This window comes from Bos indicus x Bos taurus, chromosome X, assembly GCF_003369695.1.
Source record: "Bos indicus x Bos taurus breed Angus x Brahman F1 hybrid chromosome X, Bos_hybrid_MaternalHap_v2.0, whole genome shotgun sequence".
Classification (NCBI taxonomy): Eukaryota; Metazoa; Chordata; class Mammalia; order Artiodactyla; family Bovidae; genus Bos; species Bos indicus x Bos taurus.
This window is the reverse complement of record NC_040105.1, coordinates 130,902,407-130,974,267: the sequence shown is the minus strand read 5'-3', so window position 1 is coordinate 130,974,267 and position 71,861 is coordinate 130,902,407. Positions and strand designations below refer to the sequence as shown.

General features: G+C 44.3%; 1 protein-coding gene across 7 annotated transcripts; it reads left to right on the top strand.

Annotated features, from left to right (window-relative positions):
- The first annotated feature begins 24,325 nt into the window (after positions 1-24,325).
- Positions 24,326-55,898, top strand: ARHGAP36 (Rho GTPase activating protein 36). 7 transcript variants are annotated; one of them, XM_027534055.1, is made up of 14 exons: positions 24,326-24,467; positions 30,655-30,755; positions 31,194-31,271; positions 47,664-47,822; positions 49,083-49,148; positions 49,688-49,926; positions 50,164-50,356; positions 50,569-50,624; positions 50,867-51,017; positions 51,471-51,619; positions 51,792-51,968; positions 52,211-52,308; positions 52,445-52,551; positions 54,684-55,898. In XM_027534055.1, the coding sequence occupies exons 4-14, from the start codon at positions 47,714-47,716 to the stop codon at positions 54,839-54,841; spliced, it is 1,503 nt and encodes a 500-aa protein (XP_027389856.1). In that variant the 5' UTR covers positions 24,326-24,467; positions 30,655-30,755; positions 31,194-31,271; positions 47,664-47,713; the 3' UTR covers positions 54,842-55,898. The 7 variants fall into 7 exon arrangements, with proteins under 7 accessions (XP_027389856.1, XP_027389851.1, XP_027389853.1 ...); XM_027534053.1 differs by lacking the exon at positions 31,194-31,271 and having other exon boundaries at positions 24,379-24,467; XM_027534050.1 differs by lacking the exons at positions 30,655-30,755; positions 31,194-31,271 and having other exon boundaries at positions 24,360-24,467; positions 52,445-54,279.
- The last annotated feature ends 15,963 nt before the right edge of the window (positions 55,899-71,861 follow it).

Sequence of the window (71,861 nt, the reverse complement as noted above, 5' to 3'; positions counted from 1 at the left end):
GTGTTAAAGCACTGTAAACCCCAAAGAGGGTTTTATTTTTTAATGATTCTTTTTTTAAATCAGTAACTATGATTTGGGATTAGCCTCAACAGAATGCCCTAAGCCTAAGGCAAGAAGATGTTAGAATACTGGGAAAGTGTATCTTCTTTCCTTCTCATTGCCCTTCCTCAAATACTTCTTCCTCTTGTAGGTGGATCCCTGAAATTTATTCACCCACTGACAAAGCCTTTCATTCCACAGTGGGGGAGGAGCTTTAAAATTAGCTTAAAATGTAGCTAAGGCCAGGAAAAAGAAGCATAGACACTTAAATTTATACTAAGGAGTAAATGACTGCTGCTGCAGACTCCTGGATGATTTTTCAGATTTGAAAAGTCCCTATCCCAAATTTCTTATTTTAAGGAAGGACTGTAGAACTGACTTTCCCAAGGTCTTACAGCAATTTGGTAGCAAATTCTCTTCTGAAAGAAAAAGTTTTACTAGGGGATTATCTTAAAGGCATTGAAGATAAACATTTCTGATTGGTTTTATTTAATACTAAGGGCCAGTTCTGGAGCATTTCAAAGCCAACTACAATATCAGACCAATCACTAAAGAACATAAAGCAATCTATCACCAATGCTCAAAATACACTTCCCTTGGCCCTGCCCTGGTGGTCTTCACCAAAAGCTCATGTGTCTTATTTCTCTTTGTCCCCTTAATATCTAGTAGAGTGCTTGCCACATAAAAATGCACTCAACAAGTATCTGATGAATGACTGAATATCTCCAGAAATAGAGAAGGCTTTGCACTGAACCCCTTATACACTCTATGCCTCCTTTCTACTCATTGTTTAAGTGGCTTCTCAGCTTTGGGGTTTGGCTTTGGGTGGCACTAATAATAATGTCAGTGGTCAGGGAGCGAAACAGAAGTTAGCCAGTCTACTGAGGGTTGAAGTTACAATCTTAGCCTTCCTTGCAGAACATAAGGAATTGGTCCGACTGCAGTCTGAGATGTAAGAAGCAAAGACCATGGGATCCATGGGTCCTTGGAATCCAAAGCCACTAAGTCTATCTCTGGGCTTTGTGAGATTCCAAAGGCAGGAAATACAGGTTCTTATTGGGAGCCAGCGCTCTTTGTCCAACAAACTTCTCTTGTTCTCTTGGGAGGACCTCTTCTCCAACTGTGGTTTGAGCTACAGGCAAAGAATAGAGAAGGCACCATAGGGTTTTGGATGAACCACTTGGATAATCATGGCTTGTGGGAAGGAAGGAATAAGAGTTTCACCTGTCAGGATTTGCCCTTCATTTCAGTCCTACGGTGCCCACTCCCACCAGTTCTACCTGCTTGTCCTTTCCCTTTGCCGGCTCACTTGCACTCACCTGCAGGGGATGTGGGCCTGGGCATGGCTCCTGGCCCCCAGCATGCCTTGATTAGGTCCCTCTGCTCAAGCCTTCTGTGCTTCAGGGCAAAAGTTCTCAATCGGGAATGACAATGGGGATAGAGGGCAGCCCCTGAGGGAGGGCTACCCATCAGCCTCAGAGGAAAACAGGAACCAGCAGCCGAACACACTCCTGTTGGCTGACGGCTCAGTATTGGCTGAGAGTCCAGGGAGCCTTCAGTTGGCCTGAACCAATGAAAAGGAGCCAAAGATGCAGTCTCTCTGGCCATTAAAGAGATACTTCCACCTATGATTGGCCCCAAGGTACTTCACCTCAGGGCTCTCCCATTGGCTTGGAACAGCATGCTGGCAGCCAGGGCATCCTGTGGTGAGCAGGCACCTACGTAGGCATGCAGTCCAGCACAGCCTGCTGCTGGGCACTGAAGGAAGAGGCAGCTAGAGGAGGAGGTAACAAGATCCTCCCCTCTGCTTAACTGGTGACATCTTGGGGGCCCACCCGTTTCTCTTTTCTGTGCCTCTCCCATTGGGCTGGGCCTGCTTGCTCTCCTGGTCCCATTCCCCAAAGGACTTCGATTCCCAGGTGTGGTGGTGACCGGCAACACAAGGGTAAGAAGTAGCCTTTTCTCAGGGTTATCTGCACTGTCATAGGGGATTCCTGAACTATGAAAGGCTGTGATAATCTAAAGAAATCATAGGTTCATAGAATTTTTGTGCCCAAAAGGGAAGCTTGGAATATTTCCCATTTTACAGAAGAAGAAGAAAACTGAAGTAAACTCTGACAGGTAATGGAATTTGGTCAAAGTTACACAGCGAACTAGAGGCAAGTCTCCTAACCAGAGGCAAGGGCACTTTCTGATGTAACACAGATGAATCTAGAACTGTGGTGTTTCATGTAACCATGCCTTTCTATTGTTCTTCAAAGCACAGGTTTGGTGCCACTGAGAAACTACTAGTCCCACTGGGGAGCTCTTTAGACCACAGATGTGGCTTAATTAACTGTCTCAATGAGTTTTTATCTGTGTTTCAGTGGATGGAGAAGGAGGCTTGTGCCATAAGCATTCTCTCATTTTTCTCTTCTTGTGGTTATCAGCCCACAGCAGTGAATTGGCTCTTACCAGGGCTCTGGAATCACATAATCAGCTATGTACAGAGGAAGCTGTTCAACTGGGGACTCTAGCCACTACTACCATGATGCCTGAAACATGACTGTTTGAGACAGCAAAGAAGCAAGTCATTACTAAACTGAAAAAGGTCTGAGCCTAAGCCACTGCCACATTAATATGAGTGCTTCATTTTTCATACGTTTATTCTCCAAGTTCCCTTTAAGTTGGAGACATGGGTTTATTTGTTCATATGTAAGATGAGCCCCTGGACAGTCCTGAAATCCTGGCCATGGGTAGCTCTGCATCATCACCATCAACAACAAAGCATAAAGGAATTTTGAGTGTCCGTCCAGCTTCCCCTGATTGCTTCTGTTTCATTGATGCCTCTGCTTTCTTCATTCTCCTTTACTTATCCCTTACAGGGAAACTGAAGGCTTGCCTTCTCTCTGAGCCTTCCCACACTAGTGTTGCCCACATCCATCTCTCCTTTTGGGTCCTTACTATCCTTCTGGCCTGTCCCATGAAATGACACTTAATGATATTCCTTTTTTAATTTTTCACTATTGGTATCATGTACACTAGTCTCAACTTCTCAACCAGATTATAAGGTCCATAAGGGCAAGGTACACGTGTTGAACTTTTTAGTGTGCTCTACAATGTCTGGTAGACATTCAAATTAGACTAGAATCATAGCTTTCTAATGATATGAAAATACTCACGATATACTTGTGTATAACTCAAAGTACAAAACTCTATGATCACAATTTTATAGAGAGATGGAAAATAAAACAAGCAAGCAAAAAGCACATATGTTCAAGTGGGCAAGATGTAGAAAGATAGATGAGTGTAAACTCCCATATATTTATCTCATTTTCCAAAATTTCAATAAGGAGTGTGCATTATTTTTATGAGAAACAATAAACATTTAATAAGGAAAACCATAGATGCATGGGTGCTAAAAACTAGAGCAGGAAGATAGCTTAGCCATCATGTAAGTCCTATTTCCTTGTTTTAAGGTTGAAAAGCCTGGGGCATGGCTGTGAGAGACAGCAAGGGAGTAACTCCTAGTCTCCACTTTCTAGGAGCACACAACCTAATGCCCTGGAGCTCCGAGACTGAGCCTTCTAACTTCTACCTGATTTCCCTTCCCTCGGGTTTCCCCTCTAGGCATTGGGCCTGGAAGAATTTGCGTAGTTTTAACCTGCTGAATTCTCCCATGATTCCTTGGAGTCTTCTGGTTGGTGGAGCCTGAAGATTTAGCTTTGACTCATGCTCGAGCCCCTTGCTAACTCTCTGCATTGCCTCTGGAGCATCTCAGTTCAATAGGACATAGCATCTCTGCCCCAGGTGACTGGAACTAAAAACATCTAGCTCTACACTTAACTAGCAATATAAACTCACTGTATTCCAAGTACTTCCTGGGGAGGACAATTTCAAACTCACTGCCTCCATACCTTTGCAAAACATGACTGAGAGCAACACTATTTAAGGAGGATAACCTGAAGATGAATGCAGCCCATCCATTCCTTTCACATTGGACTCAACAGAACAGCCCCAGGTACTTGCCTTGCCCATCTTTTCCTTCTAGTTAGGCCTACCGCACCCAAAGTACCATTGTTAGGGAAAAGGCTGGTTGATTTATTAACAGGAGTGGCCACTCATTGGCCTGGGTTGGTCACCTGACCCCCGGCAGGCCCTCCATGATGCGGTAGCAGACCTTTGTGGTAGATTTTTCTAATAGTGCACCTCTTGCTAGCAACAGATTCAAAATATGCACACAACTGGCTACTCTTGTCTAAAGAAAGCTGTGAAGATTCTCGTTAAATGCATATTTGTCACTTATTTGGGAAGCTAAACATATGTAAACATATTGTATCCATCCATCCACCAAAACAGCACTGGGTTCCTACTGGTGGTTTAGTTGCTAAGTCGTGCCTGACTCTTATGACCCCATGGGCTGTAGCCCACCAGGCTTCTCTGTCCATGGCATTCTCCAGGCAAGGATACGGGAGTGGGTTGCCATTTCCTTCTCCAGGGGATCTTCCTGACCCAGGAATCAAACCCGGGTCTCCTGCATTGCAGGCAGATTCTTTACCGACTGAGCTATGAGGGAAGCCTTAAAAATTACTCCATGGATGGTGGTGGTTCAGTCACTAAGTCATTCCTACTACAGACCATCAATCCTCATTTGCACTTCCAAATCCACAAAGTTCTGAAAATTAAAAAAAATCCTCACAAGTTTGACGCTAAAACTGATTTTAAGTCTTGTTAAGATATTGATAGTCTTTATTTGTCTCAGTATGAATATTCATGTAGTTCATGACAGAAATATTAATGTATTTGATTATGGGGAGCTATGTCACAACCTGCTAGAGGTATTATGTAATATAGGCAAATGCAGAGGATTACCTTGGTAATCATGACTCAATGGACATGAGAACTCTGGGAGTTGGTGATGGACAGGGAGGCCTGGCGTGTTGCAATTCATGGGATCACAAAGAGTCGGACACAACTGAGTGACTGAACTGAACTGAACTGACCTTGGTAAAAGTCTTCCAAACTCTGAATTCTGAAACATCTGGCCTTGAAGGTTTTCAGTGAAGCACTTTAGCCCCGTAAGATCTGGGGGCAAGTTGGGGGTGGATAACCTACCTAAGCTGGGTGGGAACAAAGGAGGCTTTGGAGAGGGAAGGCTTGCTGAGGTTGAAGCTAAGGAAACCCAGTTGGGTCACTCAGTCATAGGTCCAAAGGCATGAACAAGGCTGAAATTGAAGACAAAATAAAGACTCGGGAGAAAAACTGAAATGGAAGTAGAACAGTTTGAGAAGGGGAGGGATGAAACGGGCCCTAGACAGTAGCCGGGGTAATATCTTTGACTATTGGTTTTGGCTGACAAATTTGACTATTTGACTTTGTCAATTATCAGAAAGCTGTTTAGGTACAAGGGTGGGTCAGTCTGGCCTTAAAGATGGAGAATTGTGGCACACGCACACAGAGAGGAATGGGGCACAGTCTTGGCTTTCTCTTCGTCTAAAGTCTAGAATCCCATTAGCCAGAAGCAGCATCCTGAGAGGATGGATAGAACTTGTGGTGATGTTAGTGCGAGAAAAAGATTTGTCTTTGGATTTTTCCTATATCTGTATTTTTAAAGCTTTTTCTTGTGTGTGTGAAATATGCCACACATAAAGAAAAAGGCATAGGTCATATATGCAGAGTTTAGTCAACTAAACACCTGTGTTAACTCTCGCTCCATCAAAAAATAGAATATTATCAGCACCCCTGTGCCCCTTTGCCTAATCACAACTTCTTTCCCACCTCCTAAAAGTTACTCTTCTGACACTTACGTAAATGACTTCTGTGCTTTCATTTATACTTGTCTCCTCAGCATGCACCCCTAAACTCTATGGTTCTATCAGTTATTGATGTTTACACAATCATTCAGTATGTACTCTTTTGTGTATAGCTTCTTTCATTCAGCATGTTCGTGAAGCTTATTTTTTTCCTTGTCATTGCTCTCTACTATTCCACTTGTGACTATGCCACAATGTATCCGTTCTCCTGTAATGGGAATATGGACCATTCGCTGTTTGCAGCTATTAGGTCTACTATTTCTGTGAATATTTTTGTTTGACTTTTGGTGCACGTGTGCATGCATTTCTGTTAACTTGTGGAATCACTGAGTCATAGGGACTGCACATGTTCCACTTTGGTAGATGTTGCTCAACAGTTTTCCAAAGTGTTATGCCAATTTACACTCATCCATTGCTCCAAATTATTATCAACACTTAGTATTCTCAGCTTTTTAAATTGTAATCATTCTGGTGGGCGTGCAGTGGTATCTCACTGAGGTTTATTTTGCATTTCTCTAGTGACTAATAAGATTGAGCACTTGTCCATATGTTTATTGGTCTTTCAGATGTACTTTTTTGTACAGTTCCTTTTCAAGTATTCTCTCCATTTTTTTCCTGCCTGATTGTCCTTTTTTATTCATTTGTAGGGATTTTTTAATGCATTTTAGATGCAAGCACTTCATCTTTTATATGTGGCAAATAAATTCTCCAGTACCGTGGATTCCCACTTAATACTTTTTGAGTCTCACTCTTTCCCTCTAATTTCTATCAGCCCCCTGGGGCCCAAATGACCCCCATTTTGCTAAGGTCTTAACAAGCTCACCCAAGACTCTTTCCTTCACCTTCACTTCCCTTTTATCCGTCACCCTCTTTCCCACTGATCTCCCCTGTCTCTTTCTTCCCTCCTTCTGACATTGCTCATTCTTGGGGGGCTGCTTATCATTCACAGGATGGATAGAAACCACCTTATTTCACCCATGATGCCAACCAAGGCCGTCAGATTTGCCATGTCAAATTTGTCACATGTCAGATTTGTCATAGGTCAGAAAATCTTCACTTTCGAAAGCCCTTAGTGATCATGTGATTCTCTCTTTAATGATGAGGAACTGAATGCCCAGAGAAATTGAGTTCCCACGGTGAGCAATTATGGGACTTGTCCAAGGTCATACAGCATTTCTGTGGCCAAGCTAGAACTAGAACCCAGGCCTTTTGCATACCTTTTCCACTTCACTATGCTAAGAAACACCAGGACCCACAGCTGTATGTTGACAAGAGTGGGATCTTTTTTTCTCTTGAAAATAAGTGTTGTCTGTGTCTGTGTAACAACGTAATCAGTAGAGACTTTGGCTCATGTCTGTCTGGACCCAGGTTGAGAGATCACATCACCTCTGCTACTTTCCCATCTCCTGAAAGACAACAAATGGCTTGAGTAATGAGATGAGTTAAGATAGTGTCTCCCACGCTGAATTATGTGCCAGTTCCAGGACTACAGGATTCTGCCACAATCCATTTACACAAGAAATTAAATTGAAGATCTCAATGTAATATTCATATATTAAATCCTGGCGGACAATCAAAGTAATTAAGGCCAAATGTTCTGAATCATCCTGTGGCATCACAAATATTCTTATTGCTGGATTTTTAGAAGGACTTATTTCTACAGCCAATTATCTTGGAAATCATTAAAGCTCTTTTGGAATGTGAACAATTTGAAAGCCACCACGGTACCCATGGTTTGAGTATGGCTCAAACACATTCCCTCCCTACTTCATGAGAGAAGAATTCTGCTAGAAAGGGGTACAGAGTGGGCCAGGAAAGTCTGATTTCAAGAAGCTGGAGTTAAGGGATAGAACCTGTTTCTGATCAACTCCTTCACTGTGTGTGTGTGTATGTGTGTGTGTGTGTGTGTGTTAAGGGGTGGCTATATTTCATCTTAAATTGAAATAGCTAAACTGATGCAGGTTACCAAGTTAACCCCAGCCACAGACTGATCTGCTTGATGTGTAGCTTTCTTGCTCATACAAACACATACTGATTAAAAAAACAACTTCGAGAATGGAGATGGCTGCATGTAGTCATGATGAATAGGGCTGACCTTCAGACCTACCCCCACCAGTGGGTCACCTTGTATCACAAAATTCTCCAGCCACCCTCATCTCTTAGTCCTTATTCTTTACAGCTTCCCTTTGTGCACACCTCTGCTACAGCATTCCTGATAAAGTCCTCAAGTTATGTGTTAGTTCCCCTCTTGGAGTGTATGTCCCTCAAGAGCAAGTACGTGTTCAGTCACTCAGTTGTGTCCGACGTTTGCAATTCCATGGATTGTACTCCGCCAGGCTTCTCTGTCCATGGAGAGGGCAAGAATAACAGAGTGGATTGCCATTTCCTCCTTCTGGGGATCTATCTTGTCGACCCAGGGATTGAACCTGAGTCTCCTGCATTGGCAGATGGATTCTTTACCGCTGAGCCACCAGGGAAGCCCTCAAAGGCAAGGGCAATGTCTAAATCTTTCCAGTATCCCTACACCTGACCCAGTACATGCTTCAGACACGATCTTGGTGTACAGTTGATGAATGAATGAAATACTAAATAAACAAAATGAACGAATGACTGGGAAAATAAACTTACACAAAGCTATCTCTAGAAGTGACAGGGTTAATGTCATGGCAGCATCAAAGAGAGGAATGAATCGTCCTTTCTCTGCCAGTAAATGCCTTAATTCTCAAAAAAAAACACAAAAAACCACAATGATCTCAAACTATCACCAACAAAACAAACAAACAAACAAAAAAAACTAAAAGATAAGTAAAAAGTACTAAGTTAACTTGTACTTTTTAGAGTCGTACTTAGAAAACAATCAGGTTATTCTACCTGAACTAATTACAAGAGTTCTATGCATCTTGAATACGGCATTAAAAAAGGGTCTCATTCACCAGTTTTGCCATTGGGAATAATTAAAAGCATGCATATAGTGTAATAGTGCTACCAAATTATTTCTTCTCATAAATATTTATCCATAGCCAAAGTTTGTTGATGCTGAGAAGCATCAATATTGCTTGGGTTTAGTGCATATACTGGCCCCTTCTGATTGTACCATAATTAATTCTGGTTCATAAATAAGATATTTGAGAGAGAGTTGATTGTATCTTGTTCACATCTACATCCTTAGAGCTCAGCACAGAGAAAGCAGTAATCGTAGAATGAATGAACAATTGAAGGGTGAGACAGGTGCCAAGGGATATTTTCCATCATCGAGGCAGAGCAGCAGAAAGAAGCCCCATTCACTTAGGTTCTTTCTGTGATCAGTTGGCTACACTATCTCAGAGCTTCTAAACCAACTTAATCTACCAACTCAAGCATTATGCCCCATTCAAAGGCAGTTGTCACAGCCCTCCACATGCCCAGGACTGTCCAGAGGAGGTGGTGCAGTCTGTGTGTCAGCGTGAGTCAGATGAACACACCAACAACCATCCATGGTTTTCCCGGGAGGGCATCTTGAGCCTGCACATTTCATATCATTACAGGTCTACAAGTCAGTGTCAGAAACTGCACCAAGATACTGATACTGCACACAATCAATAAAGTGGGGCCATGGCTAAGTATTTATTGGGGCAGACAGTGACGCCATATTTGCTCAGAAAATTCAATCAAGTTGTGTTTACTGTGGGTTTAGATTTGAACAAATTAGCTCTTAGTCATAGAATCCTAGAATGTCAGAGCTGGAGGGACCCTTAGAACTCATCTGGCCCTGTTTAATCCTGAGATTTTCAAACTTTTCTTTTGTGGGAAACACTTTTTATCCCATGAAATTTTACAGTGTTCCTCTCATTCAAGTGGAAGTGTGGGTATTAGTTCTTGTTGCTTGATCTCCCTCTCTCATTTGCTTCAAACTGCAGAGGAGAAAAGGAAAATCCAATGAAGTTAAAAAGGATCAGGGAATACTGGTGTGGGGGTGGTGGGGGGGCGAGTCCTAGTTTTGAAGTAAGATTCAAGACAGACTCCAAATTTGTCTTAGCCACAGGTCCTGATATTCTACTATTTAAATTCATGCCTGAAGGGGCCTTTTTAAAAAATATATAAATTTATTTATTTATTTATTTATTTTACTTTTTTTTAATTTTATTTTATTTTTAAACTTTACATAATTGTATTAGTTTTGCCAAATATCAAAATGAATCCGCCATAGGTATACATGTGTTCGCCATCCTGAACCCTCCTCCCTCCTCCCTCCCCACACCATCCCTCTGGGTCGTCCCAGTGCTCTAGGCCCAAGCATCCAGTATCGTGCATCGAAACTGGACTGGCATCTCGTTTCATATATGATATTTTACATGTTTCAATGCCATTCTCCCAAATCTTCCCACCCTCTCCCTCTCCCACAGAGTCCATAAGACTGTTCTATACATCAGTGTCTGTTTTGCTGTCTCGTACACAGGGTTATTGTTACCATCTTTCTAAATTCCATCTGACATACATCACAGCAGGATCCTCTATGATCCACCTCCCAGAATATTGGAAATAAAAGCAAAAATAAACAAATGGGACCTAATTAACCTTAAAAGCTTCTGCACATCAAAGGAAACTATTAGCAAGGTGAAAAGACAGCCTTCAGAATGGGAGAAAATAATAGCAAATGAAGCAACTGACAAACAACTAATCTCAAAAATATACAAGCAACTCCTACAGCTCAACTCCAGAAAAATAAATGACCCAATCAAAAAAATGGGCCAAAGAACTAAATAGACATTTCTCCAAAGAAGACATACAGATGGCTAACAAACACATGAAAAGATGCTCAACATCACTCATTATCAGAGAAATGCAAATCAAAACCACTATGAGGTACCATTTCACACCAGTCAGAATGGCTGCGATCCAAAAGTCTACAAATAATAAATGCTGGAGAGGGTGTGGAGAAAAGGGAACCCTCTTACACTGTTGGTGGGAATGCAAACTAGTACAGCCACTATGGAGAACAGTGTGGAGATTCCTTAAAAAACTGGAAATTTATTTATTTTAATTGGAGGCTAATTACTTTACAATATTGTATTGGTTTTGCCATACATCAACATGAATCCGCCACAGGTGTATACGTGTTCCCCATCCTGAACCCCCCTCCCACTTCCCTCCCCGTTAATATAATATATGAAGGGGCCTTTTAGATATAGTTAGGGACATCTGCTCCTTGGGAAGGATGGCACAGTAACTAACAGAACAGATTCATTAGCAGGAGTGAGTTTATTTAAATAAAACACACTGCTACCCATAGTCACAATGCCCAAAGGAAAATCCTGAGGTGGGGGCAGATACAGGGAGTAAATGCCTTTTATTAGGACATTTCACAAAGGCAAAGAGAGGAGAGGAAGATCAGAGCTAAAGCGGCCCTTCCTCCTCCCACCCTGCCTGGTGTCTGCTTCTGCACCTGTCTGGTTGTATGTCCATCTTTTTCTGTGCCTCTGTGTCACCTTTCACAGGAGTGTATCTAGGTCCTTGTCGGTTTCTGCTGGTGCCCATCCTTGTGTTCAGGTTGACTCTGCTGACACCTGTCTGCTTGGGTCTGTCCCTGCCTACGTCTCAAGTCTTTCAGCACCTGTGCAGCTGCTTGCCTCAGAATGTGTCAATGTGTTTGTCCGATTTTGCAGACATGTGTGTGTTTGTATATGCACGTGCTCTTCTGTGTGTTCAGCACTCCGTATCTGTGACTTTTATTTTGGTAAATTAATTGTCCCTACCTTTCTGGTTCTGTTTTCAATGCGTTACCCCACAAGAATGACTAATGGTAGAAGTGGAAGAGAGCTTTTGGAGCTAGGACGGAAACCTGGTGACTCTGATGTTCTGAGTCATCACATTAAAAATCGCCTGTGCAAAAGCGAAAAGATGCAAATAGGAAATACAAAACCAAAAAATATTTTCTGTGCATTTTAAGACCTCAATCTCTTCTTCTATGTTTCTCTCCTTCCTTCATCTGTTTTTCCCCTCCCCCCTCCTTCTCCCATCTCCTTTTCTTTCACTCTCTTCTTGTTCTACTTTTCTATTTCTTTATATCCTTTTTTCATTTTTTCTATTTTATTTCTCCTTTATCCTGTTCCTGTTTCTTACTAGATTTAGCTTTCTCCATATATTTTCCTTAGAAAACACTTTCATTTCATTTTCTGTTTATCTTTTTTCTCTTTTGGGGAGCTGCTTTCTTACTGTTTTTCTTTCTTTCTCCCTTTCCTCTTAGCTCCTCTTTCTGAATTTCTCATTTTACTCTATTCCTCTTATTCCCTGTGTCTTTTTTTTTGTTTGTTTTTAAATCTGTTTTCATTTTCTCTTCCTCTCCCTCTCTCTCTTTTTATCCCCATATTTTTTTTTTTTTTGTCATTTGAACTTTTTTTAGTTTTTTAAGGATTTATTTATTTATTTGGAGGATAATTACTTTACAATACTGTGATGGTTTCTGCCATACATCAATATGAACCAGCCATAGGTATACACATGTCCCCCCATCCTGAACCTCCCTCCCTGCTGCCCATTCTTCTATCAATAGGTTCTTATGTATGAATCTGTCAGTCTCTTTTGGGCTCTGTCTTCTCCAAACATGCTTTAAGCATCAGGAGAGAGAATAAGTTATCTTTTTCTGTTCTGAGCAGGGCCGTGGGTAGGTGGGGTTCATTATCTGTCTTCTTACTCACGGTGGGTGGAGTTGTTGCTGTTCCTTGGAACCTAAGCCCGTTCCTCATCCTGGGACCCATCTGCAGAGTCACACTGCAACTCCAGCTGCTGCTGGCATTCCCTGCACATCCCATGCAGAGCGATGAGCCCCCAGGTGCAATGGGAAAATTCATCAGCCGCCCGACAGGGCTAACGATTTACTCCTGAGAAATAATCCATATCCAGATAATGGATCACCCTCGACTCCCTGAGACCATTTGTCTTGGCACTTAAATGGCACCAGAATCCAGGGGCAGAGCCAGGACTCTATCCCAAGTTCATTGGTACATGAGTAGGCTGGAATAATAATGTTAAGGATTATCATATGGAATGCTTTGATTTGCATGGTGCTTTTAAACTTTAAAGATTTGGAGGCGATTAACCTTCCCTAGCTTATCACTTTGGAATCTGACACACTGTGGACCCTGCTTACGAATTTAGAAGCAGGGGCTTTTAAGTGACTCACCCAGAGTCATCTAGCTCATTACTGGCAGAAATGGAAAGGAAACTATTTTTCTGACTTTCTGAGATTCTTTCCTCTGAATGTAAGATGACCTCCTGATCTCTGGATCTCATTTATCTGGGAAATGGAAGCCTACACTGAGAGACAGAATACTGTCAGACAGGCCTGGGTGTGAATCCTGGCTCTGCACTGACTAGCTGTGTGACCTAGGGGCTGACCTCTTACTTACTTGGAACTTCAGTTTTCTCTTCTATAAAAGTGGGGATCCTAATAAACCTTCCGCATAGTACCGTTATGAAGATGAAGAGAGATTATGCATGTAAAATGCTTAATATAGTGCCTGGCTCATAGTAAAAGCTCCCGGAGTGTTAGCTATGATTGCTACTACTGCCTGTCTCTTTGCAGGGCACCAAGTGAACTCACACAAAGGCACGAGAAAACTGGTCTGGGGGAGGGGAAGAGATAATTGATGAGCCAGCTTCTGCAGAGGTGTCCCTGAGGCCACTGATGGGGGAAGGGACCTAGAAGGATGAATTCTGATGGTGGGAGGAGCTGAGGATTCTGCTTGGGCTGGAAGGACTGGCTGGCTCGGGAAACAGGCGAAGAAGAGGAAGGAGGCTGGGGATCACCACTAAACATGTCTCAGTAGTGTGTTGCTCCCCAGGATCAATTCCAACTGGCTAATGTTCCCCTTCTTGGGGTCTCAGCTGTCAACTTCCCTGGGGAGGTCCCGTCCTCCAAAGCAGGATGGAGGACTTGTTTCTTTGAGGAATACTGAAGTCATAAAGGCTTTGTGGAAGGCCACTACACACTTAAAACTAATGAGATCTTGTGCAGGACCCTTCTGTATAAATGGAATTTCACTGAACAAATGTAGGAAAGATTATTAATACTCTCAATAATAACAGTAACAATCAATCTTTAGGGTTTGTTCTGTGGAGTGTGGCTGCTAGAGGTTGACACGTCATCTCAAATGGTGAGAAACGGCCCTCATTCTTCTCCTTGTCTCGGACCTCCTCCTCCCAGAGTCACACACGTAATTCAGCCTTCATTGAAATGATTGTGACGCTACTGAGGCTCCCTGGAGAACGGATGCCATGCGGAGGCGGAGAGTGTGGGCTCTGGACTTCAAGCTGAGGGAAGGGCAGGAATCGATACATCTCCTGAGCGCCAAGGGCTCAACTCCTTTGGTGATGAGAAGGGCTTTGTCAAAGCCTGATGGTTTATTAATAATTCTCTCAACTGAGGCGAGCTCCCCGCTTCTCAATTGACAAGTATTTCATGAGAACCCTCTGTGGGGGCACCTAGAGAAGTTTTGGCGGAACTGACAATGTGGCTGAGGAGACAGACCACAGATGTATAAAGATTACTGACAATACAAAGCAGTCCCTTCAACAAAGGGACGCAAGCAGCTGGAAAAATATAAGATAGGAGACTTGACATCACTTAGTCTCTCTGAGCCTTGGTTTCCCTATCCTCTCGGAAAGACAGCCTAGCGGTACTGAGAGAATACTAACTTTGGAGTCAGAGCAACCTGACTTAAAATTTCAGTTATCTCAAAAATGAACTAGGGGTCCCTGAACAAGTTACTTAACTCCTATGGGGTGCAATTACTTCATGTATAAATTGGGGTGTAACAGTAGCCCAGACCACACAGGGTGATGGTGAGGATCAAATGAAAGCACACAAGTAAAGCACTGAGCATAATGCCAGGCACACGGGAAGCACTCAATAATCAATTCCTATTATTATAACACGCAGTGGGAAAGGCAAGGGGTGTTTGGAAATACAAGGCTTTTATTTTCCTCTTCAGTTCTTTTCATGCTTGACATTACATTTCATAGGAATGCAAACTCAAAAAGAAAACTTCTATGTAAACAATAATTATAATATCATTCTGTGATACCTTTTCTATGCCTCCCCAGTATTGCTCACTAAATTTGGTATGATTAAATGCACAGAACAATGAAAGAGCAGAGGAGGTAAATTATATACTCTTTGCGATCTTGGGTACCTCTCTGAACTTCAGTTTTCCCATCTGTAAAATGTGGCTTAAGAACATCTACATCACAGGGCTGTTGTGAAGATTAAATTCAAATGTTTATAAAGCACTTGGCACAAAATAGACAGCAGACAAATATTGGCTCCATTCCCCTTCTTTCTTTTATAAAAATGCGAATAATAAAGAATTAACCTCACTAGGTTATTATAAGGGTGAAGTCAAGTAAGTATACAGGAAATGTTTGTAAACTGTAAGACCCCAATAACATGCTTTATGGAACATTTGTTACGTACCAGACCTATGTAATCAACAAATGTTAGTCAATTAGGTAGACATTAATTAAGTGTCTTCTATACACTGGACACTGTTTCAGGTCCTGTAAGTGATACAGAGATAACAGAGCAAACAAAGTAGGTGAGCCCCTCCACACAAGAACAGAGCATTAAGGACAGGACCTTGAGAGATGCTCCCATTTGGGGTACCAGGGGAGAAGGCAGAGCCAGGAGAAGTCATGGATAAGGACACTACTATAGCACAGCATCCTCAGAGCCAAGGGAAGACAGGGTTTCAGTAAGTACGGACGGATTCACAATTTATGCTACATAAATGTGAACATGTTTATGTTCACAGTAACATGTGAATGCTATATGGGCATTCCACAGAGAAGCCAAATAAAATTAGGACACATATGTGTCCCATTCCATGGATAGAGGAGCCTGGTGGGCTCCAGTCCATGGGGTCACAAAGAGTCGGACACAACTGAGTGACTACACTTATGTGTCCCTTTGGATTAGGCCTCCCAAAAGTCCTTGGTGACTCAGCTTCGGTGAGAGGAGTCTCAGTAGAGTGTGTGTGTGTGTGTGTGTGTGTGTGTGGAGACAGAGCAGTTACTGTCTTGCTGTGGACTGAGGAATAGGTATGGTGAGACGTAAGGAGAGAAAGTCCATAGACCTCTGTGAAGGTGCTAAGGAATAAGGCTGAGAAAATGAAGACTGGATGATAGCTGGAAGAAGACTTGCTGTCCTATAGGAGAGTTTAAATATCTTTGTGGGCTATGGGAAGAAGCCCATAAGGAAAGAGAAGGTCAATAAGAAGGTTATTATGAGACGGCTACCAAGCAGGCAAAATTCCGAGACGTGGGAGATACAGCTAAGGTAAGAGGGACTTTCTTTTTTAAAAGTATAGTTGATTTACAGCATTGTGTTAGTTTCAAGTGTACAGCAAAGTGATTCATATATCTATACACATACACACACATATGTATATATTTTTTCATTTCATTTCTATTATGGTTTATTATAAGATATAGTTCCCTATGCTATACAGTAAGTCCTTGTTGTTTATTTTATATATGGTAGTTTGCATCTGTTAATCCCATACTCTCAACTTATCCCTCCCCATTTTCCCTTTGATAACCATAGGTACCCTGTGCACATAGCTGAAAAAGACGAAAGCTCTAATTCAAAAAGATACATGCACCCCAATGTTCATAGCAGCACTATTCACAAAGCCAAGACATGGAAGCAATCTAATTGTCCACTGATGGCTCAGTCGGTGGTACAGAATCTACCTGCAGTGTGGGAGACCCGGATTCGATCCTTGCATCAGGAAGATCTCCTGGAGAAGGGAACAGCAACCCACTCCAGTATTCTTGCCTGAAGAATCCCATGGACAGAGGAGCCTGGCGGGCTACAGTCCATGGAGTAGCAAAGAATTGGACATGACTGAGCAGCTAACATGTTCACTTTCACACTTTAGCATCTTTAGTTCTGAGGCCAGGTCTGGTGTTCACATACCAGCCCCCACAGTGCCTGGGGTGTAGGAATGCAGAGGAGAAGGACAGACAACTCACTAGCTAAGGAAGACTGGCCTTTGGATTTAGCCTTGAGTCCCTGTTTAAGACTTGAGTTGCCCCAAGATTAAGTTATAGCAGAGAAAGACTTACTTGTGTTGACAAATGGCAATTAACAAAGGTGATTAAAAGGGAGAGAAGCTACAGCCTCAAAAATGTCAGCGGTTGGTGTGCAAGAGAGCTCCTTCATCGAATTTTCCTCTGCCCTTCTCATTCCACCTTTTCTTCCCTCCCCTTTTACTGTTTTCCCTTCTCCCTTCTCTAGTGCCCTCTTTCTGCTTCCTCCATCCACCTCCACCAGCAGCTACTGATGTGATTTCTCATGATTTACAGTCAAATGCCATTAATCCCGACAGGCTCACGAGGGTCTAACTAAGCTGTCTGATGAACCAATCCCATGAGCTGACAGAGCAGAGGAAGTGGCAGGCCAACCCCCGCCCCCGCCCCCTCAGGGGCAATGAAAGCTAAACCAGTCAACTAGAGTGGCTGCCCCCAAAATAATAAATCACTTGGGGGCTGCGAGAGGTGGAAGACTCCCCAGAAAACAGTTCTCAGGACAGATCCATGACCTCCTCTGCCGTGAATGTCCATGGCACATCAGCCACACAGGCCTGGCCCACCTGCTCTCAAGGTGCCACTCCCAGATTCCACCAGGCCCATTTCACTTTCAGAGGGAGGTCATTCATTCCAATGGGATGTGACAGGTGCCATCTTCAGGCGCCTGGCTCTGCTTCCAGTGGCAGGGACTGTCACTGACTGCAAATCCCCAAGTGCCATGCTGGTCTGAAGAGGGCAAGCCCTGGGATGGGCAGATGACCTATCAAGAGCCCACGAATCCAAAGGGAGATGACAGTGCGATGTCATGGACCGAGCTGGGATCAAGGAAGCTGGACACATGGCTTCTAGCTCCATTTCAGCCACTAATTTGCTGGGCGATGTTGGGTAAGTCACTCTCCCTCCCTGGATCTCAGTGTCCTCCCTGGCATGTGAAGAGGTTGGACTAGATTATCTCTAATAACACTTCCAGCTCTGATAAACAAACCCTGAAATTTAAAAAGCAAGCAAACTCTTTTCTGGAAAAAAATCAAGCTCCGATTCTCTAGGACTTCCACTTAGCTACACTGCCACAAAAGCCCTCATACCAAACACCCACTCAGTACATGCAGTCACTTTCCCACCACCCAAGCGCCATCTAAGACATCAAAACCAGCCATGGGTCCAGTTTGTCCCTCCTGCTGAGCTAGGTCTGGACTTGGGGCTGGGCCATTCCGAAGGATTCCCTGTGAAAGGGGATATGCCATTGACCTCCTAGATTTTAGCATAGGCAGGTAGGGGGACTACCTGGTTTGGATAGATTTCCTCCAAGTTTATATTTTCAAATTCTTTACCATACTGTATCATTGAAAGAATGACACAAATATTTGTACATACCCTCATTAATAATTTGCCATTTGCATACTCTCCCTTCTCTCTCTCTCCTTCCCCACCCCCGTCTCCTATATTATAGACATTATGACACTTCACTTGCAGATACTTCAGCCCATAACTCCTAAGAACAAGAGTGTCCTTTACTGGAAAGCTTTTTAAGGGCCCTACAATGCTCAGTTAGGGGAACATCTTCAGTCTCTATATAAAGTCCAAAGGGAGTCAAGAAGTATATGAGGTCTAGACTCAGGGAAGTCAAACTGGGGCTCTGTAATAACCTTAGAGGGGTGGGAATGGGCAGCGGGTGGGAGGGAGATTCAAGAGGGAGGGTACATATGTACCCCTATGATTAATTCATGTTGATGTACGACAGAAATCAAGCCAATATTGTAAAGCAATCAATTAAAAATAAATATTTTTAAAAAAGAAAATATAGGTCTAAAGACCAGATTGAAGTCTGCATACAGGTGGTGTGAGAAGGAGCTAAATACAAGAGAAAGAGGCACAGTGGTCCCAAAGGCAGAATGCCTTTGAGCAAGTCACTTCCTTTTTCTGGCATTCACTTTCTTCATCTATAAAATGGGGATTGTGCTAATCTCTGTCCTGCCAATCTCCCAAGCTATATGAGGCTCAGATGTGGAAACAGATTCAGGACCCATGGGGAGCTGCCACACTTAAACATTTAAGGGCGAATGATTTACAGAAAGGAGAAGGCGATGGCACCCCACTCCAGTACTCATGCCTGGAAAATCCCATGGACAGAGGAGCCTGGTGGGCTGCCGTCTATGGGGTCGCACAGAGTCAGACATGACAGCAGCGACTTAGCAGAAGCAGATTTACAGAAATGACCTTCAGAGCTAGTAAAGACCAAGAGATTAATTTCCCTGGTGACACACGAAGTTGACAGTCCCCCTGCTCAGCCCCCAAACTCTTATTACTGAAAGCCACAAAATTTTCATTTATAATGGAAATCTCAGTGGCTCACATCTTTTGCAGTTTTTCAAAGGCATAAAAACACACACACCCAGTTCTTTCTAGTTCTTTTTTCAGATAGCTCCATTTTCTCTTATTGATTATGGCACAAACTAAATAATCATCTCTACTTTTTCTTCTGACATTTTTTTTCTGTGTTCCCCCTTAATTCCTACTATTCTGCCCTACCCTGTCGAGACTTCTAGACTTAAAAATTCTATCATCCTGCCTACCTTTAGCTCAAAGAGCAAAATGCTTTACAAAATTAAGTGAGCATTTGGGATTTTTAACTTGATTTTATCTTTTCATTCTACCAGAGGGGTATGTGTGTGGGAGATGCACTTGTCAACTAAAAGCAATTTCTCTGCCTCCTTGGGGACTGAAGCGTAATCGTAGCTCTGTCTTCCTGGTGTCAGGATGAAACTTGCATTTTCTTGAGTGGTGTCAGCACACTGACAGACAGCTCCTGGGATCTGTGGAGGGGTACTAGAAAAGAATGGGTGGGGAGTAAGAGATCTCGGGGATAGTCTCAGCTCATCTTTCCCCTGCCGGGTGACTGTGGGCTAGTTACTTACTTGTCTTTTGCCTCAGCTTTTCTAACTTAAAAAATGGGAATGATTTTCTCCCATTTCTGCCTCACAAAGATGGTGCCAGGACCTTGTCAGGCTTTGGTGATATGAAATGCTTGGAAGTAATAGAGCTATAGGAAAAAATAAAGTGCTGTAGAAGCAGTGTATCCTAGGAATGCTAAGTAGCTGCAAAGGAACTTCAAGTTTTCCTTGTAAAACTCCACTTAAAAAAATGAGGACACCCATGCCTTTCTGAGACTCAGAGGGGTCTCAAATGGTCCGCCATGATTTTACTATGTGTTCACCATAAGTTCAGGTAAACCCTTCCCAAATAGAAAAGCAGGGAGGCAAAATCTTGAGGTCCTAAGGTTTCTAGCCCCATTTAGAGGACACATATGACCCTATACAAACCATGTGGACCTTCTGATAGGACTCCTCAAAAGGGGTTGTGGGGAGGCAGGCTTGCTAATTTCCCACTTCCTTCCATGGATCTGGGAGTAGTTACTTTTGTTATCTCACTTCTGAAATTGCAGAGACCTTCATACTGACCAGCTGGGAAAGTGGGCGGGGGGACGGGGACCCCATTTCATAGAGGAGGAGCCTGGGGCTCAGGTTGCAAAGCAGACATACTTGAAGCATCCATTCAGCCAGTCAGTCAAAATGCCCAACCTCACTCCTGATATTTTAGCTTTAAATGCCATACTCTTTCCACAGTGCCTCCACTGCCTCTTGCCTCACATAAGGACCCCAAGCAGGGAGTCCAAATGAGATAACCTGACTGAAAAAATGCTACATCGACATACACAGGATTCTTAGACAATCCAAGTGAAGGCTCATTTTGAGTACCACTAGATCCTATCAGGAGTCAAGTTTTGAGGTTTGTTCAATTTCTCATGCTACATATTTACCCATATACCCAAAGAAAGCGGAGTGAGGTTAAAGTGATCAAGTTCTCCATAGGGCTGTCCCAGGGTTCCTTGTAGTTGGAGTGCAATGGGAAGAGACAGTGGTGGAAGGTTTTCAGGGAAACTGTTATTTCCTCTGTATTAGAGTTTCTCTAACTGTATTGGGTACAGGAGCCCCCAAGGTGAGCTCAAATGCTGTTTCCTGGTCCCCATGCCCAGAGATTCTCTGGGTATTTATCCAGAGTAAATAAGAAAATCTGGAGTGGGAGCAGGGGATCTTCATTTATAGCACAGCAAGTGATTCTGATGCAGCTGGTCCAATGGACCATACTTCAAAAAACATGAATCTTGTTTAAATAGCAAACTGTTTGCCTGGGTGCCAAAAGATAGGAAACCTTTCTTTTCATAGTCAGTGAGCCTCCAGTTTGATTTCATCATTGTGCCTTCTTAGCTAGTGTATTTTTTTTCCTACACAGCAAACAATGACCTAAGTTAGGAGCAGGGTGCTTGGTTTTTAATTGGAATTGAAATGAGACAACCTTATGAGGCAGCAAGTTGTTAAGCTTTAAGCCTTAAACTATCAGGGTGAGGGCAATTATACCCAATACACCTTGAACACCCTGGGGTGAGGGGTTGCAGGTCCAAGCTAGCAGGTTCTTGGCTGCTCAATTGGGGTCTTATGAACCTCTGCATTCTTGGAAAGGAGATACCATACGGGTTCTGTGGTCCTGCACAGGAGGGGAGTTCTGTATTTTACTCACAGACCAAGTTTCAGATTTTTCTGAGTCACCACAGCCAGGTCCAGAGCCCTGTACTAAGAGCACAATCCCAGCGTAAAGGCCCCAGTCTTTCCCTTACCCAACCTCTTTCTTTACTCAGCAGACAAAGTTATAGTTTTTTTTTTTTTCCTATAAGTGGTATTTGCTAACTCCAGAAAATGATATACATTTATTACAGAAAATTTAGAAAATACTAAAGTATGGAAATAATAAAACAGTTCAAAATTGCCCATAATTGCATTGCTTAAATAAGAGTCACTACTAAGATTCTGGTGTGTTTCCTGTTAACATTTTTTTATGTATAAGTTTATTATTAATTTGTACTGTTTATATAATAGTGTGCATACATTTTGCATTTTGATTATTTTTCACTTAAAATAATCATAAATGATTTTTTTCAAGTTATCATATAGGCTTCCAAACTATACACTTAAAAATAATTGCATGATAATTCATTGAGTTAATCAACATTATATCCACAGTTCAATATCTTGCACACAAAGGACATTTAATAAATATTTGTTGAAAGAATGGATGGATTGATGGATAAACGCATTCCCCTATTATGTGACATTTAGTTAAGGGTAAATATTTTCAAAGGAAACAACACTAAGTAATTAAGTGGCAGAGGACATGGGTCAAAGCAAAAGGAGTTGGGGAAAACTGCTAACTTGACTGTTAAACAAAATTTTTTGAGAATTCTGAATTCCATATTTTCCCTTTTCTTTTTTCCAAATGAGTAGGCTTTGGTTTGCCAAGAGTTTGTTCACAACTATTAACATCCCCATTTTACAGACAAGGAAAACTAAGCCTTAGAGAGGTAAAATATCTTCCTAAGGTTACAGAGCCAGTATATAGCACAGTCGGGCTTCCAGTCTAGGCCTGTGAGCATGCTTAGCTTTGTTCCTTTACTACATCACCACAAGGGATAGTGGTCATGAGTTTGTACTTCAGGTAGAGCTATTTTAGAAGGAGAGAAACTTCAGTTACTGAAGCCCATTGGATTGGATTGGGCAGGCAGCCTTTATAGGACCCCCTCCCCACACACAAAATCTCATTCAGCAGGGGAAAAAAAAGAAACCCATTGAGACCATCACAAAAGCTAGTGGTATATATGCTCAGGGGAAGAGGTAAGGCAGAGATTTCAATAACCAGAGCCTGAAACTGGACATTTCTAGATGTCAGACTTGTTTGGCTTGGATGACTGGGTATTTGTACAGCAGAAATTGGTAAAAGAGCAGGTCTGGTGAATATTTGTTGACTCTGATTGCTTTTAGAAAACAGAGAAATTGGAAATGATTTAGAAATTGGTATAAAGGCAGAGAGGTACCATGTTTCCCGGAAAGGAAGGGAAATGAGTGGAAACCCTTTAAACTCTGACTACAGCTCTGCTTTACTAAGAATTGCATGGTGAAGTACAGACGATTTTTCCATTTTATGCACCCCTTTTGCTGCATTAATGCTAATATCAGTGGTTAGCAAAGCAAATGTAATAACTGCTCTCCCCAAAGGACCTTTGATTGCAGCTTCCACTCCTCAAGCCTACAATCGAGCTGTTGGAAGAGAATTTTTCATATTCCTTTCTACCTCCTCACTAGCATTTTATCGACAGAGCCCCATTTTCCCAGTAGAGAAAAACAAGGCACAGAGTCAGGTTTGTACAACTGCCAATGGAGAACTGGGTGAGAAATTAAGATGAGGCTGAACAGGTATAGAAAAGGAAATTTCTCTCAGAAGCCCTTCTTGCCCCAAATGGTCCATCCCTGGTGGCTGCTTCTACCCCAGGATTTGGGGGTGGGACTAGTTTACTAGCACCAGGGGCTCCCAAACACTGAACCTATTATGGTATGTGCCCCCATACGCATTTAAAATTTAAAAAACCAAAGCCATAAAGGAAGTGCAATGAAATCTAACACAGTACCACCCCCCATTGAAATATCAAATATCGAATTCTTTCTAAAAATAAATCTTGGTGCCCCTCCTATGTCAGTGCCCTGAGCAAAAGCGTAGGCGGTGGAATCCGTAAGTTAGCGGCAACTGATGGACACCCCATATTCATACACACTTGATGCCATGTTCTTTTGTCTCGGTTGGGGACCAACCCCCTCAAAACTAACAATCCCAGACAGGAAAGCATCTCCCACTTGCCCGAGGGATCCACAGGGCAGGAACAGTAAAAGTACTCTCAACTTTGGGGCTCCCACATTCTTGGTCCTGGAGAACAGAGCTGTGACATCACAAATCAGATCCGGAGTTATTCACGGCTGAGGTGATGCCTCCTCTAAGACAAGGGGGTCCCCAGGGGCGGAGGCCAGGCCTCCCCATCCTGTTCAGGGCTCCTAAGGCAGACACCACTTCCCGCCTAGACTGGGCCTCCTCCCAAAGGCGGCGATGATGTGTCCGCTAAAACTTGGGGGTTTTCGGGCTGGGATACAATCTTACCCTCAGATCTGAGCTCCCAGAGGCAGGTGCACTATCTGGCCCTCAAATACCAGCTTCTGGGGGACAGGCTCGCTTTTACGCACCCAACTGGGGCTTCTGGGGGCAAGGCCTCCCTTCCCTCTCAGCTTCGGGGCTCACCAGGGCTGAGATGGCGTCTCCCCTCAGACTCGGGGCTCCCCGGGATAGGGGCAGGGTCCTGCCCTCAGAGTCGGGGCTTCCCGGGACAGGAGCTGGATATCGGCCTCCCTCCGCGTGGGGGAAGGGGCTGTGGGATCAGCCGCCTCTCCTCCGGCGGGAGGGGGGCTCCCCTGAGGCCCTGCCCCTTTCGTGACAGGCCCGAGGTGTCCGGTGACCGAGACACTCTTCGCTGGGTGCAGGGTGCGGCTCAGGGCGTGGTCACCGGGGGCTACTTAGGGCCGCCGGCGCGGGGGCTGGCGCGGACGCCGGCTGCGAGGCTGCGGCGCCGAGCGCGGGCCATGGCGTGGATGCTGGACTGCCTTTTCGCGTCGGCCTTCGAGCCCCGCCCCCGCCGTGGTGAGTGGGGCCCGCCGAGTCGGGGGTCTGGGGTCCTCGGCCGGGGGCTGCCGGCGGCTGCCGCCCCGGCCGGGCGCCCTGGGGCTTGGATCGCCGCCCCTTCGCCTCCCTTCCCGAGGGCTTTTAGCTAATTGTTCCTGGCTCAAGGACTGCCCCGTCGAGGCCCCGCATAAATCACCGGCTTTGCCGGGAACAGCGAGCAATCGCGCTAATGGCTCGGCGGGACGCGGGTCGAGCGCGGGGGCGGAGTCGCTGGCTCAGCCGTCCTCGGGGACAGCTAGAGCGTCGGGGCCAGACACTTAGGACCAAGAGTCCCGAAACCTAAGGGCCATACAGGCCCCAGGATGAATGCCCCCGGCCTGGCAGCTCGGGCCCGGGAACCCTGAAGATGGATTGGGGGAGCGGGGATCCTTTTGCCTTGAAGCCTGTCCCCCATGTGCCAATCTCAACTACAGAATATCGACAGGGGCCCCTTAGGATCATCAAATTCAGCCCCTTTATTTAAGAGATGGTGACACTGAAGGCCAGAGATGGCAAAGGCCTGCCCAAGGTCACACAAGGAGTTGGCAGCCAATCTGTTTCTGCAGAGGCTCTGTCAACTGTCCACTGCTCCAAACTGCCCAATGGCAGAGGCCTGGGGTCTTTAGCCTGGGTCTTCCCATGGATACTTTGAGATCAATGCTGTTTTCCCTATCCCTGTGGAGTTGAGGGCATAGGTGTACAAAAGATCCCAGGGCTAGTGTGCTATGTGGGTGGTCTTTCCTGGGAACTGCTTCTATAAAGTACATTTTGGAAACTCATTTATTTTTTCTCCTCCTTAAGTTTCAGGAGACTTATATTTTCTGTTTGAGATTTCCCAGGACCCCCACTCACACTGTCCTTCACTCTCCCTTGGTAGGCCCCACCCCCTCTAGGCTGCCACCTGCCCCCACTGCCACCTGTTTTTCCATAGTCTCCACCTCCAAAATCTATATTGGTGAGAGTGCGTCATTGGTCACCAGCCATAGACCAAACCTGGGGTTGTCTCCTCTTTCCTCTGCCCCCTCACAGGGAGGGGAGGGGCCTAGGCAGTTTAATTCTGCAGAAACTGTTTTTAGTCCTTGCCAGCCAGAGCACCCTGCTGAGAACCATCCCAGAACTCTGACCTACTACTAGGGGGCTGCAGCATGCTTAGCAAGTTCAAGTGCAGTCTCTGGCAGGCCACACGTTCTCTGAGAAAGAAAGAAAGATCTGCATACACACGGAGAGTTTCATTTTTTGTTCTGTATATTTTTTTTTCTAGTTTATGTGATCCTGGTATATAGAAGACAAAAATAATTATAAGGGAGTTTTATAAGATGCCTTTTAAGGCCTTTCAGCTCAAACACCCTACCTTTGAAAAGGGGATGGAATGAACCATTCCACCCCTGCCTGGCTTGAAAGCTGTGACTCCAATGAGATCAAGAATATGAAGTCTCCTTTATGAATAACCCCATTGGGAAGAGGGTCAGTATCACACAAGTAGCCCATTCCCAACTAAAGACAGTCATTTCTATTAGAATTAGAAGGTTTTTCCTTAAGCTGAACCCAAATCTCTTTTTCTGGCTCTAGTGCTGACCTTCATGATCCTTCCAAGAGAACAGTGCCAACCCTCTCCGTTCCCCACCCCCACTCACCCCTATTTTCATCCAGGCCAAACCTCCCCAGTTCCTTCATCCATTTAACACGTGACACGGCTACAAGGCTCTTTACCCACATCTAGCTGCTCTTCTTTGAACGTGCTCCAAGTTGTGAATGCCCAATGACCTGGCCAAAAGAGGATTTCCAGCTGTGTCCCTGTAAATATAGTCCTGGATGGTTGACTTTCCCTCTGTTGGAAGACCAGGTTCGCACTCACGGTACACAGACACGTAGCCATAAACACACACACATGTACACATTCCCACCTACAATGTCACCAGTGCACACATACTTCACATGCATCACATACTTTTCACACACAATATAACATCACACATGCACATGCCACACACAAATCCCTTGTACATGCCACATAGTTCACACAAATTGCTAATTTATATTGGAAGTACTTTCTTCACCTGAAGAAAAAAGTAAACTCAAGCTCTTTTCAGAGTCTGTATTCTATAGTTGTTTGACATATATTTGCTACTGCATTTCCAATCTGGTGAGACCTGTCCCCCTACATATGTCAGTGGGGTACACCACTGCCTACGCCAGTTCTATTACTTGTACAGAGCAGCTAATATATGTGAAGTACTACCCAGATGCTGGGTCCCAGCCTCAGTCCTTTACATATGTGATCTCACTTAAGTCATAGAACATCATTTTGAAATAAGTCATTGGTTTGGGGGTACAGTTTTTTGACCAGGTAAGAACTCACTCACATCAATGTAACTTTGTGGTAACTACTGATATTCTGTAGGGCTCCAGCTGCCCTTGGTGCCTCCTCTCAAATGCCTTCCAGAAATCCTCAGGAGTCACAGGGAGGGAGCAGCTGACTGATGATTGGGAAGACTAGGGGAAGCATTCTCAATGTTCCTTTACCCACCCAACCACCTCTTGCTTGGGACATTGTTGGTATGTCAGAGCAATCTTTTGAGGGTGGCAACGGGCAATCGATGACCATATGAAGACATCTGGGAGAAGCATCAATTAGGTATGGAAAGAATGGGGACCCAGAAAGGGCTTCTTTCCCAGGGAAAGGGACAGCACAATTGACCCACTTGAAATTCTGTCCCCAGTTCACTCCTGGCATTGGATTTAGCCTCAGACAATTGGACTTCTGTAAAGCAGCCAAAACTCTAAAGCTAAAGGGACCCTAGGGCCCACTTTACATACAAATTTGATCTTTTCTTGGGGATGGGACCCAATCGTTGCACTGAGACCAGGTCTGGTGGCACTGCACAGGATTACTTCCCAGAGCTGGGGCAAGTTTGCCAATGAGACACCCTGCTTCCCTGATCATGGCATTGGACTAGCACCCCCATCCACCAATTGCAAGACTTTCTGAAGTGCCTTTGAAAATCATTTGTTTGTCAAATGACATTTGTTTGTCAAAAGACATTTCTCCAAAGGAAAAAAAGTGACACTCCAGAGCTTAGGTTCCTAGGTTAGGCCACACTTAACCCATCATAGTATAAAATGCAGCATCTGTGTGATGAAAACTGGCAGAAAATGATACTCTTGCAAGTGTATCTCAGGCTCCAGCAGTAGAGCTGACATTCATCAAGCTTAAATATCAAATGACAGAAAGCATATTGGGCATTGATGGAGCAGGATACCAGGTCCCTGAGGGTGATGATGGCAACAGTGAAAGCAACGTCATTCCTTTTTTCAACTTATCAACCAAGACAGCCTAAATGTCCAACTGTAGGGGAATGGTTAAATAAAATATATGACATCTCCACTTGTTAGACTAGTCTACACCCATAAAAATGCTGTTTATGACAAAGATGTAGCAACATGGAAAATGGTATGATTTATGTGTCAAATATGCATTTTTTAAAAGACTGGAAGAAAATTCAGCAACAAGGTCAAGTAAGAGACCCTATTAGGTTGATAGGATAATAGTTATTTTTTCTGTTTCCCAAAATTTTTATCAAGTTTGTGCTTAAATTACTCTTATATTTTAAAAAGAATTTTTTTTTTGAGGAGCATAACTTCTTTATTTATATTTTTTACTTTACAATATTGTATTGGTTTTGCCATACATCAACATGAATTCGCCACGGGTGTACACGTGTTCCCCATCCTGAACCCCCCTCCCTCTTCCCTCCCCATTCCATCCCTCTGGGTCATCCCAGTGCACCAGCCCCGAGCATCCTGTATCATGCATCGAACCTGGACTAAAGAGATTCTTAAAATGCTAGTTGAATGCAAATAGTCCATACAATAGTCCATATAATATAGTCTGTACAATAGTCCATATAATAATTATAATTATCTAGAATCCCACTATACGTAGTTTAAGGGATACTCTTCAAATTCTAGTTTAAATGTAATGACTAAATCAGGTCAGCCAAATGTGATCTTCCCAATGATCATGAAATGTCCCCTAATACTGGGTGGGAAAAGGCAGAATGGGCTTGAATTCCAGACCTGCTTTCACAGTCTTGAAATGAGCAAGTGTCTTAACCTCTCTTAAAGTAATGTAATAATGCCTACATTTTCAAGTTATAAATAATAATAATTATTTTTAATAACTTTTAGTAGTAGTTGTATTATTGTTATTGGCGATATCATTATTAAGTGCCTTCTATGGTTCAGGTATCAAAAGATGTGTTTTATTCCTTCTCCGAATATTTGCTGTGTACCAGTCATCTTACACAAATGATCCCATTTAACTTTTGTAACAACTCTTTGAAGTATTATCATCTTCACTGTAAAACAAAAACTCAGAGAGGTTTAGTAACTTGCTCACTGCCACACAATAGCTGAGCAAGGACCACAACCCCTTTTGGTCTGATTTCAAAGCCTGCATGAGATTAAAAGAAATAACATTTGCAAAGCTTCCATTACTATGCTGGTACAGAAGCAGACATTTACTAGGTGGTCAATACGATGATGATGTTTCCTTGCCCAGAGTCCAAATTCTGGTCTTTGATCTGCTTGATTACTTATAGATTGCTTTCTTTGAAAAGGTGCACATTTCAACTGGAAAGATGCAATGCAAACACCACCTGTGTTCTTATTGCTGGGGCTCTGAGTCACTAGGAAACGATTTCTGTTTCCTTCTGGCAGTATCATCTGTTCTCACATGTATCAGCAGAAGTAGGTAGATGGCGTGTTTGATGAGCCTTGGCAGCTACTGTCATGTCTCAGATACAGTTCTTGAAAAACCACACAGCTTCCTCGGGACAGGCACCTGCTACCCAGTAACTGGGAGGTCCCTGCACTCAGTGATGCTTATTAAATGGCCGGGGCCTCTCTCCTGATCCAGCAGTTCTCTGTATGGTGTAGCTGACCCCTGTTACCCCTCCCACTTTCCTCTTCAAAGCAGGGGCTACAGGACCTCCTCAGAAGCACACAGGGATAGGAAATAGAGAAAAGCTTAAATTCTTAAATCCTCAGAGGGACTCACTAATAGATTATCTCACATGGTGGAGTCTAGGGTCTGGGAGGGGGTAGTAGGGTCTGGGAGGGTAGGTAGCAGGATGAATACGAGAGGTAAAGAAGAGGGAGGAATTGAAGGCATCTTCCAGAGACTGAGAGCACCTGGAGCCTGGCCGCTCAGAGCTTTTCTGCCATAAATCTCAATACTCTGTAGCCTCTTTATCACTCCATGGGATTATATCCAGCCCCTCCCCTCAACTTCTTAACCTGCACTCCTACCTCCACCCCGACTCTACCCAAATGCAGCTTCAGCTTGTAGTGACTTGTTTTTGTCTCTAGAGGGAGGCAATAGCATCAGAGAGGAAAGGGCACCGATTGGGGTCTTCTCTTATACTTTACCAAAGGGTAGGTTTATTTTCCTTTGACTGCGAACAGTTAGATAACAACTAATTGGAACAGTATTTTAGGTGTTGCAAAGTATATTTCAGAGAAACATCATCTCTCCCCTCATCTCCTCCCCGCCCCCCGCAATGTTGGTGGCTGCTAGAAAAAGGGTGGCCTTGGGAGCCTCTCCTAATTTCTAGGTTAGAGTTCAGAAAACAAAAGAAAAAACATAACGGAAGTCGTGGGGGCAGTTTAGCCAGGGAATATTCACCCTGTCTTTCTCTGGGGTACAATGGCACACATTTAAGAGATGGGGTCAAGACTGGCTCTGATGTGAGGGCTGGGGAGTGCAGTCCATAGCTGGGATGGGAGGAAGTCTAGATGCTGAGCAGGTAGTTGGAAACTTTCCTATATGGAATATTACATCTGAAACCTTGGTCTCATTAACACTGCCAGGAGAAACTGCAGAGTGAGAATTGGACTTAGGGTCCAATTCTTCCGGGCTGCATTAGGCTGATCACAACATCACCCTAAAAGAAGAGGGGCTATTTCAAGAGTGTCAGACACACCAGTAATGAGGAAAATTGGCAGCTTAGTCAGTCAGCTTCAGTCCCTGAACACCCCAGTTAGGACACTTTGGGCTATGTGGGTGGCGGGCGACTTAAGCAAGAGAGGGAATTATCCTTTTCTTGAACATTTACTAGATGTGTTAGACATCTGGCTGACACTTTCCATATTTTACCTCCTTCAGTCATCTGAGCATGTCTAAGGCAGGTGTTAACATCTCCAAACTACAGATGAGAAAACTGAGGTTCAGAGAGATGAAGTAACCTTCCCAAGATCACACAGCAAGTAAGTGATGGAGCTGGGATACAAACTCAAAAGCTGTCTGAAGGTCCTTATCTTTAAAGGTTTTACTCACATTTTCTTGGGAAAACCAAGATCTTTCTTTTTTGATAAAATTCCCGTTTTGGTGCCTTGCCCGTATGGGTTGTTTTTAGGGTGAAAACAAGCAAATTTCTGTTTACATTTGGCAGTAATGGAGTTTGTTAAAGCATTTTTTCCACCTTTACAATTCCCTGTATAATCCTCCTGTTATGAACTCGAGAGAGAGAGAGACTTTTTTATAGTGGGGATTTTAAGCTCCAAGGGAAGTGTGTGTGCATGCGTACATGTGTGTGTGTGTGTGTGTGTGTGTGTGTGTGTGTGTGTGTCTACCCCATGGTGGTGGCAATGTTGACAAGGGTCCTGGTAGCCCCTCCTAACCCACCATTTATGTGGGTTATGCAGCCTAGAAGTGCATCTTTGGAGTTAGAGTCTTGGAGCTTTCGGCTTCTTCAAAGGTGAAGTTTGTCCCCCATTTCACAGGTAAGAGTACTGGACTGGAGTGAATCAGACAGTCTTCACGAATTCAGGTGGGACTCAGACAACAGAATTTACATAGGTGGTCCCGTGCTTGAGTGGTCTGTATGTAGAGGTGGGAGGCAGAAGCCTCGCAGGATGGCAGTGAGGAAGTGGAAGTGGACTTGCTATATTCAGAGGAGGGTGAGGAGGGATCAGACTGGCCCCCGCAGCAGCAGGAAAGTCACCTGCCTGAGACCAGATGCTGGAAGACACCAAAGTTTGCATGAACTTCCTGGACAGACTTCAGCAAGGGGCTTCAGCTAGTCTGTGCCCTGTGTGACTTTGACTTCTCTAGAACCACTTTCCCCACTGCACTTAAAAACAAAAAGAAAACACAACACTTTCTGGCTACGTAGTAGTTTAGGCAATGCTTCTCTTGCCCACCCAGGATGAGGTGCTGACCCAGGCCCAGCTGGCGGGGAAGCTTTATGGATGTTACAGCTGCTTCTCGTCTGCACACCAGGCTCATTTGTGCCAGTTGAAAGGGCACAATAATAACAGTGGCAATTTAAATCGTGCTTCTTGCTTTCTGCTTTCCCCCCTGAAAAGTGGCAAAGTGACTCACCACTGTTGAATTGTCCCTCTCTATCCACCCCCTGACCTCTCTGCGACAGTCTAGGCTGGTTCCCTGGGGGGCTGAGCTGGAAATCAGTTCTTCCAGCAGCCCTTTAGCTGTGATGGAGCCAACCCCCCTCTCCCCCCAATAAATGTGTTCCAAAAAAAAAAAAAATGCGATGTATTGTTTTAATTTGAAATTCTCAGATGAGGCTGCTTGGAAGGCATCAGAGCAGCAGAAACCCCACTAGGTAGGCACAGTGCTCCCCCCAAACATGAATAATACAAAAGGGGGTTCATTCAAAAATCTACTGGGGGGCTCTGCTTGTTTTTCTGTGTGTAGTTTGATGTGGCGATGACTGGTCTGCTTGAAATTTACTACATATCAATTTCTGGTGGTAGTGCCATAAAAATGGGTCAGGGGGAGCTGTGAAATCATTCACTTACTCCATCCTGACCCCTCACTTCCATTCCCATCCATGCTCAATTCCCCTGACCCTATGGCTAGAAAGTGCTCCTTCTCTGCTCTTTCTTTCAGCACCAGCCTAAGGAGAGCTCCCAGAACTGGAGTCTGTGAGCTGCTTATGAGCCTAGAGTAATTAAAGATTTTGAGGTGTCAACAAAGCAAGTATGGTGGAGAAGCTATCAGCTGTCTCAGAGACAAAGAAAATAATCATGCTGAGCACTCTTGGTGCTGTCAGTAAGCTCAAAAGAAAAATTTGTTGGGAAGTGATACTGTTTGATAGAGACCTCAGTGCCTAGCAGAAATGAGGGATTCTTGGTGAGGCTGCTTGGAAAAGAAGAAAGGTTTAGGGAGCTTGGCAAACCTGGATTCAAATACTACCTCTACCTCCCACTGGCTGTGTGACCCTGGAGAAGTTACTTAACTACTCAGAGTTTGATGTGTGATGTGCAAAAAAGTGATAAGTCATAGCTCTAATTACCTCATGAGGTCATTGTGAAGACTCCAGACAATGCACTAGCACAATCCCTGGTATACAATAAGTACTTAATAAATGGTAACATAATGATCATGATGACTATTATTATTTGTACCATATACCAGGCATCTACTATAGGAGCCCAAAGTTTAAAAGGAGAGACAAATAATTGCAGTTATGTATGATGATATCATGAGAAGTATGAAGAGAGCAACTATGATGGCTCAAAGGAAAGAGCCCTCAACTGGGAGGGAGGGCTACAGTAAAGCAGAGAAAGTTTTGTGACTCCTAAGTGAGTTCTTAAAAAATAAGTAGGAGTCTGTCACAAGGCCCAGGGGGAAAGGGATTCCAGGCAACCGTATGTGCCCACACAAAGCCAAAGAACTGTGAAACAGCCAGGCCTTGAGCAAATAGCTGGGCTTTGCTGGGCAGGAACTGGGATCTCCTGGGGGATGGGGGAGGGGATCAGTGACCAAGAATCTTTCCAGTTTATTCCCACCAGCCCCTGAACAGCGCCTTAGGCGCCCTACCTGGCCAGTCACGGGCGACGCCCTCCTCTTCTTTCCTCTAGGCAGTCAGGTAAGCTCACACCCAGCCCCCCGGGGGGCCTGGTGCACACAGCGTGGGGGTCGTCGGACCCAGACCCAGCAATTCCGGGCACGAGGCGACTCTGCCGAAGTCGCGGGCCCCTAGCTCCTTCTTCGTCCCAGTCCTGGAGCAAAGTCCCCCTCCACCCCCAATTAAAAAAAAAAAAAAAAAACCACCAAGCACACAGTCACTTGGGCTCTTTAGACAACCCCATGCTCTCACACACTACACCTGTAAAACCACACGGCGACCCCCCTCCAAGACACACACACCGGGTTTTCAGCCCTCCACCCTAGCACAGACCTTGGCTGCATGCGTCCCCACCACACACAAGAGCACATCACACTCAAACACACACACACAGTGCAACCTGACACAAACCTTTGGACACACACGCCTTAAGTAAGCTCACATATAAAGACACCTTGCTCACGAACACACACTACACACCACAACAATCACCGCCTGTAAACCCATCTTGACCTAACACAGCTAAGGGTAAACACACACCAAACAAACATACACACAAGCTTCTACGGGCACACAAACATACACACACTGCATACACATATACACTACAGCACGACCACAGACCCCGGCAGAAGCATACATCGAACACACCCACATCCAGACCGCACCCACACAGTCACACTACAACCAGGCAGAAACGTACAACCTACAAACGTGCACACACAAACACATGCTCCACATCCGAGCTCAAACCAAATCCACTTCACACTCAGCACTCGAACTAAAGCATGCAACACACACCCCACACCCAGCCACACACGGAACTCACATACAGGCGAGCCGCACTTGCGCGCGCACACACACGCGTACATGCATACATACATACACATACAGCCCGCCCCCTCCTTCCCTCCGGGCGGAAGAGAAGGGGGCGAGGATGGGAGGAGGGGGAAGGAAGGAGGGGGGATGGGCGGCCGAGGCGCTGCAGGCACAGACGCTCTTTTCCCTTTGACCTGGGTGTTGTTCCCATTAACCCGCCTGCTCCCCATCCCCAAGCAAAGGGAGTGAGTGAGTTGGGTCCAGATGGGGTCCAGTCGGAACCCGGGAAAACTGGAGGGCCCGGGGAATCCGCCGGCTGGCGGAGGGCACGTGAGCTCCGCGGAGACCCTGATTCTGCGTTGGTCGACCCTGCCGGAGGCTCCTCCCCGCAGCAGCCCCCCTCCCAGATCCCATCGCTGCTTAGACCCCAGCTCCTCGCGACTGGGGGTGGAGGTGGGGGTGGGGATGGGGTCGAGGAAGGCGGGGGTGCTGCTTCCTCTCCCTCCAGGGAGAGTGAGCAACTGTTGGGGGTGGAAAGCTTTATTGGTTTCAAGAAGTAAGGAGTTTGGACCTGCAGACAAGCTTTTTGCGAAATTCGTTCTAATCTAGTTTGAAGACGTCTTTTAATAGAGACCTCACTATTTTGCAAAGCCACTAATTTTCACATAAAAGGCGATGGCTATTAGGAATCACCGACACCGCGTTGGACACATAGTAGGGCGTCTTTTGTCACCAAATTTGGCAGGGCTGTCTGCAGCCCAGCACCAGCGTCGACCCCTCTTGGGCAGGCGGTGAGCTTTTTTCTGGCACACAAGCCCTCCCAAGGACAGCCGCCTCGGCCCGGGAGCTACCGGCGGCAGGGGGCGGTAGAGTCGCCGAGGGTGCTTTGCCCTTTGGGCAGCATAGCCATCGCGGGAAACTGAGGTTCCCTCCCACTGTAGCGAACTACAAAGGTCACTCCAGAATGTTCCGCGGCCAGATAACCATCTGGCTCCTATCCTCCGCCTGCCTGCTTTCTGTAGAGACGGACCGCGGGTGTCGGCGAGGAGGAGGAAGAGGACTTCCGCCTGAGGCGGCGCATTGTGTAAAGCGCCTGGCGGTGCAAAGTGCACAAGCTTCAGAGTCTGTATCGGTTCGAATCCCCACTCTGCCACTTTGCAGTTGATTACCTGGCTTAGGCTACAGGCTGATTGTGAAATTTAAAGGAGGAAATACATGCAAAATGCTTATTCCAGTTAAGATCCTAAGGATGTCCATTCCCTCTCCCTCACCCTCACTAGAGATAAAGATTTGGGAGATTAGGGAAGAGGGGGATCAGAGGCTGGAGATACGGCCACCAGATAATGCCTCTAAGTCAGAGGCTGGACAGGGGTTCAATTAGCATTCAAGTACTTAAGCAACGTGCTTTGTTGAAGGGAAACACCCACAGCAGTGATTTTAGTGGTGTCATACACTAGGCACAAGACATTTCAATTCACCACCACTCTGCCCATCACCTCACCTCTCAAAGGAACTTCCTGATTCATTCCCACCCCACCCTGAATTCTTTTCCCCCTTTCCAAGTTGCCACATTATTTTATTTTTTTAACCGTAGTGAACACACACTGGATGCCAGGGACAACTTCTCTTAACTTACGCCTTGCCAGTGCCTAGCACAGTGCCAGCTACAGCACAGGCTGTATACATGTGGCAAATGAGGCCCTGGGTGGAATCCCTCGGAAACACCGAGACTTAAGGGTACACAGGATCCTTAAGGGTCTAGAGAGACGATTCCAATAGCAGCACCCCAGGCACTGTGGGGGTGGAGAGCAGTGGCTTTTAAATAGAGTGCTATTCCACTCCTCAAATCCCTCCAGCCCTCAGATTCTCCGGAAAGGGGGGTTGTCTCACTTGTGGCTGAGGCTTCTGCAGTCCATTAAGAAGAAAGCTTCTTTCCTGGAGGTCAGAGGCCCTGGCCAGCTGAAAGGTGAGTCACTGTCTCAGAGTTGGGCAGCAGAGGTGGCGCTAAAGTGGCGATGAATTAGTCCAAGATGGAAAAGGGATGTTACCTGAGTGATGATCAGGAGGGTAAAAGCAGAAAGGTGAACCCTTGAAGCTGGGACTCAGTGGTAGAATGTCTGTACATTAAGCATCCTCCAAGTCCAAGTGAAGTCGCTGAGTCGTGTTCAACTCTTTGTGACCCCATGGACTGTAGCCTCCTCCATCCATGGGATTTTCCAGGCAAGAGTACTGGAGTGGATTGCCATTTCCTTCTCCAGAGGATCTTCCTGACCCAGGGATTGAACCTGGGTCTTCTGCATTGTAGGCAGACGCTTTACTGTCTGAGCCACAAGGGAAGTCCAGCTCCTAACTGCCACACTTCCCTCCCCCTCCCCCCAGTCCGAAAGATGGCCAGGCAGCTTCTTAGAGGACAAAGTGGAGTGGAAAGCATCCTTTCTGGGGAATGTTTGGGAGACCTGGTTTCCAATTTTGACTCAGTTACTTGCTGTGTGACCTTGAGCAAGTCCTTTTCCTTCCTGTTCTCAACACCAGAAGGAAGTTAAAGGGGAAAGGGGCTCTGCTTGAGGCCCTGTGCTAAGTATCTTGCCGATGTTATTTCCACACACTCTTTTCTCCATAGTGCTCTACGGTGAGCATTTATCCCATTTTGCAGTTGAGAAAACTAAGGCTGGGTGATACTCAATCATCTGCTTTCTAATATATCATGCCATCTCTATGTATTTATGTTACCAAGGCAATCACGGTAACTCAAGCCAATTATTTGTCAGCCCTCTGCCTGAATTGGCGTCTTATGCACTCAGGTTCAGATTATGTCTCCCAGCTGCCCCTAATGCCAAAGTGTGTTGCTTTACAGGCAGTTGGTTACCTGGGTGGGTTTCTCTTTTCATCTCCTATGACACCCACCTACCCCCAACTTGGATCTTTCCCTGGCGTATCAGCATAAGATCCCACAAGAGAAAGTAAGCATCACCCGCAAGTTGCACCCCAGTATCCGTCCCTTATCCTGAGGGTGGGGGATCTGGCTGCGGGATGCAGTAGTGAGGAAGGGGAGCAGAGCTGCCAGGGCCAGAAGGAGGGGCTGCAGAAAAAGACCAAGAGAAGAAAGAGGATGCCAAGGACAAATTGGACCAGCTCCAAACTGCCGCTCCCTCCCTTTCTCCCCCTCTCCTCATCTGGTGCTCTAGAATGTATAAAGGGGCAGCACCCAGCCCATTTTCAGCAGGAGAGGGAGAGATCCTCTCCTTCCAGGGAAAGGAAAACCACCCTGAGCAGTCAAATTACACTGCTGTGTTGGGTAAGATTGATTTAATTCCTGAGGGGGAAGGGGTAAGAAAGAGTATCAGGGGAAGAGGGCGCCTTTTTGGTATTGCTGGTGCTGAGGTGGTACTTGAAAAGAGTGCCACCAAGGCTGCTTCGAGAGCCAGAAGCTCTCTTCCTTTGCTAGGGCTTAAAAGAGACTTGCCACTGGGTTTCTGGATCTCATTTCCAATCCAAATCCAAAAGCCACAACTCCGAGCCTTTGGGGAATAAGTTCATGTCTTCCAGAGCTGCCCCAGCACCTACAGATGTTTATCCTCTCCCCTCCCCTTCCTCCTCCTCTCCTTTGCCTATACTCTGCTCTGCCTCCTTCCCTCTTGCTGGGCTCATCCAGTCTCTGGCATTCTTGATTCTCTTCTCCTCTTTATTGTCCATCCAGTCCCTCTGTCAACAACACTCTCCATCCATTTGCTTCATCCAGGAGAGGAGAAAATTCAACTGGGAGGGGGTGTAATTGTGTATTTGAAATTCTCCCCATTTGAGATCTTGCCTTTATAACCCCATATTGCCCTTGTTGCGTCAGATGAGAATATTTAGTGCTTGTGAATAATACATTTTTGCTTGGCTGAATATGATTTGAATATATGTTTGTTGGACTGCAGATTAGAACAAGGCATTTTTGGAAGTAATATTAGAAGGTAAGATGGTTTGGGCAGGTGTGAATGGCCTTCTGACTGCACCAGATGCCAAGAAGATAGAAAGACGAAGACTCTGTGTGTGTTGAGAAGGGGATTACTTAAACCACTCTCATCCAGATGGGTGGAAGAATTCTGCTTGCTCTTGCTGTTTATTCATTTATTTTTCTTGCTGTTTATTGAACTCTGAACAAAATGATCTTTTTTGTCTCTGAGTTTGGAAGAGCAGAGGCTCTGGAGGAGATGGCAAACAAGGAGTCAGAAGAGTGAGGCAAGGAGGCTCTGGGGGTTGTTCTTGTGCAGTCCTTGTGTCCAAAGGGATACCACTTGCCCTTCAATGCCATAGAAGTCAGGGCAGAGGGGAAGTGGAAGTGATGAGGGGTAATAAGACGCGTTCTGAGCTGGGTTCCAGGAATTCTGGGCCTTCCTCTTAGCTCAGCCACCAAATAGCTCAACGGCCTTTGGTAAGTTTCTTAGCCATCTGAACCTCCACTTCTGCCTCAATGTCCCCTATAATGTGAGACAGTGTGCCACGGCCAGGGGAAGAGAAAGGGAGCCCTCAGAGGAAGGGACTCTTAGGCTGAATCTTGACAGGGAAATCAGCTTTGAATAACGTGAGAGATGATTGAGGGGAACGATGAGAAAGAGTGGGAGTAGCCCAGAGAATTTAGCCAACAGGTATGCGTAAGGCACTGAGTTGGCTGCTGCGTAGAAAATTGCTATGAATCAGCCCCTGCCCCACCGCGGGAGCTTCAGAGAGCGTGCGGGGGAAGCTGAGCCATAGAGCTGAGCTCTCCGCCGAGCCTGCAGCTTGTCCCAGGACGAGTCGTAGTCGCGCCGGAGGACTGACCAGCGGGTCACGCAGCCCTTTATTCCGTGGCCGGACCAGGAGAGTCGCCAAGAGGTAGTGCAGGGGCAGGGCTCCAGGGTCCTGAGTGCAGCCCACATGAGGGGCTGAGTGGGGGGTGAGGACACTCCAAGCGGAGCTCCGGACGTGCGGGAGGGAGAGGAAGCCTGCGGGTGCTGAACAAGGTGCCCACCGTTTCGCGTTCAGTGGCTCAAACGTTAAAAACGCAAGGAAGATTGCATTTTTCAAATTCTCGGCAGCGGCAAGCAGCGAGAGTGATTTTTGCGCGCGACGGGGCTTTGTTTAACTTTGCAGGTTCTGCGCGCTCTTGAGCCACTTAGGGGCGAGACGCGCGGGGCGCAATCCCGCCTGACCGCGCGCTGCAGCGACAACCTGTAGCCCGGGACATCCCTTCGAGGGGAGGGCGCAAGGTCATGGCCGGCCGGTTCCTTTCTCTCTCCCCGTCACCCGGTCTCCACCCCACCCCACCCCTCCATCCGCGGTCACCTAGCTCTGGGTCAGGGGCTGATTGCAGGACTGCGACTCCATTAGGGAGGGAAAGGGAGACCCGCTTCTATCCCCTCCCTACTCTGGTGCAAAAAAACCTGCAGAGGGGCAGGGGTTCTCTCTCCAGCTATGGACAACGCCAGCGTGACTATCTGTCCTGGAGGCGGCTGAGTCCTGTAGAAGAATCAAGGACATGGCAGACGTGAGGACTGTGTATCCACCGTGTTCTCTGATAAGCCAGATAATAATAAATAAATGGCACTGCTTGTGTTTGGGGCTTGGGGATGCTCACAGACTTGCCCAAGGCCACTCAGCTGCTTTGGTAACTAGGCAGACCGCCTGACTGCTGGTCTAAGGGTTTTTCTCACTGCATCATAGGCCAAGACAGTGGTCTAATTTTTGAAGGAGGATAGATACAGGCAGTCAGACAGACAGATATTTTTTAAAATACGATTATCTAAGTGTAGTTTTAAAATACCATTCCTATCATGAAAACTATCAGAAAAATATCTCCCACAGCCCCAGTTCCCTATGACAGCCACTCAGGATTTTGAAAAACAAAACTGCAGAAAATTGAATGCTTCTTGGGGGAGATACAAAGGAGGAGGGAAGCAGGTGGGGGTGGGGAACAAAGGTGGAAGAGAGAGAGTTCTCAGCACCTATTTGGAGAACAACTTTATTATAAGGTTTCCTTGACAGCTCTCTCTGTCCAGATGGTTTGAGGAATTGTCCCCATGTTCTTGCCTCTCTCGTGTCCACTGGTGGGAGCCCCAGCTGTGGTCTAGAGGGGCAAATGTTGGATGGTTCTCTCTTTAATTCAGAATCTCATTTTCCTCCTTCCTTCTGTTGTAGCAAATACACTGGGGAAGTCTATCCTGTGTGTGTGTGTGTGTGTGTGTGTGTGTGTGTGTAGATGCATTGTGAGAACACATGAGGATGTGTGTGTATGTATGGAGGTTTGTGAGAGGGAATGTGTGTGTCTGAAAGGGAATATGTCTTAAAGAAGGGGGCTTGGGGCCAGGGGAGTTGAGAAGATGGGAAAAATGAATCAGAGTTTACTGAATGCACACTAACAACCTACAGCTGAAAGAGTCTGGCCACTGCTGGTGGACCTGGAGAAATGGTCAATTCTTAATACTCCTTAAGGAATAAAGGGGAGGAAATGTATTTCAATAGGGCAGGGAAGGAAGGTGTTAGACCCATGGACTTTGCTTGATAGTCTTGCAGACTTTTGATTGTATGTGACCTGCAGCTAGGCTGTAAGATCCCAAAGGCAAGAACTGAGACTTTCCAGTCCAGATGGCTCCCCCTTTCCCCCCACCATCTCTAGCATGGATGGCTTACACACTGTGCTGAGGGAACAAAAGGTATGGACTGAATCCCTTTTGTGAGCCAGTTAACTTTCTTCTATGTTTCAGAGCCTAGACTGATTCCCAACCCCCACAGTTAGCTACCTTACATTTCTGATCACGCAAGACCCAGTGAAGAAACAGTTGAACTCATCCCCTGTGAAAGTGAGCTATCTGTTGACAGGGTATGGTACCCACTGGCACCCCACAATGGATGGTACAAGGGCATTCTTCAGGGGGGACACTGCTTCATCCCATAGAGCAGCACTTCTGTTCATCTTCCTTTCAAATTTGATTCACAGGTATTTGTGGGCGGTGCTGTTCCCTACCTTGGTTCAGCACTGACCCTTTGGAGGATTCTTGCATTTCATCCTGTCTTTTATTTAATCTTTACCACAGGCACACCTCATAGGTACCGTGATTTTTATTTTGTAAGGTGATGGAACTGAGGCTCATAAAAGTTTGAAAATTAGCTCCGGGTCACTTGGTTGGTGAGTGTGCAAACTGACATGTGGTAAGGCTGGAATTTGAGCCTGAGTTCTAGCCCATATCGTAAGACCTTTTCAGGATTTCATGCTGTCAGTTTGGGGAGTGGGCTGAGGCAAGAGATGTGATGGGTGTAATACAAAGCACCTTTGATGCCTTTCTCTCTAGTAATTCTTTTGGTCTATCTTTCATAATAGTGTTTTTCAAAACCATATATCTCTATCATCATTTATCTCTATTTATCCTGTCTATCAATCACCTTCTTTCATTACCATTTCCCAATAATAGTGTGTATAAAGAAAGACCTCAAAATCTAGCCATCTCTTTAGGAAAGGAAATCTTCTTGACTCAGGTCATTCCAGTTCCAAGCAGCAAATGTTGGTGATGTAAACCAAGAAATGCCGTGTTTTGGTGGGGAGGGCAAGACCAGGTCTGGGGATAGGCTAGTTCCCAGATCATATCCCTCCATGGTATGTTAGTGCAACTTCAGGGAAGTTACAACCTCTCCAGAGTCCTAGTTTGTTGTTATCTGTAAAATGGGAAGCATAATACCAAACCTACCTCCTTCCCACGGTTTGTTGTGAGAATAAAATGGCATGATTCATTTACCCATGAGTCACGAATAGCAGTTTTAATTACAAGATGTTTATGTTCTCTCAAAACTGTCAGAATTTATAATCCTGTGATTCACCCAACAAACACATTGAACACCTACTGTGTGCTAGGGTCTGAAAATAACAGACACATGGAAAGCTTTTGAGAATGTGAAAAGCACAAGAAAAATTAGACATTAGAAAAAATTACCTCCTGTTGATGGAACATCAGATTTTCTTTTTTTACTTTTTCTACCACAACATAATAGAAGCAGCAACCAAAAGGGAAAAAAAGATAAAGGGTGACACAGCTTGTGATACTAGCAGTGTTATGCACTCTGACACATACTGCAGATAACAGGGAGAATATCTATATATAATACAACTATATCTTGTTGTATTTGATGTTGCATCACCTGGTCTACACTATTGTTTGGGATGTTTATAGCACGAAGATTGCCTTTCACCATCCTGAGCTTGAGTTCTTTAGTCAATAAAATTTTAAAAGGGCATCCCACGTTCTATACAATGACACCTGTCCTTATTTTACAAAGAGGTTGTATTTTGTGGTGGCTGTCTGCCTTTGGATATGACCTCCCTTATTTGATCGAATCAGGCTTTGATTATGTATTCATTCTTTTGATTTCATTATTTAGCTAATTATTTTGTAGCTATTAAGAACGAAGGTGGATGAGACAGTGGAAAGAGCCCTAGGTCTGAGAAGAACTGGGTTCTTGCCTAGATTTTGTGTCAGATTGCTGTGTGGCCTTGGGCAAACTCCTGTCTCTGACCCTCATTTTTTTGAACTGTAGTATGAAAGCTTTGGACTAGGTGATGGCTAGAGTCCCTTCTACCTCTGATCCGTTCTAATATTCTAATAAGTTCTGGAAACATTTTTTGATGCCAGAGCTTTTCTGAATGCAGTACTACCTTCAGTTTATGAGTGTCTGCTCTGGAGTGATGGGCTGACTCACGTATTGAATGCTGCCCCCGAATTAATTATCTTGGGGCAGTACACCGCATAGGGTAAAATGAGCCATTTTGTTCATCACGACTGCAGCCTTTGCTGAAATGGAGGTTATGGAATAACAACTTAAAGGCTAACTCATTAATGCTCAGGGACGAATGAGGTAATGTGCCAGCAGACCAAATTGGTGCCCGAATGTTTTCATCTAGAGACCTGTATCTCTCTCTCATGTTGTGATATATTAATGGGGATGTTTTTATTCATTGTTACTGCCTGTAGATATTTGAATACTGTAGATGCAATATCTTCTGGGTACTCAGCCTTGCACACTATCAGTTTCTCAAACTTCAAAGATCTCTTAGTGGCTAGAAGCAAAATTCTGATGGTGCCATAGAATGCCTAATTTATTAGGATTCTAACAACAGCATCAGAGCAGTCTTTTTTTTTTTTTTTTTTTCCTGAGGTGTTTACTAGTGAGCACTGTACCACCCTTAACTATTTGATGGGGACAATGGAGTAAATTAGTCCTCCAAATTGTGAAGGCTGTGGATTTATGCTTAGCTGAAACATTTCTGTCCTCACAATGTCGAAGTGGGGTGACCTTTCTGACGTTAATTTGTTTCTCCATCTGTGCCGTGCATTTCAGGAGGATGTGAGGAACAAGCTTGATGCCACTCGTGTGTTTCCTCTCTTCATATTACTGGAGAGTTGACTGGGTTCTATCTCTGCTCTTTGTTCAAATTCTGTCTCTCAGTATCTGCTAATATCCTAGCCCCTTTACTGATAGAAATGAAATTATATGTTCTTTTGCTAGTGACAATGTGAAATTAGATGGTTTAAAAGATAGATTAATTTTGAGACTTACAAGCATTTTACTAATCTGAATAGTAGCATTTGAAAATTTGACCTATGCAATTAGTTTTTCTAAATTTTATAAATTTTTTAAATACTTGACCCTGATGTCATTGGAGATTGAAGAAGAAAGATCTATTTGCAACAATCTCCCAAGATCTTTTTGCCTGTTTTAATTTAATTCAAATTTTGTAAAGATTGAACTAAGTAGGATGGATGCATTGATACACATGCTAATTTTATGCAATTACTTTTGAAAACTGATACTTTCTGGTAAAGTCAGGCCCTCAGTAAAGAACCTTGAATTTCAATGTGTTTATTAAAAACCAATGCTAAATATCACATATATATTATTCAATTCTTATACAATTGCTGAAATGGATACTTTACCATTTCCCCATTTTATAGAGGAAGCCACTGAGGTTCAGAGAATTCAACAAACTTTCCTAAGGTCACACAGCTAAGAAGTAATAAAGTCTGGCTTTGAACTCAGTTCTATTTAGCTCTGACCCCAGGGGCCTTTACAGATATTTTTCTAAGGATATTGTTTTTGCAAATGTGTTGAATTCTAGGCTGAAATTGAGAGGGCTAGCTTTCATCTTCCTTCTTCCTTTTTGATGTTATGGTCACTTCTGGCCAGTGCCAGAGCATGCTGAATGGGAAGGGGAAGACACTTTGGAGCAAGAGAGGTCTCTTGGCGCCTGGCTCTCTGTGAGGAGCCTCCTTTTGTGATCATCTTGTAAAGTCATATCCTAGGACAGATATTCAAATCTCAAGAATCTGTTATGTGCCTCTCATAGTGTTGAAGCCTAGTTACTGGTCCCTCCTCCCCAACCTGCCCATCTGCTTCTTGTCTGGGCACACTGACCTTCTTAATTCTACTTCTGTCTAATATCTACTGGTCCCCTGAGAGGGTTGAAGGCGTGCAAGACAGTGTCAATTTTGCTGGCAGAATTGCAGCATAAAGATTACTCTTAAGTTTAGCCCTGTATCTTTGAGCAGGAGGCAATGACAAACGGTTTATTCTGAGGGCTTTGATTTTCTTTGGAATTGTAAGCATCTAGGCTGACTCATCCCTCAAAGGCTTCTCTCTCTCTCTCTCTCTTGGCTGACATTGTTTTGAGGTTCTCTTATTTGTTCTCATCTTATTTGGGGAGAAGAAGAAGGATTGATTTTCATCCTGATTTTTGGGTAAAAGAACCAGCTATACTCTTTGGATGACCAGATCTTATAACCCTTGGCAAGAAGAAATAGCTGCAACTCCAAAACAGGTACCAAAATGTTTGAATTGGGTAAGGGGAAAAAAAGGAGTCATGTAAAAAAATTAAACCAGAGCTAGGCTGTGTATGTCAGAATGAAACCTTTGGCTAATTGATTTTGGACCTGTCTTTGTGAATCAGGAATTACTGGCTCTTAATTGGGTACTGTGGTTAGGTTCTCTGTGTGTGCCTTTGGTTAAGATGGTCATTTTGTGGATGCAGTTTGGTGGCTGGACTTAGGTGTTCACTTTGGGGCTAAAAGATATTGCTTTGCAGTTGAAGGAACTTTTATAAAGATGTATGCTAAGATTTTGCCTTATAGCTCAGTTCAAAAGGCATAAAAAATACTCCTCATCCTATCCGATACTGAACTTAATTATGAGGCAAGTGTTTATTTCTGACATGTGTGACTCTGGCCATTTAAGGAAAGTGGGCAAAAGGGAATTTTGGAAACAAAAGAAGTGAGGGATTTTGTTTTTGTTTTTGTTTTTGGATAGAGCTGTTTTATATAGATTATTGGATGATAAACTTCTACCTATCCTTTCTCTGTCAATGCTACATTACCTGATCTTTGGAGTTTAAAGCACTCCCCCTCCCAATAATATATAGAATATTATCATGAAACTCCATGGGCAAGGGGAGCTCAGAAAAGTTGCATGTGACCACTTCCCTTCTTGTCAAAAGGTTTAGTTCCCCATGTCCCAAATTATCTTCTCTGTTGGGAATAAGCATCACACACTCACCCAGACCATAAACTTCAGAGCTACCCTTCCTATTATAATAAAAGATTTCTCTAAGTCCTGTCAATTCTACCCATAAAATCCAGCCCCAATGACACTGACTTCTGTCAGCGTCTCTTGCCTCTTGGCTCATCTATCTACTTCAGGCTTTCTACCCAAACCAGGCTTTTCACTGCTCTGTGATTTTTCCAAGCTGCAGCTCTCTGTCACTTCCCACTTAAAAACCTGCAGTAGTTCTCTATTGCCTTCAAGAGAAAGTCCAGCTCCATAACATGGCATATAGGGTCATTCATGATCTCATTCCTGCCTACCCAGATTTATCTCCGTCCATCCCCTTTATACAGCTTTAAGAATATAACAACCTCTCTCCCATGTCCTTGCCTTTGCACAAGCTGTTCTCTCTTTCTGGATGCTCCCCCCTCCTTATCTCCAGGCAGACTTAGAGGATTCCTCCTTTCTGTTCTCACAGTAGTTTGTTTATATCTTGGGCGATTGACTTATCACAAGGTTTTGTAAATTGTTGCTAACCTGCCTATTTCCATCACTGTACTGTTAAACCCTTTATGAAAAGAGTATTATTATTTCGCTCATATTTGAATCTTTAGTGCCTGGCACAAAGTGGGCAATTAATAAAGCTTTCTTTTCTTTTAAATGCATGCATGGAAAAACAAATTAATAATAGAGGTGAAGATGTGCAGTTAGGATGCTGTGTGGGGTTCAGGGAGATCCCCACTTGGGGGGTCCTGTGCATTCTGGGAGCAGTATGAGATAGTGGGCACCATGGAGAAGGGGCATCTAAAACACATTTACCAACACACAAAGAAACTTCACTATACCAATCCTGTATAGAAAGTCTCATTAGAAGCAGACTGGAAATGATGTCTGTTTTGGTACAAACTTTTTTTTTTTTCAGGAAAAAATAACATAATCAAGTTGCACAATTTTTGTTAAATAGACAAAAGGCAACAGAATCCCACCACTTAATACAGATGCCATCAGTAATTGGGTGCATTTATTTCAGTCTTTTATTTTTATGCATGTTTTCCTTTACATAGTTGTAATCATAATTGATACAATTCTGTATTTTATATTTGTTGTTTAAAAATTCCTTGTAAACATCACTTTAATGATTGCATAATTTTCCATACAATGGCTATTCCGTAATGTATATAAACAATCTTGTTGCTGGGCTAGTTGTTTGTTTTTTTTTTTTTTTTTTTACTGTTACGGTTCCTGTACACATGGTTTTTCCTTTCTATAGGAAGATTTCATTAGGATAGATTCCTAGAAGGGAAATCACTGGGTCAAAGGGCCTGGGGATGACTTTTGGCTTCAGATTCATGTGTCCAGTTTGCATTCTGGAAGAGCTGTACAAAATTTACAGGGCTCCTAACCTAGATGAATGTGCCCATTTCACCCAAACTGAACAGCATCAAGCATTATCATTAAAAAATAAAAATAAACTTAATCAGTGTTCTAAAAAATTAATGGAAGAATATTACCTTATTCTTATCTTAATTTTCATTGAAAAATTTTAAGTAAGTTTGGTGGTTGGGGTTTTTTAAAATCTTTTTTTCTTCTTTTTTGCCCAATTAGGTTTTTTCTTTTCTGGACTGTCGGTTCAGTGCTGTTTTTTTTTTTTTTTTTTTAAAGTTGGAGTTTTTTTTTTTTTTTTTTTAAAACAAGCAGCCAGAGGCAGCTCTGCTTGAGGGTTAAGCCGCCTCCCAGTTTTCCCTCCCTCTTTATCACCCTCCCCCCACCCCCCCCAGAGTTCTCTCCACCAGGTCCAGAGACAATTGGATGATGCAGTCCTCATAATCATCCGACGATTGCAGAATGGGTGGCTGCATTCCTTTTCTGAAGACAGCAAGGACGCGGTACCCCAGAATCATGCCCCCTTTGCTGTTGTTGTCTGCCTTGATTTTTTTAGTGAACGTCCTGGGAGGAGCCCCAGGACACAACCCGAACCGCAGGGCCAAGATGATCTCAATACATAGCCTCTCCGAGCTGGAGCGTCTGAAGCTGCAAGAGGCTGCTTACCACGAACTCGTGGCCAGGCAGTTCCTCTCTGAATTCAAACCTGAAAGAGGTGAGCAGTACCCCGGTATGTGGCATCCTCGCCTTCGGGCCGAGTGGACCCTCCGGGCCGGGCGGAACGAATTGGGGGTTTGGGGGGTCGAGGGGTGGGAGGGACTCTCCTCTGGTCTCGGACCTGGCCGGTTCTCCAGGCTCCTGGATGACCGAGGGAGTGGGACTTGAGGGGTGTTTGGTCAACTGGGAAGAGGTAAAGATGAGTTGAGTTGGGTCGAAGCTTGGGGCTTGGGGGACAGTGAGACAGGCAGATATCAGAGACAGACAAGTGGACAGAGGACAGGTGAAGAGACAGACGGACCAAGTGCGGTGCCAGAACGAGTCGAGACGAGATGGAGGCGCAGAGAGACGCTCCGAAAGGACTGGGACAGACAGAGACAGCGCGGTTGAGAGACGAAGAGTTGGAGGGAGATAGCGAGACCGAGAGAGAGACGCGCCAATCCCGGCGAGGAGCGGGAGGGCGGGTGGGGTGCGGGGAGCGGCGGCGGGAGGTGCGCTGGGAGCGCTGCCCACCACGCCTGGCTGCCGAGGAGCGAGCGGGACCCAGCGCAGGACGGGGGTCGAAGAGCATCGGGGTTTCCCCGGTCCGGACGCAGATTGGGCGGCTGAGGGGAGTGGGAGGGGGGTCGTGCGAACCCAAGGGGCGCCGCTGCAGTGATGAAAAGTGCAGGGGGCCGTGGGCTCGCCAGGCGAGCGCGCGGCGGGCGCAGCCGAAAATAGGAGCCCAGCGAAGGGCGACGAGACCCCGTGTGCAGCCGCCGCTGCGGGGGGTCGCAGTGTGGGGCCAGCGAGTGTCGCCGCTGCTCCCGCCGCAGCAGCGCTGGGAGCCGCTGGCCTCCAGGGAACGAGCGCGTCCGCAGTAACTTAGCGACCCCTACTCGCCCGGGCGCCACAGGCAGAGCCCCTCCCCTCGCCTGTTGCGCTGTCCCGCGGCCGCGCAGCCCTGGAATCTCAGGTTGAAGCGTCGTGTTGCGCTACTCCTGGTGCGTAACGAGATGCGCGCTGCGCACGCGGCGCCGTACAGGATCTGGTGTGGTGACATCCTTGGAGTCTCGGGAAGTAAACAGAATTGGTCCCGTTTTCAAATGGGGAAACTGAGGCTGAGTGAAAGCAAAACACTTCGGGAGGACAAGACAAAGCTGTTTGCCCCTCCCTTCCCCCTCAGTCCCTGTGGGTCAGTGCACTGCGATGTTTTAGTCACTTATCAAATCCTTCTTGTATGAGAGTGCCTGTATTTTCGTTTTTTCTCTTCCCATAGCTCTACCTACTGACCGTTCAAACACCTTCGAGAAGTGGTTTCTGATTCTGAGAGGACAAGAGAGGGGTGAGGGTCTCTCTTACTGTACTTTCCTTAGGAAAGAAACAGAATGCTGCACCCCTCCTGCATTCGAGAGCCTGGCTACTGGAGACAGGGTGGTGCCCACTGCCCCTGAGTCCCCCGTCCCCTCCCATCCCCCTACCCCTCCCTCCCCTCCGGCTTCCAGAAACCCCGCAGGGTATGGTTTCAGGAAATGGCGCACTAGTTGCTGGAGTGCTGAACAGTCCCATCAGATCTGATCCCCGGTGAATCTACCCCAGACAGACCGCCCAGAAGAAACTGCTCTCATTGCTTCAAGGTGGTCACCCCCTGGCAGGTCTTAAGGCAGGGACCCCGTCGGGGTAGTGGAGTGGAGTTGAGTCGTTCAGCCAGATCACCGTAGGGTCTCTTTGGCTCCCTCCCGGGGGAGGGGCGCTGCGAGTCTGGCGGGGTGGGGGTGGCTGGGGGTGGTTGCTTAGAGGAGGGCTACAGCCCCTGCAGTTCCTCCCGGTATAAGCGCTGTGGAGCGCTGACGTTTTTCATTCCTTCTCTCCCTGGCTCCCAAGCCGTATCCCTCAAGACCTTTGGCATTCGTCTGGAAGAGGTCCTGGTGAACGAGCTTACCCGCCGCAAGCAAGTTGAACTGAGAGCCACGATGCAGATGCAAGAAGCCGCCGGTCCCGCTACTAGCGGTCGTCGTCGGGGAAACGCGGTGCAAAGGATGTTTGGCCGCATCCGGCGCATTTTCAGTGGCCGAAGGGATGAGCCCTTCCTGCCCCGGGAGTTTACTCGCCGTGGGCGTAGAGTGAGTTCAACCTTCCAGGTTTCAGGCGGGGGCCCTTAGTGAAATGTCCGGGATGTGGGGCGGGAGGGTCAAGGCCTGTGTCCTCAGAGGGAAGGGGGTGCTGAACAGAACGCGTTGGAGGGGCGTAAGAACATGTCTCCCATTGCGAACGTGACGCAATCTTTAGGAAGGTCTGAGGTAACACCCCACCTCCCCCCACGGCTCCCCCATTTTCACAGAGTCTGGGTTTCTCCACAGGGCGCAGTCTCTGCGGACAGCCTGGCTGAACTGGAGGGTGGGGCCCTGCTACTGCAGACCCTGCAGCTTTCCAGGATTTCTTTTCCAATTGGCCAGCGACTTCTGGGATCCAAAAGGAAAATGAGCCTCAATCCGATTGCTAAGCAAATCCCCCATGTTGTTGAGGCTTGCTGCAGCTTCATAGAGAAACATGGTAAGGGGCCAAGAATGGAGGTGAAATCAAGGTGGAAGGCAATTAAAGAGACCCGTATTCTAGAGATGGGGAAGGGCAACAGGTCAAGGGAGGAAGGGCTTGCAACATTGCCCAGCCACCAGTTGGGGTTGGAATGCGGTGGAGGAGGAAAAGGGTAGTGCTGGGGGAGGGGTGAGCAGAGATACTGAGCTTCCCTTGGTCTTTTCTTTCAGGCTTAAGCACAGTGGGGATTTTCACCCTGGAATATTCTGAGAAGAGAGTGCGTAAGGTAATAAATCAACTATGTTCACACTTCTGTTCCTTCAGTGAGAAAAAGCAGGTGGGGTGGGGCTCCCCCATAGACTTGAAGAGACTGTCATGCCTGGTGAGGGGAGCATGGTCTTCTTTCTGTCCCCTCAGGCACACCATATAGCCAACTACCTCTACTGAGGACTGAGATTTATTGAAGGAGTGGCCAGGAGGAAGGCTGCGGTGGGCAGAGCCTTCACTGGCAGTATTCTCTTTTTCTAGCTCCGTGAAGAATTTGACCAAGGTCTGGATGTGGTACTGGATGACTCTCAGAATGTACACGATGTGGCTGCGCTCCTCAAGGAGTTTTTCCGGGACATGAAGGACTCGCTGCTGCCGGATGATCTGTACATGTCCTTCCTCCAGACAGCCAGTGAGCCTTCCGCTCGCCCTTGCTGGGCAGGGAAAGGAAATAGCACAGGGGATGTGGGGTTCTGGGGACAGAGCTCAGGCTGCAGGACCCCAAGGCACTAAGGCAAAATGAATAGCAGAAGATGAAAATACCTCTCCAGATTCCACTACAAGTCTGTTCTTTGGAAATCTCTCTAGAGCTTCTTGAGGCCGTGTGTACCCTCTCAGGGCAAAGTAAAACCTAGATTCTGTAGAGGCGGGGGTCTTTTTTTTGGGGGGGTATCTTATTTTGATGGGAGCACTTCTGGGTTCTAGGGATCCTGAGCACAAATGCCAGGGGAATGAGCGAAGAAAAGATGCCTAGGTACCCTCCCCATAAGCCTTCAGCAATTTTCAACCAGAATCACACCTTTCTTTGTGTCAGGCTGCTGCCAAGGCCTGCCCCCTAAGCCAGCCCCTGATTTCCTCCCTCTAGCGCTGAAGCCACAGGATCAGCTTTCTGCCCTGCAATTGCTGGTTTACCTGATGCCACCTTGCCACAGTGACACCCTAGAACGTCTGCTGAAGGTCCTGCATAAGGTCGCTGAGAACTGCGAGGACTCCATTGGCATTGATGGACAGTTGGTAAAAAGCTCTGGGAAAGGGTAGTGAAGTTCATAGCAGGGGACATGTGTGGGAATATATGAGAAAGAGAGAGAGAGACAGAGGGAGAGGATAACAAGAACAAAAGTGACCTATTTGTGTAATTTCCATTACTGCTTCTGAGTTGATCACTTCCTGCTTTCCTTTTACCTAGGTTTCAGGCAATCGTATGACGTCCACCAATTTGGCTTTGGTGTTTGGATCTGCTCTCCTGAAGAAGGGGGCATCTGCCAAGAGGGAGTCCAGGAAAACCAGACTGGGGATTGACCACTATGTTGCCTCTGTCAGTGTGGTCCGTGCCATGATTGATAACTGGGATGTCCTCTTCCAGGTAGGTGGAAGCTTTGGACACACTCATTTCACAGCTCTCTCTCTCCTGTTCCCAAGACGAGGAAGAGTTCTATATGCATCCCTGAGAGATAGCTGAAGCAGGCAGCCACAAATCTCCCAGTCTAAAAGCCCTTCCTACATTAGCTGTGCATGGTGCCTTCAGTTCTGGGTACCTGATAGAGAGGAGTATAGATTTTTAAAATGTTGTGTAATAACAGCTAACCTTCTTAATTTTGCTCTCAGGTGCCTCCCCATATTCAGAAGCAGGTTGCTAAGCGTGTGTGGAAATCCAGCCCTGAAGCCCTTGATTTTATCAGACGCAGGAATTTGAGGAAGATCCAGTGAGTGTTTTCTGGGTTTGTTCATGCTTAGCCTGAAGTAGGATCTCCTATGGGGGCTTCTGACCCCAGGTCGCCTTTATGTTAGTCAACCCAAGTATATCAACTGACTTGCTTTTTCAAATTCATTCCCCTTCAGGAGCGAACGGATAAAAATGGAAGAGGATGCTTTACTTTCTGACCCAGTGGAAACCTCTGCTGAAGCCCGGGCTGCTATCCTTGGTCAAAGCAAGCCCTTTGATGAAGGTCAGTTCCCTGCTGGCGGTCAGACCCTTGCTGAAGGTCAGGCCTTTGCTGCAGGTGAGTCCCTTGGTGAAGGTCAGGCCCTTCCTCAAGGCCAGGTCCTTGTTGAAGTTGAGCCCCTTGAAGAAGATGAGTCCTCTGAGGACGATATGTCAGTCAATGAAGAACTAGTATTTGAATATCTCAATCAAGGATTAGCCTTTGGTGAACTTCAAGGTCTTGAGATTCCAAATGACCTTGAGATTCAAGGCCCGCATCTCGAAGGCATTCCAGAGCTTGATGAAGAAGATGATGATGATGATGATGACGATGATAATGATGATGACAATGCCCTGAATTTTGATGGTCTTCCTCTCCTTGAGGACATTCTAGATGCGGATGATGAAATTCCAGGCTTCATGGAAATTGCAGACTTTGATGAAATACCATATTTTAATTTTGTTCCGGACCCTGGTGTAGTTCCAGATGTGCAAGAAGTCCCAAACGTTGGAGTAAACCCAAACCCTGGAGAAAACCCAAACCACGACCTTGATGAAGATTTTGAAGATTACCAAAACCCCAACCTCGCAGAAGTTCCAGATCCTGATGTTGTCCCAAACATTGAAGAAGCCTCAGATCCTGATGAAATTCCAGACAATGAAGAAGCCCCTGACACTGATGAAATTCCAGACCATGCCAATGACTCCGATAATGACGAAGACCCAGATTTTGGAGAAGACCCCAATCCTGAAGATGTTCTAGCCCTGGATGAAATCCCAAATGATGAAGCCTCAAATGCTGAAGAAGTTCCAGACCACCAAGAAGCCCCAGAAATCAACGGGATTTCAGACTCTGATGAAGACTTTGATTATGATGAAGTCCCAGGTATTCATGTGGTCCCAAGCCCTGAAGAAGCCTCTGGTGGTCATGTCCCAAGCCCTGAAGAAGCCCCTGGTGGGCATGAAATCCCAAATCATGAAGAAGCCCCAGAGATCAATGGACTCTCAGACTCTGAAGAAGACCCCAATCTTGAAGAGGTTCCAGCTCTTGATGGAGTCCCAAATGAGGAAGAAACCTCAGCTACTGAAGAAATTCCAGAAATCAGTGGAATTGCAGGCTCTGAAGAATACTCCAGTCCTGAAGAGGTCCCCACTCTCCATGTGGTAACAAGCCCCGAAGATGTCTTTGATGCTGATGAAATTCAAAGCCAGGAAGAATCCTCAGATGAAAGTGGAGTACTGAACCATGAAGAAACCTCAGATGTTGAAGAAATCTCTGGACGCGAAGAAGCCACTGATGTCCATGAAATCCAAGACTCCGAAGAAAATCATGATCTTGAAGGAGACTCGGTTCTCAGTATGGTTCCAGAGCCCAAGGACACTCAAATTTGCAACGAAATTCCAGTTTCTCAGAAAGACTTAGGTAACACTTTTGAAGAAGATGAAGTTAATGTGACTGCAGAGCTTGAAGATGTCTCCATTCTCAGTACAATTCCAGACCCTCAACCAGACCTAGCTGTCAATCTTGAAGAAATCATGAATGAGGAAACAGTCCCAGTGCCTAATACTGTTGACTCAAAAGAAGCTCAGCATCCAAAGACCGTCTGGTTCCGCCAAGAAGATGCAGATGTTACATTTCTTGTAGATAACACCTTCTTTAAGAACCAGTCTCAGCCTGGCCAAGTCATGGACTACATGTCCTTCTTGGAGTCACTGAAGAACAACGCCTGCTTTCGCCTCTCCATGAAGTTCTGTAAGCTTCCGGCTCCGGCTTTGTTACTCATTTGCTTAGTAAAATTAGTCAGGCTGGCTGTACGGTGGTGGTGGCTGTTAGGAGGCCGCCCGCTTCCCTGCTTCCCTGGTGGTATTTCCCATTTGCTCTGAGCATGGGGTATCTGTCTGACTCTTTTCTCTAACACAGCCTTGCCCTCTTACCCTCCGTCCCCCACAGCCAGCTTCCACAGTGGGCCTAGATATAGAGATATATGTTCTACTGTTAAGCTTCAGTTTTCTTACATGTTAAATGGGGATAATCATTTCTGCCCTAACTTCTTGCTTCATACTGTATTTGAAACTCAAAATTAGGACTTAGTCTCTTGGGTGCTGTGCAAAGTATGAAGTCTAGAAACATGAGTTAACATTGTTACTATTTTCCAGGTTCCTCTGAGGAGCCAGCTGTGCCTCCCGGCACTGCCCGTTCCCATGACGATGAGGAAGGAGCGGGTAACCCCCTCATTCTGGAGCAAGACCGCCCATTGCTCCGTGTGCCCCGGGAGAAGGAGGCCAAAACTGGCATCGGCTACTTCTTTCCTTAGATGTTTTTCCTTCCCTATGGTGCCGGACAGGGGAAAGGGTGGGGGTAGACCTGGGATGTCACAGGAAACATTAAGCAGTCTTGAAGGTAAAGGTCTGAGGGTAAGAAGGAGTTCTACCTGATGCTCGGGTCAGGCTGAGAATTCCAAACACACTGCCAGCCCCTTTCTTGGGGATGTTTGGTTCCTTATGCTGGTAAAAGCAGAGATGTTTCTGTGTCAGCTCAGTCACCCTGGTGCTACCTTGCCTCTCTCTTTTGCCCCTGATCCTGGCTTTCCCCTTACTACAGCTGTCCCTTTAATTGATGTGGCATTTGTGGTAAAATACCCGTCCCAGAGAAGCTCACAAATCTTGAGGTGCTTTCCCTCCCCCAAAGGAGATTGCATGCTTTTCCTGACTTTCCTGCCCTCCTCCTAAGAGCTCAATTGGAAAGGCCCTCAAGAGGCATGCTAGGATGTTAGGTCAACCTCCTGACAGCTAACTAACAATTAATGCTAGATCGTGTCACACCAACTCATAGCCGTGTCCCTGCAGTCACTCCACTGCCTCAGGATAAATTTTCCAAATTATTTAGGCCAGTGGTTCTTCAAACAGACACTCCCCAAATACTGAGAAACCCAACAAGCTTTTCTGGAGTCAAAAGTTAGAGGAAAAATTTGACTTTATTTCCTAGATCCATTTTACAGAGAGCTGGCAGGCATATCCTGTTATCAGCAAAATAGCTAGTTAGGTATGAACACATAGTTCCAAGTAGTAAAACTCACCTGATAACAAAAGTTCTAAATTATTGTCTCTGTACATCCTCTATGCGGGACAGTACAAATTTGCAGGACATGCTCCAGTAACACACAGATATGGGTTACATATGACATCCAAAAAATTATAGCTGTTATTGAGGGGTAACAATGGCTAAGGTCCATAGAATGAAGAATGTACTGTATTGAGGGATAGAAATTGTTCACACAATGGGTAACAACCACAGAGCTCGAAGATTTGTGATAGTTAAAACTTCTCTGGCATTTAATCCTTAATAAAAATCTGTATTGTAGCAGCAGCATATTCATGGCTTACTTGTTTGTTTTTTGTCTTCTTGTGAAATTTTCTTGGTGAGTTGGGAAGCTCTGGCTGGAGCTGAAGGGGAAAGCGAGGTGGGGAAGAGGAACAAAAGAGAAGAGGGTGATGTGAAATAAGGGGAGGGGTGACATGGGATAAAGGGATTAAGTCAGTGGAATAAAGGGGAAGGGGTGATGTGGAATAAGGGGATGGAGAAAAATGGAATAAAGGGGTTGAGGTATAATAAAGGGGGGATGAGGTGGCATATGGGGGGTGGGATAAGAAGAGTGGGTGATGAGGAGTAGAGGGGAGGGGGTGAGATGGGATAATGAGACCGAGTGAAATTGAATAAAGGGGATGAGGTGCAATAAAGGGGAGTGATGTGGAATAAAGGGAGGAGGTGGGATACAGGGGGGGTGATATGGCATAAAGGAGAGCAGGTGGTAAGTAAAGGGGAGAGGGTGACATGGGATAAAGGGAAGGAGAAACTGAATAAAGGGGGTGAGATGCAATAATGGGTTGAAGGAATAAAAGGGGGAGGTGGGTTACAGGGGGGTGATATGGCATAAAGGAGAGCAGGTGATGAGTAGAGGGGAGGGGTGACATGGGATAAAGGGAAGGAGAAACTGAATAAAGGGGGTGAGATGCAATAATGGGTTGAAGGAATAAAAGGGGGAGGTGGGTTACAGGGGGGTGATATGGCATAAAGGAGAGCAGGTGATGAGTAGAGGGGAGGGGTGACATGGGATAAAGGGATGGAAAGAAACGGAATAAAGGGGGTGAGGTGCAATAAAGGGGGGAGATGGGATACAGGGGTGATATGGCATAAAGGAGAGCAGGTGATGAGTAGAGGGGAGGGGTGACATGGGATAAAGGGATGGAGAAAAATGGAATAAAGGGGGTGAGGTATAATAAAGGGGATGAGGTGGCATATGGGGGGTGGGATAAGAAGAGTGGGTGATGAGGAGTAGAGGGGAGGGGGTGAGATGGGATAATGAGACCGAGTGAAATTGAATAAAGGGGATGAGGTGCAATAAAGGGGAGTGATGTGGAATAAAGGGAGGAGGTGGGATACGGGGGGGGTGATATGGCATAAAGGAGAGCAGGTGGTAAGTAAAGGGGAGAGGGTGACATGGGATAAAGGGGAGGAGAAACTGAATAAAGGGGGTGAGATGCAATAATGGGTTGAAGGAATAAAAGGGGGAGGTGGGTTACAGGGGGGTGATATGGCATAAAGGAGAGCAGGTGATGAGTAGAGGGGAGGGGTGACATGGGATAAAGGGATGGAAAGAAACGGAATAAAGGGGGTGAGGTGCAATAAAGGGGGGTTGAAGGAATAAAAGGGGGAGGTGGGTTACAGGGGGGTGATATGGCATAAAGGAGAGCAGGTGATGAGTCGGGGAGAGGGGTGACATGGGATAAAGGGATGGAGAGAAATGGAATAAAGGGAATGAGGTGCAATAGAGGGGGTGAGATGGAATAAAGTGGGGGAAGTGGAATAAAGGGGTGAGGTGGGGTACAGAGGGGTGATGTAGGATAAAGAAGAGCAGGTGATAAGGAATAGAGGGAGGGGGTGACAAGGGATAAAAGGATGGAGAGAAACTGAGTAAAGAGGGGGAATAAAGGGGGTAAAGTGGAATAAAAGTGGTGAGGTGGAATAAAGAGGCAAGTGGGATACAGGGAGGTGATGTGGGATAAAGGAGAGCAGGTGATGAGAGGAAGTGGCGACATGGGATAAAGGGATGGAGAAAAATTGAATAAAGGGGGTGAGGTGCAATAGAAGGGGTGAGGTGGAATAAAGGGGAAAGTTGGATACAGGGGGATGATATGGTGTAAAGGAGAGCAGGTCATGAGGAATAGAGGGGAAGGGTGGTATGGGATAAAGGGATGGAGAGAAATAGAATAAAGGGGGTGAGGTGGGATAAAGGAGAGCAGGTGATAAGGGATAGAGGGCAGGGGGTGACATGGGATGAAGGGATGGAGAGAAACTGAATAAAGAGGGTGAGGTGGAATAAAGGGGGTAAAGCAGAATAAAAGTGGTGAGGTGGAATAAAGAGGCAAGTGGGATACAGGGAGTTGATGTGGGATAAAGGAGAGCAGGTGATGAGGAGTGGAGAGGAAGTGGTGATATGGGATAAAAGGATGGAGAGAAATTGAATAAAAGGGGCGAGGTGGAATAAACAAGGGAGAGGTGGGATAAAGGAAAGTGTTGGGGAATAAAGGGGAAGGGGTGATATGAAATAAGGGCATGGAAAGAAGTGGAATAAAGAGGTGAGGTGAAATAAAGTAGGGTGATGAAGAATGAAGAAGAGGGGTAGTGAAGAATAGAAGTGATGCAGAGAAGTGGAATAAGATGTGAGAAAGAATAAAAGGATGTGGTGTGTGATGAAGGAGACTAAAATGGAAGAAGGGATAAAGAAGTATGGGGAAAGAATAAAACTTAAGAGGAGGCACTCTAAAAGGTGGGGAAAAAAGGGGAACAAAGGGAGAGATCACTCATGTTCTCAACTAAGAAATTCCCCCTGGATTGTCAAAAATGCAAACCTAGAAACACCTGGAGACATATGATTCCCAAGGGCAAGAGAACATGCTTCTGTTTGACTGATGGAACGGCCACACTTTCTTGAAATCCTGAGTTCATGACATGTTTGGAAACTTCCCATGTCAAGGACAGGGTTCCAGAAATAAGAACGGTGTGTATTATTTATTTTTGAACACTTTGCTTTAGGATATTTCCTTCCGTAGAGTTTTACTGACAGCATAAATGTAATATTGGGTCCTTCCTATAATAAAGATCGTTTTATAATAACATAATGAAAGTTCACACATATTGAGTTCTTTGAAATATATTTAAAGCTTTACATGCATCATTTAAAAAAATATTCCCAGCAACTCTATTAGATACATGTTACTGTTATTCTCATTTTTCTTCTTGAGGAAAATGAGATACAGAGAGGTCAAATAACCCGCCCAAACTACACATCTGGTTAGTGGAAAACAACTGGTCTTCAAAATTTAACCACTGGATTATATTCAGTTTAGTTCAGTTCAGTTGCTCAGTCATGTCCGACTCTGCGACCCCATGGATTGCAGCATGCCAGGCTTCCCTGTCCATCACCAACTTCCAGAACTTATTCACACTCATGTCCATTGAGTTGGTGATGTCATCCAACCATCTCATCCTCTGTTGTTCCCTTTTCCTCCTGCCCTCAATCTTTTCCAGCATCAGGGTCTTTTCAAACGAGTTGTCAGTTCTTTGCATTAGGTGGCCAAAGTATTGGAGTGTCACCTTCAGCATCAGTCCTTCCAGTGAATATTCAGGACCGATTTCCTTTAGGATGGACCAGCTGGATCTCCTTTCAGTCCAAGGGACTTTCAAGAGACTTCTCCAACACCACAGTTCAAAAGCATCAATTCTTCGGGGCTCAGCTTTATTTGTAGTCCAACTCTCATATCCATACATGACTACTGGACAAACCATAGCTTGACTAGACTGGCTTATTCTAAAATTTTAGGATTCTTCCTCTGATACAAAGATGCACTGAGATGTCTGCACTCAGTTTTCTTGGTTTGTATTTTTGCACTTTTAACAAGCAAGCTTCAGGTTCCTTCCTTATAGATCCTTTCTTCAGACAAGCCGTTGGACAATAACTGTGACATCTCAGGCAGACCCTAGCAGTTATATCAAGGACTCACAGATACTAAAGCCAGCAGAAAATACAGAGCTCATCCCTTCCAGGACTTCACAGGGCCAAAATAGTACCACGTGTCCTTGGAAGAGTTTACCTGTGCTTTTCCCACTCAACTTGAAGATCAACAAATGAACCAGATAGTGAGCAGTTGAGTAGATTGATTCAAAACCTTCCCTTCACTTCCTGGCCTTCCCTGACGCCAGGTTTTTTACTGATCTAATTGCTTCCCCTACAGTCCTCCCTAGTGCTGACTACCAACCAAGGAGTTGGGACTGAGAGTGGTGAGTAGATATGGGTATCATTCTCACTCTTCCCCATACTTAAAGGGCCAACTCAACAGGCTTCCTTGACACTTCAAGTCCTGTCCTCATTCTAGGTGACCTCAATATCTACACGGAAGGCCCATCCCACACAACTTGGCCTTTCACCCTTTAATTTCTTAGCATTTCACCATCCTGCAGCCACTTGGCATCACTGGGCATGATTTCACTTCCAAAAGACTCAACTCTAGTATCCCGTTATGACTCAAATCTCATAACAATAGCTGGATCCCACATCATCTGCTATTTGGGCTTCTTGAGATGCCCAGTAACCCAAGAATTTTCTTTTCTCTTCCCTTCTTTCCTTATCCAGGCAGGATCTCAGGGCATATTAATTCAGAACTGACTGTATCTTCATCCCCTTGTCCTGGAAATACCACATCTGCACTATTTACTCTCAATCTTGGGTCCCTTTAAGCATCTGATTTCTCCAATCTCATAATGACCACCATGAGAGAAAGGTAGTAACCCTCCAAATATTGGTTCATCTAATAGAATTTCCAGCCCCAACTGGGCCCTCAGGCCACTGAGCAATCGTCTTGCACATCCCAGGTTATGTCTGTCTCTAATTCTCCTCCCATTCATATTCCATTTTCTACATCATTCCCCTTAAACAGCAGTCTCTTTCAACTTAACTCATTCCAAATACATCCTCTTTTCTGCTTTATTATTGTTTATTTTCCTCTTCTTTTTCTAGTCTTTAGGTAGGAACTTAGATTATTGATTTTCTCTTTTCTAATGTAAATATTCAGTGCTTTAACAGTGTATCACGAGTTTTGAGGTGTTGTATTTTCATTTAGTTCAATATATTGTTAAAATTTCCTAAAGGTTAATTTACTTTTTGTTTTTTGTTTTCCTGCCATCTTTCTGTTATTGATTTGTAGTGCTGCCTGGCTCACTGTTATGGGTGGGCCTTTCATTTCATCCAGAAAAAGGATGAGCATATTTAGGCCACCTTCTCTTTCTACAACTGAGCTTGTGTTCAGGAAATGGCAGACCTAGGTCACCTTTTTCTGTTTCGTAAGAGTTAATCAGGGCTTCCCAGGTGGCTCAGTGTAAAGAATCTGCCTGCCCTGGGTCAGGAAGATTCCCTGGAGAAGGGAATGGCAACATACTCCAGTATTCTTGCCTGGAGAATCCCATGAACAAAGGAGCCTGGCAGGCTACAGTCCATGGGGTTGCAAAGAGTCTGACACAACTGAGCAAGTGAACACACACACACACATACGCTAGTTAATAAGATGTCTTTGTACTGTGCTGTTTCTCTTGTCCTAGGGTCCTAAACCTTCCTCTTCTATGTTTTAGATTCTCCTTTGGTTTTCTCTGAAGATATTTCCAGAGCTTAGAGTTGTACTTGGTAGGGAGGAGTTTGGGAGAAAGGGGGCTATGTGATCTTGCTCTGAGTAGAAGTCTGGTTATTCTTAAAACCTTTATTCAGATATTTCCAATGTATTCACAATTTCCAATCTATATTTTAGAGTGTACAGTATTGTTAGGTATTCACAGAGTTGTGCAACCATTGTTGTAATCTAATTTAATAATATTTTTATCACCCCCAAAGTAACCACATACTAATTAGCAGTCATGCTCTATCTTCCCTATCCCCCAAGTATAGGCAGCCACCAAACTACTTTCTATCTTTACAGGCTTGACTATTCTGAACATTTCATATAAATGGAATCACACAGTTATGTAACCTTTTGTGACTGACTTCTTTCATAATATTTTCAAGATTCAGCCATGTCACAGCATGTATCAGAACTTCATTCTTTTTTAATGTCAAATAATATTCCATTATTATTATGAATGTGCCATATTTGATTCACAGTTACCTAAAACAATAATGTTGGAGCTTCCCACGTGGTCTAGTGGTAAAGAATCTGCCCGCCAATGCAGGGGATGCCAGAGACGCAGGTTTGATCCCTGGATCAGGAAGATCCCCTGGAGTTGTTGTTCAGTCACTAAGTCATGTCCAACTCTTTGTGACCCCATGAACTGCAGCATGCCAGGCTTCCCTGTCCTTCACTGTCTCCCGGAGTTTGCTCAAACTCATGTCCATCAAGTTGGTGATGCTATCCAACCATTTCGTCCTCTGTCGCCCCCTTCTCCTCCTGCCCTCAATCTTTTCCAGCATCAGGGTCTTTTCCAATGAGTCAACTCTTCGCCTCAGGTGGTCAAAGTATTGGCGTTTCAGCTTCAGTATCAGTCCTTCCAATGTATATTCAGGGTAGATTTCCTTTAGTATTGACTGGTTTGAACTCCTTGCTTTCCAAGGGACTCTCAAGAGTCTTCTCCAGCATCACAGTTTGAAAGCATCAATCCCCTGGAGTAAGTAATGGCAACCCACTCCAGTGTTCTTGCCTGGAAAATTCCATGGATAGAGGAGCCTGGGACTTTTTCATATTTTCCCCATCCTTTGGTCAAGTATCTTCTGCTGATTTTTATCTGAGATTTTTGATTGAGTGTTGAAAGTTTTTCTCTATATTCTGGATAATTTTTTTTCCCGGTCTGTGACTTGTTTTTCATTCTCTTAATGGAATCTTCTGAAGAGCAGAAGTTTGTAATTTTAATGAAGCTCAGTTTACCATGTTAAAAATGTTTAGGATCTTATTTTTGGTGCCATTTCTAAGAAATCATTGCCTACTCCACACTCACTAAGCATTCTCTCAAAGTCTGCACCAGACAGAGGAGATAATTGGTCTAGGGTATAAAATTTAAGGAGTATCTCTCAAAGTTGTACAAATCCCTGAGAGTGAGGACATCTTGAGTTTTGTACCCAAGTCCCTCATTTGCCTCGCTTTACTTCTGGTCCTGTTGTCTGCTGTTTTTTTCCTAGAAGTTTTGTGGTTTTATTTATCCAATAATCAGTTGAGAGCCAAAAGAATTGTTTCTTCTCTTATTGTTTTGAAATTCATGTACAAGTTTTTATGTGAAGATAAATTTTCATTTCTCTAAGATGCGTACGTAGGAGTGGAATTGCTGGGTGATATGATGACTCTACTTTTAAACATTTTTGGAAACTATCAGTTTTTTTAAGTGACTGTATCATTTTGTGTTCCTACCAGCAACGCATGAGATTTCCAATTTCTTTACATTTTTGTCAAAAATTTTTATTATCCTTATTATTGTGGTCCTTCTAGTGGTGTGAATGCTTTCTCACTGTGGTTTTGATTTGCCCTTCTCTGAAGACTAGCAATGCCAATGAATGTAATATACTATATTAAGAAACTAAAACTTAAAAAAATTAGTTTTTCTATTTCTGTCTACAAATTTTTTGGAGTTGAATTTATACATAGTGTGAGGCATGGATTGAAGTTAATTTTTTCCTTCTACACATATATGCACATTTTCTAGTACTATTTATTAAACAGACTGTAATTTCTCCTTTTAATTGTCTTTATAACTTTATCAACAATTGGTTGATCATTTTATGTATATTTCTGTATTTTCTCTCTGTTTGATGGATCTACTTTTCTATTTTTATGTAAGTACTGTGTTTCTTGATTACTCTAGATTTATAATAAATCTTTAAATTGGGGCATGCCAGCTACCTATTTTTCTCTCAGTTTCAGTTCAGTTCAGTCACTCAGTCATGTCCAACTCTTTGCAACCCCATGAATTGCAGCATACCAGGCCTCCCTGTCCATCACCAATTCCCGGAGTTCACCCAAACTCATGTCCATCGAGTCGGTGATGCTATCCAGCCATCTCATTCTCTGTCGTCCCCTTCTGCTCCTGCCCCCAGTCACTCCCAGCATCAGAGTCTTTTCCAATGAGTCAACTCTTTGCATGAAGTGGCCAAAGTATTGGAGTTTCAACTTTAGCATCAGTCCTTCCGATGAACACCCAGGACTGATCTCCTTTAGAATGGACTGGTTGGATCTCCTTGAAATCCAAGGGACTCTCAAGAGTCTTCTCCAACACCACAGTTTAAAAGCATCAATTCTTCAGCACTCAGCTTTCTTCACAGTCCAACTTTCACATCCATACATGACCATTGGGGAAACCATAGCCTTGACTAGATGGACCTTTGTTGACAAAGTAATGTCTCTGCTTTTGAATTTGCTATCTAGGTTGGTCATAACTTTCCTTCCAAGGAGTAAGCGTCTTTTAATTTCATGGCTGAAATCACCATCTGCAGTGCTTTTGGAGCCCCCACAAATAAAGTCTAACACTGTTTCCCCATCTATTTCCCATGAAGTGATGGGACCAGATGCCATGATCTTCGTTTTCTGAATGTTGAGTTTTAAGCCAACTTTTTCACTCTCCTCTTTCACTTTCATCAAGAGGCTTTTTAGTTCCTCTTCACTTTCTGCCATAAGGGTGGTGTCATCTGCATATCTGAGGTTACTGATATTTCTCCCGGCAATCTTGATTCCAGCTTTGGCTTCTTCCAGCCCAGCGTTTCTCATGATGTACTCTGCATAGAAGTTAAATAAGCAGGGTGACAGTATATGGCCTTGACATACTCCTTTTCCTATTTGGAACCAGTTTGTTGTTCCATGTCCAGTTCTAACTGTTGCTTCCTGACCTGCATATAGGTTTCTCAAGAGGCAGGTCAGGTGGTCTGGTATTCCCATCTCTTTCAGAATTGTCCACCGTTTATTGTGATGCACACAGTCAAAGGCTTTGGCATAGGGAATAAAGTAGAAATAGATGTTTTTCTGGAACTCTCTTTCTTTTTTGATGATCCAGCAGATGTTGGCAATTTGATCTCTCGTTCCTCTACCTTTTCTAAAACCAACTTGAACATCTGGAAGTTCACGGTTCACATATCGCTGAATCCTGGCTGGGAGAATTTTGAGCAATACTTTACTAGTGTGTGAAATGAGTGCAATTGTGCAGTATTTTGAGCATTCTGTGGCATTGCCTTTCTTTGGGATTGGAATGAAAACTGACCTTTTCCAGTCCTGTGGCCACTGCTGAGTTTTCCAAATTTGCTGGCATATTGAGTGCAGCACTTTCACAGCATCATCTTTCAGGATTTGAAATAGTTCAACTGGAATTCCATCACCTCCACTAGCTTTGTTAGTAGTGATGCTTTCTAAGGCCCACTTGACATCACATTCCAGGATGTCTGGCTCTAGGTGAGTGATCACATCATCGTGATTATCTTGGTCGTGAACCTCCCTTGTACAGTTCTTCTGTGTATTCTTGCCACCTCTTCTTAATATCTTCTGCTTCTGTTAGGTCCATACCATTTCTGTCCTTTTTCGAGCCCATCTTTGCATGAAATGTTCCCTTGGTATCTCTAATTTTCTTGAAGAGATCTCTAGTCTTTCCCATTCTGTTGTTTTCCTCTATTTCTTTGCATTGATCGCTGAGGCAGGCTTTCTTATCTCTCCTTGCTATTCTTTGGAACTCTGCATTCAGATGCTTATATCTTTCCTTTGCTCCTTTGCTTTTCACTTCTCTTCTTTTCACAGCTATTTGTAAGGCCTCCCCAGACAGCCATTTTGCTTTTTTGCATTTCTTTTCCATGGGGATGGTCTTGATCCCTGTCTCCTGTACAATGTCACGAACCTCCGTCCATAGTTCATCAGGCACTCTATCAGATCTAGGCCCTTAAATCTATTTCTCACTTCCACTGTATAGTCATAAGGGATTTGATTTAGGTCATACCTGAATGGTCTAGTGGTTTTCCCTACTTCCTTCGATTTAAGTCTGAATTTGGCAATAAGGAGTTCATGATCTGAGCCACAGTCAGCTCCTGGTCTTGTTTTTGCTGACTGTATAGAGCTTCTCCATTTTTGGCTGCAAAGAATATAATCAATCTGATTTTGGTGTTGACCATCTGGTAATGTCCATGTGTAGAGTCTTCTCTTGTGTTGTTGGAAGAGGGTGCTTGCTATGACCAGTGCATTCTCTTGGCAAAACTCTATTAGTCTTGGCCCTGCTTCATTCCATATTCCAAGGCCAAATTTGCCTGTTACTCCAGGTGTTTCTTGACTTCCTACTTTTGCATTCCAGTCCCCTAGAATGAAAAGGACATCTTTTTTGGGTGTTAGTTCTAAAAGGTTTGTAGGTCTTCATAGAACCGTTCAACTTCAGCTTCTTCAGCATTACTGGTTGGGGCATAGACTTGGATTACTGTGATATGAATGGTTTGCCTTGGAAATGAACAGAGATCATTCTGTTGTTTTTGAGATTGCATCCAAGTGCTGCGTTTCGGACTCTTTTGTTGACCATGATGGCTACTCCATTTCTTCTAAGGGATTCCTGCCCACAGTAGTAGATATAATGGTCATCTGAGTTAAATTCACCCATTCCAGTCCATTTTAGTTCACTGATTCCTAGAATGTCGACGTTCATTCTTGACATCTTCTGTTTGACCACTTCCAATTTGCCTTGATTCATGGACCTGACATTCCAGATTCGTATGCAATATTGCTCTTTACAGCATCGGACCTTGCTTCTATCACCAGTCACATCCACAGCTGGGTATTGTTTTTGCTTTGGCCCCATCCCTTCATTCTTTCTGGAGTTATTTCTCCACTGATCTCCAGTAGCATATTGGGCATCTACCGACCTGGGGAGTTCCTCTTTGAGTATCCTATCATTTTGCCTTTTCATACTATTCATGGGGTTCTCAAAGCAAGAATACTGAAGTGGTTTGCCATTCCCTTCTCCAGTGGACCACATTCTGTTAGACCCCCAGTTTACTGAGGTATAATTGAATATAACATTGTGTAACTTTAAGGTATATAACATGATGATTTGATACATGCCTATTTCTCAAAATGAGAAAAATAAATGCCCCAATCAAAAAATGGGCCACAGAACTAAATAGACATTTCTCCAAAGAAGACATACAGATGGCTAACAAACATGAAAAGATGCTCAACATCACTCATTATCAAAGAAATGCAAATCAAAACCACAATGAGGTATCATTTCATGCCAGTCAGAATGACTGCGATCCAAAAGTCTACAAGCAATAAATGCTGGAGAGGATGTGGAGAAAAGGGAACCCTCTTACACTGTTGGTGGGAACGCAAACTAGTACAGCCACTATGGAGAACAGTGTGGAGATTCCTTAAAAAACTGGAAATAGAACTGCCATACGACCCAGCAATCCCACTGCTGGGCATACACACCAAGGAAACCAGAGTTGAAAGAGACACGTGTACCCCAGTGTTCATCGCAGCACTGTTTATAATAGCCAGGACATGGAAGCAACCTAGATGTCCATCAGCAGATGAATGGATAAGAAAGCTGTGGTACATATACACAATGGAATATTACTCAGCCATTAAAAAGAATACATTTGAATCAGTTCTAATGAGGTGGATGAAACTGGAGCCTGTTATACAGAGTGAAGTAAGCCAGAAAGAAAAACACCAATACAGTATACTAACGCATATATATAGAATTTAGAAAGATGATAATGATAACCCTGTATGCGAGACAGCAAAAGAGACACAGATATATAGAACAGTCTTTTGGACTCTGTGGGAGAGGGCAAGGGTGGGATGATTTGGGAGAATGGCATTGAAACATGTATAATATTATATAAGAAATGAATCGCCAGTCCAGGTTCAATGCAGGATACAGGAAGCTTGGGGCTAGTGCACTGGGATGACCCAGAGGGATGGTATGGGGAGGGATGTGGGTGGGGGGTTCAGGATTGGGAACACGTGTACACCCATGGTGGATTCATGTTGATGTATGGCAAAACCAATACAATATTGTAAAGTAATTAGCCTCTAATTAAAATAAATAAATTTAAATTTAAAAAAAATGTTTACCAGAACAAGGTTAGTTAACACATAGTTTACCTCACATAATTACCATTTTGTTGTAAGGGTGATGATGGTGAGAACATTAGAGTTCTTTACTCTCCTAGCAACTTAAACTACAGTTACCATGCTGCACTTACATTCCTGGAAATTATTTATCTTACAAATACCCTTTGACCAATACCTCCCTATTTCCCACCTCTCAGGCAACCCAGCCACCATTCTACTCTTTCTATGAGTTTGATTTTTCTAGAGTCTACTTATAAAGTGAAGTTGTACAGTGTGTATTTCTCTGTCTGACCTATTTCACTTAGCATGATGCCTTGAAGGTGCATCATTTGTTGTTGCAAATGACAGAAGTCCCTTTTTTTTAATAGCTTAATTATATATCTATGCCTGTATCTTCTTGTCTATAGATAGATATAGGTGTAGATGTAGATACAGATCTCACATTTCCTTTATTGATTTATCCACTGATGGGCACTTACATTGTATCCATGTATTGGCTATTATGAATAATGCTGTAATAAACATGGGCGTGCAGATATCTCTTTGATACCCTGTTTTCATTTCCTTCGGATATGTACCCAAGTGGATTTCTGGGTCATATGGTAATTTTAATTTTATTAGAAATCTCCATTCTGTTTTCCGTAGTGGCTATACCAACTTATATTTCTTCCAGGAATGTGCAATGTTCCTTATTGTCCACATCTTTGCCTTCATTTGTTATCATTTATCTTTTTGATAACAGCCATTCTAAAAGGTATAGGAGGTAATACCTCACTGTGGTTTTGATTTGCATTTTCCTGGTGATTAGTGACATTGAGCACCTTTTAATGTATGTGTTGACCATTTGTATGTCAATGGTCATTTTTCTTTGGAAAAAATGTCTTTTCAAGTCCTCAGCTCATTTTTAAATAGGACTATTTGTTTTGGTTATTCAGTTGTGAAAGTGAAACTCATGTCTGACTCTTCGTGACCCCATGGACTACACAGTCTATGGCATTCCCCAGGCCAGAATACTGGAATGGGTAGCCTTTCCCTTCGCCAGGGGAACTTCCCGACCCAGGAATTGAACTGGGGTCTCCTGCATTGCAGGAGGATTCTTTATCATCTGAGCTATCTGGGAACCCTCAGTTGTATGAGTCTCATATATTTTGAATATTAACCCCTTATCAGACATATGGTTCACAAATGTTTTTTCTTATTCACTAGCTTATCTTTTCATTCTGCTGATTGTTTCTATTGCTATACAAAAGCTTTTTAGTTTGATTCAGTCCAACTTGCTTACTTTTGCTGTATCCAAATTTGTGAACCATCCACATTTGTGAACTCTATGTCTGATAAGGGGTTAATATTTAAAATATATGAGACTCATACAACTGAGGATTCCCAGATAGCTCAGTTGGTAAAGAATCCTCCTGCAATGCAGGAGACCCCAGTTCAATTCCTGGGTTGGGAAGATCCCCTGGCGAAGGGAAAGGCTACCCATTCCAGTATTCTGGCCTGGGGAATTCCATAGACTGCATGGAAAAGTTGGATACAACTTTTGTTGTATCCAAAAAAGTGTTGCCAAAACCAGTGTTGAGATTTCCCCCATGTTTTCTTCTAGTAGTTTCATATGTTGGGATTTTACATTTGTTTTTAATTCATTTTCAGTAAGTTTTTGTGAGTGCCATAAGATAGGCCTCCAATTTCATTCTTTCACTTGTGCTTATCCAGTTTTCTCAATGTTATTTATTGAAGAGACTATCCTTTTCCCCTTGAGTACACTTGACCCTTGAACAACATGGGTTTGAACTCTGTGGGTCCACTAACTCGTGAAATTTTTCAATAAATTCATACTACAGTGCAACCTGAGGTTGGTTTAATTTTATATAGATTTTTGACTGCATGGGGGTTGATGCCTCTAAACCCCACATTGTTCTAGAGTCAACTGTATTTTTGGCTTTCTCATCAAATATTAGTTGACCATACATGCAAGGGCTTATTTTGGGCTCTCTACTCTATTCCGTTGGCCTACACATTTATTTTTATGCCACTACTATGCTGTTTTGATTACCACAGCTTTGTAATACAGTGTGAAATCAAGAAATATGATGCTCTCAGCTTTGTTCTTTTTCTTTTTTTCAGAATTGTTTCAGCTATTTGGGGTCTCTTGTGGTTCCACACAAACTTGGGGATTGTTTTTTTCTATTCTTGTGAAAAATGTCTTTGGAATTTTGATAAGAATTGCTCTGAATCTATAGATGGTTTTAGGTAGTATGGACATTTTAGCAATGTTAATTCTTGCAATTCATAAACACAGGATACCTTTCCATTTGTTTGTGTCTTCAATTTCTTTTATCCAAGTCTTGTAGTTTTCAGTGTACAGATCTTTCACTTCCTTGATTAAGTTTATTCCTAAATATTTCATTGTTTTTGATGCTGCTGCGAATGAGATTGCTTTCTTAATTTCTTTTTCCATTATTTTATTGTTAGCACATAGAAACACAACTGATTTCCATATGGTGATTTTATATCCTACAACTTTACTAAATTTGCTGATTAGTTCCAACTGTTTTTTTGGTGCAGTCTTTAGGATTTTTATTTGTAAGATAATATCATCTGCAAATAAAGACAATTTTACATCTCTTTTTTCCAGTTTGGATGCCTTTTATTTCTTGATCTTTCCTGATTGCTCTAGCTGGGACTTCCAGTACTATGTTGAATAAGAATGTTGAGAGTGGACACCTTGGTCTTCTTCCTGATCTTAGCGAGAAAGTTTTCAAACTTTTACCGTTGAGTATATTACCTGTGAATTTGTCATATATGACAAATTTTTTATGTTGAGATATTTTCTTTCTATACCCAACTTGTTGAGAATTTTTATCATGAAGGATGTTAAATTTTGTCAAACACTTTTTCTACATAAACACTTTTTCTATATGGTTTTTGTCTTTCATAAAATTGGCATAAAGCTGGAGAATTGTCAAGCTCTTTGAATTTGTTTCCCATCTTTCTGGGATCACTATCCTTTGTTGTATGGTTTCCAGTGTCTTGAGGAATGATTCTTTCATATATTTTGACAGTTTCTTAAGTTTTTCAGGTGGAATGGTATATTTGGTCTCTGTTATTCCTTCCTGTTCAAAAAAAATTATGTGTTAATTTCACACTAGGGAGTTTCTAGATACCTTTCCATTGCTGCTGCTAAGTCGCTTCAGTCATGTCCGACTCGGCAACCCCATAGACGGCAGCCCACCAGGCTCCCCCGTCCCTGGGATTCCCCAGGCAAGAACACTGGAGTGGGTTGCCATTGCCTTCTCCACCTTTCCATTACTTATTTATAATTTAAATATACATGATCATAGAACATCCTTTATTTGACTCAATTTCCTTAAATTTGTTGAAGTTTGTTTTATGATCCAGAATTATGTTAAATCTTGGAAAATGTATGTGCATATGAACCCAATATTTATTCTACTGTTGGGTGATGTATTTTCTATATATCAACTAAGATAAGTTGATTAATAATTATCACTCAAGTCATTTATATACATATTTATATCCCTGCACTTGATCTATTAATTACTGAGAAGGAGTGTTGAAATCTCCTATTACAAATGTGGATTTTTTTTTTCTATGTAAGTTCTATATTTGCTTCTTCTATTTTAAAGCTCTGTTGTTAGATGGATACACATTTAGAATTGTTGTTCACTTGGTGAATTGACCCCTTCATAATTATGTAATGGCACTTTTTATTCATGTTAATGTTGCTGTTTTGAAGTTTACATGTCTGATATTAATATATCCATTCTAGATTTCTTTCCTTTCCTTAATTTTTGAAAACAGTTTTATGAATGTATATAAATGGCTGAGTCACATTGCTGTGCACCTGAAGCAGTGACAACGTTGTTAATTGACTATACTCCAAAATAAAATAAAAAGTTAAAAGAAACAGCTTTATGGAGATATGTTTCAGATGCCATGAAACATACCCATTTTAAGTCATTAAGTGCATGCATTTAATGGTTTACTAGTTCCATAAAATTGTGAGACCAACTCCACTACCTAATTTTAGAATATTTAATTCCCCAGAAAAGAAATGCCATACATATTTGTGGTCATTCCCCACTTCTCCTTAGCCCCTAGCCCAAGAGGCAATCACTAATCTAAATTCTGTATTTATAAATCTACCTATTGTAGACATTTTCTGTAAAGAAAATATTCTGTGGCCTT

Coding starts and splice junctions, on each gene's coding strand:
- ARHGAP36 (XM_027534050.1), top strand. CDS start 24,410: ATGGCGTGGATGCTGGACTGCCTTTTCGCGTCGGCCTTCGAGCCCCGC. Junction 24,468..47,663: donor CGAGCCCCGCCCCCGCCGTG/GTGAGTGGGGCC, acceptor TGATTTTTTTAG/TGAACGTCCTGGGAGGAGCC. Junction 52,309..52,444: donor AGGAATTTGAGGAAGATCCA/GTGAGTGTTTTC, acceptor ATTCCCCTTCAG/GAGCGAACGGATAAAAATGG.